Source organism: Nuphar pumila, chromosome 3 (genome assembly GCF_984573655.1).
Source record: "Nuphar pumila chromosome 3, dmNupPumi1.hap1.1, whole genome shotgun sequence".
NCBI lineage: Eukaryota > Viridiplantae > Streptophyta > Magnoliopsida > Nymphaeales > Nymphaeaceae > Nuphar > Nuphar pumila.
Window position 1 is genome coordinate 75,871,131 of NC_143251.1, and position 72,089 is coordinate 75,943,219.

A 72,089-nucleotide genomic window follows, 5' to 3' on the forward strand; every position below is an offset into this window, starting at 1 on the left:
TCAAGCTACAATTAACTATCTACAAAAGGGATCTCTCAATCATCGTCAAGTTGAAGATTGATGGATGAGTTAGACCCCCGGGGCCAAAGGAGACTTGGATCATCTCCAAGTTGAAGGAGTATGTGACGTATCCTTCCAGAGAAAGTTTAAATCATCGCCAAGTTGAAGGCTGATGCGATGAACCTCCTGACGATCCCTAGAAGATATTTGATCAATGCTATCATCAAGCGACCATATTATCAAACTAATTTTTGGGACCAAAGAAGACTCAGCTCATTTCCAAGTTAAAGGAGCATATGAAGTATCCTTATAGGGAAAATCAGAACATCACCAAGTTGAAGGTTAATGTGATGAAATTCTTGCCCAAACCCAAGAGAGCTCACTTTTCATGTCTCAAAAGAATGCAAAAGATCATCAAGAGATTTTAATAAAAAAAGACAACATCATTAATATAATTCTTGGGACCAAAGAAGACTCAGATCATCTTCAAGTTGAAGGAGTATGTGATGTGTCCTTCCAGAGAAAATCAGAACATAGCCAAGTTGAAGGCTGATGTGATGAAATTCTCATCAAATCCCAAGAAAGCTCAATCTCTATATCTCAAAAGAGTGTAAAAAGATCATCATGGGTAAACCCCAGATATCAAACTGTCAGATCTGCCAAGAGTTATCTTTATTCATGTGAAATTCTTTTATCAATATCCTTTCATAAATCGCTTTTATGATACTGAGAGTAAATTCCTTTCTTTTTATGTCAAGGAAATGGACAACCTCCTTGCAGAAACTCAACAACAACAATTTTGAATTTGATTCTGGATTCTACAGAGTTAACTCAGTTGAAGGTAATACTCTAGGTAGATGTAAACACCCCAAATTTTCACTCACCTTCCTGATATCTCTATCAATCAACACATTTTAGTTCTCCGGAAGCAATGAAGGGCAAAATGGTCATTTTCTGAGTTTAGACCTTGCAGAAAGTCTAAAATTTTATTTTTGAGCCTCGAAATTTCTATATTTAGGTTCAGAGACATCTTCAAACTGCAAATTTTCAAAATCCGATTCCCGACAAGAAATTAGAATTTCTAATTCTAGATTCAGAATGACATTTCATAGAACATGTCTTTGCATAGCATTGCATGAATATTTCATATTATTTCACTGCACAGCATGTCATTTCGAGGTCCAGAAACTCTCGATTTCAAAATTTTCAATCCAGATTCGAGTTTAACTCTTTTCAAAATTGATTTCAAAACCCTGGGTTTTCAAAATTGCCAATCTTTCCCATTTTACCCCCAGGACTTTAAATTACAAAAGTTTTTCTCAGGGAAAAAAATCTGGATATTTGGATATTTATTTTAAAAATTTTATCTCAAAACTTTTTGCAAAAAGATTTCAAATCTCTTTACAAATTTTTTTACATTTACTTTATCCATATTTTTGCCCTGAAAAACCAAGTTTTTTTCCAAATTCTTGAAAACAAACAAAGTTTTATCTCATATTATAAAAATACCAAAAAAGAAGTTATTTCTTTTGCTTTTTATTTTTAAATAAATGGAGCGGGGTCCACCCGGAGATGGCACCAATTGGGCAAAAACATATTTTTATGTTGGTCATCTTGTAAATATGTTAGTGGGCCTACACACATGTGGCTCCCCACTAAGCTCCCTGCAGAAGAAACCAAACCAAAATAAAACTTTATTTTCAAAAAGAATTTTTTTAAAAAAAAAGGTTGGCTGAGGTGGCATTTCCCATTTAATGTTATTTTTTATTTTTATTTTTTTTATTCACTATTCTTTTTTCTAAGAAACGGCCTCAAAATGGCGCCACAACCATACTTTCCAAAAAAATTTCATCTTACCTAAAACTTAGGTAAATGAAATAAAAATTTTGAAAAACACCAGATGCACCCCTTTTGAAAACGGGAACATTGAAGTTTCAGTTTAAAAATTTTCAAAAGATGTAACGGAACCTCATGAAAGGAGGCTGCGATTTTTTTGGAAAAGAGGGGCTCAAAATTCTTTAAAAGAGGGGCTATTGATCGAAAGTGAGAGGGGCCAATTGAATTTTCCTTCTCGATTTTGCAGGGGTCTTCCTCTCAAGCAGCTGCCGCTCATTCATCTTTAGCCCAGCCGCAGGAGAGCCAGCTGCTCCCCATCCACTTTCAGCCCATTGCAGATCTCCATCCAGCGTTTTCAAAGGTTGCTGCCCCTTCTTCTGCAGCCTATCAGTCGTTTGATGCAGGAGATCCTGCCATCAGCTCCTTCATATTGCCTTCAGACAGCAGGCCGTCTCATCCTTCTCCAGCCCCAACAGCAGAGAGCCACCTCTTCCTACCGTTTACAAAATCCATTGGAAGCAGGAGATCTGCAAAGCTGCTGCTCATTTCATCAGCCCAGCCGCAGGAGAGCTAGCTGCTCCCCATCCACCTTCAGACCAGCCGCAAAGGATCCAATGACTGCTTCGCATCTTCTCCAGCCCACCAGCAGAGTAAAGCCATCATCTTCCTTCGCATTGCCTTCAGCCCAGCAAGGCCCATTCCACACTTCCTTCAGCCCAACAGGAGAGTCAACCACCCTTCTTGATGTCTACCGTGTCAAGTTGGTGCAGAGGATCCAAGCAGCTGCTGCCCATTCTTCTTCAGCCCACCAGTAGGAGATCCAGCATTTTTCCCCATTTCTTTCAGCCTAACGGTTGAAGATCTACCACCATCTGCTTTCTACAAGTCGTTGGGGTGCAGGGGATCTACAAGGTATACCTTTGAAGACATAAGAACTCTATTTTCTGGTTTTTGCTACTTGATACTGGGATATATTTACAGATTATATCTCTCTGTATAATACGGTGATGAGGTTGATTTTCCTGGGAAGCTCATTTTTTTTTTTTTGGTTTGATACGGTGATGAAGAATAATGTCAAGTTGGAATTACCAGCCGGAGTCTGTTTTCATAACCACTCTCGCGGTGGTAATAAAAATAAAACAAAACAAAACAGTAGGTTGCATGCAGTGAGCAGATTTACAAGAGTAATCTCATTAGGTTCCATTCCTCTCAAGACCAGTTTGTCAAACTGTTCTATAGCTTCCTTGCCATAACCATGCTGTGCAAACACTCCTATGATTGCATTATATGCAACGTCTGTTGGATCCTAGATCTCATCAAACACTTGCAGAGATGAAGTATGAAGCCCAGATTTTCCATACATGTCAAGAAGAATTATGGAAACAAATGGGTCAGCTCCAAACTGTGCCTTGATCACTTGGGCATGAAGCTTTTTTCCCTGTTCAAGTGCAGCTCGGCTAGCACAAGCTTTTAGCAAGCTAGAGAAGGTAAATTCATTAGGAGCAATACCGCGCCTCCGCAAGTCAAGGTAAATATCCCCAACTTTCTCAATTTCATCATTTTCAGCAAACCCAGTAATTAGTTTTGCAGGAAATAAATAGTGGACAGCTGCACATTTGAGTGATGACCAGTAGTCATTTAAATGTCTACAACAGACTTTCTTGGCATGCGTCATCGGCTCCATTTCCATCACATCAAGACTCTTCCCCAGCACCCTTCATATTTACCTTCTCACACCAACCCCAGTCATCACTCCCATTTGTAATTGTTGTAGTTAGTAAGCAGGGTATAGAGGGAAGGTCCAATTATTTCTTTTATAGCAATGCACATGTGTGCTGGAGTTTTCAGTTGCACATATGGTTAGCAATATAGGAAGCTCCTATATTGATAACCATCTCAAAACACTTTATGGAGACCCATTTTCAGTTGGCAATTCCTTTAACCATCTTCTACAGTCACCTGCATCTTCCATGGCAACTCAATTGTTATGCATTTACCCACTCTCTTTTCTGCAGGTACCCAGTCTTGATAATCGGCTATATTCATGAACAGATATATCCATATCCATGCATGATCTCTGAACCATCTTTGGCATGCTTTGTTATTGATATATAAGGAAGCTTCATACCCAATTTTACTGAGAAATATGTTATAATTTGGGAATTACGACTTTGTGAAATCACCTACAGAAACTGTATATACCCTGTATTTTCTTATTTTACCCATTATATATGGAATTTCAATTACTGTGTATTTTCTCATTCTATGTATATATATATCTATATATATATATATACATATCTACATATATATGTACATATACATGTATATATATATATATATATGTGTGTGTATATATATATATACTTATATATACATATAGATCCCTTCATGTATACTTGTTTCCATATATGAGCATTCATGTAGCTATTTTCTCATATAAATACACCTCCATTGTTACATGTCATTTAGCACAAATTTTAGCATTTTGATATATATATATATCTTCGTTGCACATGTTCTATAAATTCTCATTTCCTTGGATATCCTGTATATCTATTTCTTGTATTAATTCTCATTTTGCAGGAAAATCTGGAGGATGTTGATTCTTTTATACCATGTATTTTTTTTTCATTTATTTTGACTTATGTCAGAGATGTAACAATCAAACTTGGAATAATATTTACTTTTACTGCTTAGATTAGGATGCATCTCATGTAGTCTGATTCCTGCAATATCCTGATTCTATGATTCATCTATCTCATTTTGCAAAATCACCATGGATGTACACGAATGACACGTGCACCAACTCTTAGAGAGTTGATGAACTCGTTGGAGTCCATATTTACGGCCCTAGTTGAAATATGGACGAGACCCAGATCCATCATCTTTCTACCAGTCACATTGAGCCTACACTCTTAGGCTATCTTAAAAAATGCACATCATATTTTCATTTTTGCAAAATATTGTTTATTAAATCAATTAAACTCTGAACATGTTCATGGCCACAGTCAGAATATGTGAAGGATTTATTTTGACTTAATACACATTTTTCCAACAAAATTTTCAGAAAATCTTTTCAAAGTGCATTCATTCATTCAAATCATCTGCATCATGGCATCATCTGCTTTTCTTATGATTTTCTCAAGAATTTTTCACTCTCTGGAAATCGATTTCTCAAGAAACTATGAAGATTTCCGAAGTTGGATTTCCCAAGTCAAAGTTTTCCTGTGATTTTCCCTGAAAATATTATTTTCTTAAGATGCTTTTCAAAGGAAATTTCTCATCTTGCTCAAGAATCAAAATCAATTTTCAAATATTTCAAGTCTAATACTCTCAGGATTTCAGTTTTCTGAGTTTTGCTTTTCCTGTTCCTAAAGATTTTCCAATGTATTCCAATCATTTTCCAAAGAAAGTTTTCAAAATTGGAGTTTCCCTGACAAATATTTTCATTTTCAAATATTCATCTTTTCTCAAGAACCTTCTCCATCTTTCCAGGACTTTCATCCATTCACGATTTTCCCAAAACTTCATAAACTTTCTGGTGATTTCCAAATCCTTTCATCTGAGTTTTTTGAGAGATTGATTTCTTGAGAAATGCTTTTCAACTCCAAATGTTTTCTAAGCATACATCATATTTTTCTAAATTACATTTTACAAAATCTCATAGCACATTCCTGAATTCTCTGTGCATTTAAGATAGAACACAATTTCGATGATTTCACTAAGTCAAACACATTTTTGGTCCTTGGTTCGATTACCCCTGTTAAAGGCGGCAGGAATGGTCGAACCTCGTACCAACAGGTCGAGCCCCATCCCATGGATTTTCCTGCTATTTTCAAAACGGAGGCGAGTATTTCAAAACAAATTTCCAAAATCCGGTCAAGTTTGAATCGCGAAAGCATTTTCCTCTCTCTCCCGCAAGGAAGGGAAGACGAGAAAAATTTTGCGATGATAACAGTAGAAGAGAGAATATTTTTCACACAAATGTGCTTACTTTCAATTATTTTGAATCAACCATAATTTTTATCTTATTGACAATCATTTTCTAGCTATCCCGACATAAAGTGAGAACTTGATGTCCATTTTGACATATCCTGGTGTTGTTATTATCCTTTTTTAGGACTTGATAACAGGAGTTTTCAAGATCCTTCCCTTTTTTTTAATATGAGTGCTCGGGCTCTCAGATTCGCACACTTCTCTGTGTTCCCCACTGTCTCACCAAAGTCAGTTCATTTTTTTTGGTTTGAGGTCGAGCCAACATCTAGATTTTCAGCAAAAGATCACCATAAAAGCTATTCAGTCTCAGCAATGAGATACCCAAGATCAATCCCTTTCCAAAGCTTTAGGAAACCCCATTTTCATCATTTTGTAAACTTTGCTCAGATTTATTATGCGCAATCCGAAGGTTCCATCATGGTTTCTTATTTTGAGGATCCCATTTTCCCATTCAGGTTAAGGGCCAAGCCTGAACCTCGTTCTTCTATGAGGTATTTTCCTCTTTCAGGATAAGGGTTAAACATGAGCCTCCTCCGTGAGGTATTTTCCCATTCAGGTTAAGGGTCAAGACTGAGCCTCATTTCGATGAGGTGAATCTTCTTCTTCACTTTCCATTCCATATCTACCATTACCACCAGAATTACTTCCTTCATACCCAGTCAGATTTTCCTAATTGAGGCATTTTTATAGCCCAAATTTGGTATGTTTTTCTTTGCCATTAAGCTCGGCTTTCAACTGACTTGGTAGCAAAGAAGGGCATCGATAAACACCTCAAATTTTCCTCATTCATTTTCAAACACCCCCCTTCCAGCAGATGCCAATCCCCTTAGCACAATGTATGAGTCTAACCCTAAGTTTGTTCTAGTTTAGGTGTCATTTCTCCCCTTTTGTTAGGAAAATTATTATTTTACCCTTAGATCCCTGTCAATCAGAGTCAACCAAGCTCATTTTGAGTTTATAACAGTTAGAATGTCAGTCATTTCTAGCTTCTTTGAGCTCACGATGAACGAATCTTGTTCATGTCTGACCAGTTCGGCTAAAATTAGTTCATTTCCCGAGAAATGAGCTCATTTCTAGCTCAAATTCTAGCCAATTATTCTCGAGTTTGTCAATTCCAATTGATCCTGTCCCCTTGAGTCTAACTTGAGCTCACTAGGAGTTCAAGTGATCCGATTTCAGTTCAAATCCATTTTCCATAATGTGGGAGTTCACTTTAGTCCATTCTAGCCCATTTTAGATAAAATTGAGATAACCCCAGTCAGTCTAGCTAATGTTTGAGCTCTAGATTTAGTTTATCTTAGTATAACTGATCTTTATTCTAGCTCAAACATAGTACAGTCTCGTTACCCATTTCATTTTGGTGTTTATTTCTCACCATTTCTCTGAGAATTATGACATTCCTCGATCATCCAGCCTAGGAGTTTAGTCGAGTTAGTGTCTTTTTAGTTCCTCTGAGTTTAGAAACCCTAGAACCCAGTTGAAACCAGTTAAAACCTCATTTTTTAGTGTCACTCCTTGTCCTGCAGGGGCAAAATCATTTCTCAGTTATTTTGTCTCAAAACATCATTTTATCATTTGCCAAGCTAATATAAGTGCCATTCTGGGCTCAGATCAATACCTTTCTTGAAAATTTTAGCTGTATTCGAGACTCAATTCCCATTTGGATTTGTTCCAATGTCGGATCTGATATCCAATTATCAATTCTTATCCTCGAACGAGAATTTCCAATTCTTTGTCTTTACAAGGGGTCTGGGACTTCAAATCCCTCATCCAGGGTTTGCATTTGGCATATCATTTCATACCATTTCATGTTATTTTATTGCATTTCATGTCAATGCATGTCATTCTTGAGATCCAGCATTCTGGTTTTTCAAAATCTCAAATCCAGATTCGATTTTGAAGCCTTTCTTTCAAAATCAATTTTAAAAACTTGGGTTTTAAATCAACATTTTATATTTGTCCAACCCCAGAGATTTATATTCCTTTATTTCAAAGGTATTTTTCTTAGAAAAATGATCTGGATTTATTTTAAACTTGATTTCTGAAGCAATTTTCAATTTTCTCAATTTTCTTTAAGTGGGGCCCACACTACAGGGGGCGCCAAACCCTAATTTTTTCACCTTTATTCTATTTTGTTTTATTTCATGTTTTATCTATTTCAAAAATATAAAAAATTTCATAAACATAGGTATCTTTTTAAAGCTTTTAGAAAATCTTGTTTTTAAACCCCTTTATTTTTTCCCTTTTTAAAATCATTTTTGAAAAAATCAAATGGCACCCACATTAGGTGGTGTCACATTTGAAGGTGTTTAGGTTAGTTTAGGTTTAGTTAGTGTTTTACTTAAGTTAGAAGTTTTAAAAAGTCAAAATTGATTTCAAAGCTCCATCTTTATTTTAACATTTTAACCTTGTTTTAAAACCTTTATTTAAAGTTTTAAAAACCAAATGTGGGCCTACATAGGTGGCGCCACATTTGAGATTTTTTTTAGAGTTTAATTAGGATTCAATTAGGTTAATTAGTTAGTGTTTTGTTTAGGTTAGTACTCCCTAAAAAAATTGCCCCCCTCTTTGAGTTATCCCTAATTAAGTAATAGAGTTTCGATTAAATTGGAACTCTAAGGGAAACAAAGCTTGAAAAAAATTATAAATACCCTCTAGGGAAGGTTGACCCCCACATTAGATCTCTCTCTCATATCTCTCTCACTGCCTTCTCTCTCCTCCAAGTTGCCCTCTTCCTCCAGCAGCCTCCATTGTTGCAGCCAAGGTAAGTCCTTTCTTTCTTTTATTTTTAATTAATTTTTATTAGTTTTTCCATTGAATACCCCATTGCCACCCCCATCTATGTATATGTTTCCCTCTTTTTTGATCAAGAACCCATGATCCACGGTTCAAGAAGATGATCCACTGATCATCTAAGGTGTTCTTCACATTTTTGATCCATCGAAAGTGCTTAAATTGTGTTTATTTCTTTAATGCCTGAAAAAGATTGATATTCGACCTTTCTATAGGATGAATCCCTCTTTTATTGGCTAGATCAATGCAATATCTATGCTCTAATGATTTTTTTGATTTCTCCATACTGTGTTTATGTTATTTTCATCATTTACATGTTCAAGCATGATTAAGAGCCCCTGATCTCATATTTTTATGATTTTTGCATCCATAAATCAGAATATATCATGATTAGGGTTTTATTTATGAGATACACAATTCTGGCTATCTGATAATGATGTTGTTTCGTCTATTTGTGTTTGTAGTTTGATGTCTTTCTTGTTTTATGAAATATTTTTCAAAAATATTTTTATGTAAAAGTACGTGAAAACCAGACACCAAATATAAAAACCGGTTCTCACTAGTGGTAGAGACCGGGTCGAACTTAGGGAACGGGGAATACTTTGTATTCAAACAAACAATTAACTACTCTTTATTGCCAAAAAAAAGAAAAATATGAAGAAAGTAAAACTAATTAACTATTACAACCAATGAATACCCTACGCAGAGGGTTTAAAATAGTTTTATTACAAACCCCAAAATTAAATGGAAATTAAAACTCCTAATTCTAAAAGAAAGCAAAAAATATCTCCTGTGCTCGCATCTCGTGTCGTGTGTTGAACATGCACCACCACGTGTTTTGCTCGCTTACCTTCACTCTACGCTTTCCTGTGAAATACGAACACAGAGCAAAAAGATGAAACGAGTAGTACTAAACAAAAAACAAAAAACAAATGCTGTAAAAAGGTGCAAAATGAAAGAATGCAATACGTAAAAATCAAAATGACTAAAATACCAAAAAAATGCCTAAAATGTATAACATGCTATGTCTAAACTAAAACTAAATTGCAATACATAAAAATAAAACTAAAGTAAAATGCTTAACATGCGAAATGAACATTATCGTCAAAATAAAAAACTAAAGATTTTTGCCGTGAACACGCTTTAAAAACAAACCGTGAAAAACTTCTTTTAAAAACAATTGGCATGAAAAATTTGATTTTAAAAACACAAGCACATTGAAAAAAAATGTTTTTAAAAGCACACTATGAAAATCAATTTTTAAAAACTTCTGCCGTGAAAGACATTCTTCACGGCTGAACAGAGGCAGTAAACTTTCATGGTGGCTGCAGAGGTCGATTTCCACGGTGGGGGACCGACCGGTCTGCTGATGCAAAGGATTCTGACAGAAGAGAATGGAACAACCACCAGATCTAGACTGGCTTTAATTTGATTTCACAGTGGATCAGATGGAATGACTGAAGAATTCATCGTGAAAATCATATTTTCAATTAAATCGAGTGAGTTCTAAGTGAAACAACCGGTTGATCAGGCTTTCACGGTGGATGTCCGACAACAACTCCGGCAGATGCATCTGATCCATCCTCACGGCAGAGAAAGAATGGATTCTGGTGTTTGTAGAGGTATCTGACAATGAGAAAGGGATGATCGGCAAATAAAATCTGAGAGGTGTTGGGGCGGCCAACAAGCCTGGTGATCCACTTTATGATTACCGACAACAACAGAGGGTTCCGACAGCTGCTAAATGGCAGATCCTAGGTTTCACATTTTCTTGGTGAACTGAGAGGGATTTTTCATGGTGAATGGCAAAGATGACCAACAACTCCAGAGGAATTCCGGCAATGCACTTTCACGGCAAAAGAATGGTGGAATTTAAAATTGAGACACACCGGTACAGAGTTTAAAACAAAGTGATCTCTGTTGAATGCACAACAGATCGATGAGTTTAAAACAATTCCAGAGTGAATGTGACGCAGAGTAACACTAAACAAATGTTGAACACGATGTGCGTGTGCATCTAATGCAAAAACAGTGAAACCGAAAATGCAATGCTAAGATGAGAATATATCTAAAATTGGAAATCAATATGAATAATTCTGGAATAAAATGCAACAGATCAGAGAAAAACTTCAAATTACTAAAACACAATGCAGGAATGCAAGACTAAGACAACCTAAATGCATAAATAAAACAGAGAATTAATCTACATTTATTTTTTTGTTTTTTATTTCAAGAGCTTGATTCAACTAAGCTACAAGAGATAGGGAGAAGAAGCACTTACCGCAAATCGGCTAAAGGGGTTGAGAGGAGAGCGGTCTCTCCCCGGAATTGACGTCTCTGTTGTGGAAGAAGGGGTAGGGGCCACCGACGAGGAGGAGGGGTTGAGAAGAGAAGAAGAGGAAGGAAGAGAGGGGAAAAGATGAACCAGTGGAGAGAGAGAAGGAACGGTTGAGAAAAGAGAGGGAGACATCTATTCCAAAGGGAGGACACTTACTTTCTCCTTCTCTTCGTGGATGCTTTAAAGGGTTGTTGAGTTTGTTTTGCAAAAATTTCCACAACCCCATCATTTCTTCAAAAATTCCACACAAGTCTCCCAAAAAGAATTATTTACACTAATGCACTAACTCCTACTTTTTTTAACAAAACTAATCTCTAACTTTTTCTAAAGACTTTTACCTTTTTTATTTTTCTCACTTATTCTACTAAAATGATTACAAAATACCAATTTATAAATAATTTGCAAATATAAACTCACTATTCATGCATTTTCCAAATTTTATTCTTTTTGCACATTTTCTCGAAACTAACAATAAACTCGAGATTTTAATATGTTTTTCTACTGAATCATGCATAGTTTAATATGAATTAAATGCTAAAATGTATGCATGATCAAATACCCTCATGCTTATCGTTTGCTAGTCCTTGAGCAAACTAGAAAAAAATGCAAGAATTAACACTATTTAACTAACTCACTTTCGTAGGAATCACAGTTACATTTAACACATGCAACAAGCCCTTTCAACCCTTGGGTTACCCCAGTAGATGAGTAAGGTCTCGTGAGGGTTTACAGCGATGCTACCCACAAACATTTTTGTCATGTATGCATAATATTACACATCTTCATAAGTAGTAAGTAATTAAAGACTTTGTTTTCACAAATATTTCCTGTTATTGTAGAATCAAAATATAATAAGAGTCTTTTATATACCACCATAGAATAAAAAAAATTTCTTTCACTTTTCTAAATATCACAATCATTTATGCTTTATTCGTGGAAAATCAAATAAAAATAAGTTATTATTTACTTATCCTCACTCATATGTTTTCTGCACAGGTTTTCTCAATCACACTTCTAAGCAGTGAATTTTTTCTTTTTAGGCTCTTTTCTTTTCTTGAATTTCAATTTTTCATGCTTTTTCTTTTTGCGCACTTATTTTTTTTTATGGTTTGCATATGGTCTGCTTTTATGCCCTGTGCAATGTCAATATCTTTTATACTTTTTCAATGTATACCAAAAGATATTGACTAAGACACAAAAGTGAGTTCCTTTATTTACCTTTAAGACATGAGACTCAAAACACTTCAATTTGTGTCTGTTCTCAGCTACTAAGGATCACGAAGATTTCCACTCTCTTTTTCGAAATGAAACTCAAACGCTTCAACTTGAGTCTAATCCCCATCTACTAGGGATTATGAAATTATCCAAACAACCCAACACATGCTCCTTTTACTTTTGAGCTCATTTTTGCTTTTGTTCATTTGCTTAGTTTTTCAAAAATAAATCTGTGCATATTCATATTTGTGATTCAAAATAAACTCTAACATGTATCTATTATCATTTCTTCGAAATCCGGATAAACAACCATAATTTCTAGATCCATGTTAGAAAAAAAATTATGGGGCTTAAAAATCCTCTAAAAACATTAGATTTTGAATAACATCCATATAAGTTCAAACTCTTTCTTTAAAGACCTACTTTTCATGAAAGATGTGTAAAAATGTGCAAGAACATAGACAAAAATATCAGGGTGTGCAAACTACACCCTCCCCCATGTTTGAATGACACTGTCCCAGTGGCACTCCCCCATGCTTATATGAAACCAAGTGAATGCACATGAGATGCACTAAATGAGGGAAAAGAGTAGAATGAACCTGATATGAAATATGAATGCATATTCTATGAATGCAATGAATGCAATATATACATGACATAACATGAAAACTCATGAACAAAACGAAAAAGGAAAAATAAAACCTAATAAAATCTATAAATCCTAAAAGCAAATCTAATAATATACAAGATATAGGCTGCCTTCTATAAAGTGCTAAGTTTCACTTCCCTAGCCAGACGGATCCCTGAAAAAACCCTTCATCGTCCATGAGATCAAAGGACATGAAATCATGCTCAATCTGGCTCTCTGAGAAAAAGAGTATCATCTGTGACACTACGCACTGTGTTCCCACCCACTCTACCTCTAAAAGTGATATCATGACTCTCGCTACAGGAAGGGCGGATGTTAGTCTCCTCTGCGAGACTACTCTTGAAAGGAGAGTTTAGGACTGATCGACAATCGATATATGCAACATCAAACAAGGGGTGGCTATGATCCTGCTTGACTAAGTCTAGCATCTTTTGCATCTGCACTTCTTGCTTGCTAAAAGCAATTGGCGGTCTGAATGCCTGGGAGACTGGGGCTCGATGACTAAATGATGACTGTATAAGATATGGGCCTTGCCCCTTCTCCTGGGGCCTAATGGAGGAGATCAACTGGTCAGCGGGTATGACATTGGGTTCATGAGTCGATTCCTGAATGAGGTGACACGCCTTCCCACTCCAAATGGATGTAACATATTTGACCTGTGCAGGGTGTGAATCTATGGGGTCCAGATCAACTAATATAGAATCTGCTCCCTTTGGGATGACAACAGGCCAACTAGATAGGCGCCCCTCGCTTTGCTTGCTGAAGGCCTCAGCCAACTGTCCCTGAGTCTCTAGCTTGGCTATTGACTGCGTGTGAGAACAAAGCGTAGCCTTGATGTCAAAAAAGGCTTCTAACATCTTCTCCTGAAATGATATGGTCGAAGTGTGCTCCTAAGGAGAAGGCAGACTACACTGGGGGTGAACCTGTGGAACTATGGTACACGAGTAACCTTAAGAAGAGGTAATCTGTCTGTGCTGTGTCTGGGATGGCTGATGGGGTGGGTCAAAATTGGGGTGGTTTCACCATCTCAGGTTATATGTGGATGCAAATGAATCGTGTACGGGTCTAGCAAAACCTTGAGCAACATTCACCTGCTCCTGAACAAATTCAGGATATAGCGGTGCTACTGGATACTCCAAAACACAATGTGTAGGGCTAGCGCATAACTCGCACACTGTTCTTACAGGACTTCGCAAAGAATTTGCTAGGAATTGATCTAATTTCCTAGTCAATTGGTCAACTTTGGTATGCAAATCTAACTCAAACCCTACTTCAGAAATCCCAACTTTCCTAGGACCACTAGGCACAGATCTAGTCCTATCTAGCCGTGAAGACAAGGCATGATACATCGCGTTCTCACTCAAGGTCTCAAATAATGACCAAGCCTCATCTTCACTCTTGAGCATGAAAGTGCCCCCACATGACGAATCAATCATTTGCCTATCCTTCTCAGCTAAGCCATCATAAAAATACTGCACCAGTTACCAACGGGGCACCTGGTGGTAGGGACACATGCAGAGAAGATCCTTTATCCTCTCCCAAGTCTCATGAAACATTTTATCCTCTATTTGTGAAAAGCTGGTGATGGCCTTTCGATATTGGTTCGTCTTACCAATTGAGAAATATTTCTTTAAGAACTCCATTTGCATATATTCCCAAGTGGTAATTTGAACTGTATCTAATGCCTTCAGCCAATGCTTGACTTTATTCTTCAGAGAGAAGGGAAATAAGGTCAACCTCATAGCATCGTCTCCAAAATTGTCGATTCGCATTGTCGAACAAATCTCAAGGAATTTGTCAAGATAATGATATGGGTCTTCATTGCTAAGGCCATAAAACGAAGGTAGCATCTGGATCACACTGGCCTTAATCTGAAAGTGGTTCGCTCCTACATCATGTCTCGTGATGTAGGAGGCGGGAGTATACTGATTTGGCATGAAATACTCTCTAAGAGGATGAATCAAAGGCTGATCATCGGCCATGATGATGGGACAAGGTGTTCTCCTAACGAGAGACTCGGGATCCTCAAAAGACTCAACTAGCTTGGGGTCAAGCGATCGTCGCCCTTGCATGAACCAACGGAGTAGATCGGTGCGGTAAATGTCCTAACTTGGGGTTTTCTACCTAACTAACGTGCTAGCGGCCAAACCACATGTTATCATTGCAAAATTTTACTTTTGCAAGTCAAACTAACCTTTGAAAAGATTTTTAAAATAACTCGTCTCAATTTTTGAAATGTAGGATAATTTTGAGGAATGGGACTCGTCTGTCGGTACGAGGTTCAACCGTTCCTGGCGCCTTTACCAGGGGTAATTGAACCAAGGATCAAAAGTGTGCTTAGCTTTGCTCAACTTGTCTAAATCGTGTTCTATTTCCTAAATGCACAAAGAATCAGACGTGCTATGAATTTTTTGAAAATGCAGATTGAAAACATGATGTTTGCTTTGAATATTTGAAACACTTGGAAAATTCTTGGAAAAGATAACACTTTAAAAATCGTGAAACTTGTTGAGAGAACATTTCTGAAGAAATGCACGTGCTTTGTGAAAATCGATTTCTGAGGAATTTCAAATGATTTTGGAAAAACTTGATTTTTCTAAATTCAAACTTTGAAATTGTAGATATTATGACTTGAAAAATCATGATTTAAACTTGAAGAATATTTGAAATACCACTTGAAAGCTCAAAGTTTTAAGAAAATCAATTTCTGAGTAAGACTTAGAAAATTTTGAGAAAATCGATTTCTCTGAATTGGAATTGGAATTTACAAATTAGATGAAATTAATGAATATGGATTTGAAAGACATTGTTTTGAAGAATTGAGAAAATCTTTTTGTATTTTTGAGAAATGCAGTGCATTTTAAAGTTAGCCTAAGAGTGTAGACTGAATATGGCTAATACGAAGATCACAAATCTGGGTCTCCTTCGTATTCTCACTATGGCCAAAAATACGAATTTCACCGAGTTTGTCAACTTTCTAAGAGCTTGTACACGTGCCATTCATGTAGACCATGGTGTATTTGTAAAGAATATGCATGAATTATATATTCATCAGATATTGAAATTTGCAGAATTAAACTATATGCAATGCTCCCTATTCTAAGCAGAAAATGTAAATCTTATTCCAAATATTACATTTGAATTGAATAAAAGAACAATAAAATGAAAAGCTAAGTCTTCTACTTGAATAATCCTGTAAAACTAGAAAAGCTTGTTAGTGAAGACATGACAGCTTTTCTAGATTTATCCAACAATATCTGGAAATTACTAGATTTATCTAGACATAAGCATTTTTCCATGATTCCCTGAGATAAACATAATGAAATATGAAATAAAATAGAAAAAATAATAAAGATAAACAACTTTGAAATTTGGAATTTTATAAAAAATGATAAAAATACCCCTGAAAACAAGACTATGGCCTTGAATTAGGGTTTTCAGAAAGATATTTTGTAAAATGCAAATTTTGAAATTTAAATAAGAATAAATCAAACACAAGATGATATGATATGATTGAAAATGAGAAAATCAAAGTTATGGATTTTGAAATTGAGGTCAAATAACTAAATTACTCCTGATAGCAAGACTATGGCCTTGAAATCAGGGTTTTCAAAAAATATTTTGGTAAAAACTTGGGGTTTATTGAAAAAGATTAAATAGCAGCTAAATCGAACATGAGGTGTCCTAGCATAATTCTAAACATGAAAAAACCCTAAAACCGTGAACTTATATAGAAAACATTTAAAAATATCACAAAATCATGATTTTGGCAGTGTTTCAGGATCCTGCGGGTACCCTGTTTTGCAATTTAACTCATCCAAGCATCAAATGATATCCAAAATTCATATAAATTGGTACCTGCACTTATTATCATACTAAAATTAGATTGAAATCATAAAAAGATATTTTTGACATTATTCCAATTCAAAAATTGCATTAAAACCCTAAAATATGTTATTTTTATGTGCGGGTACATACCAGTTTCAGTGTTAGACCCGAATCAGGAATCAATACACCATGGAAATTCATAAAATTTTACAGAGCCATAATATACAAAAAAACAAATAATCTCCATTTTACAGATCAGAAAAATCATCTCCGGTTGGGGAGATATCATTTCAACAATCTGTACTTGAATTTAACAAATATAAAATTGATCAAAACAGACACTTCCAGTTGCAAATACAGGCAAAAATAGTAAACTTCATAAAAAAAATCTGAGATTTCATAAGTGAATAATAGACATATAAATAATGAACTTTTTTTTTTACAGATCACGAATCAAATCCATGGTTAAGGATCTATGATCGCCCCAATTTGAACTAGGGTTTTAATAAATCATAACAAGTTTTCAAGCATGGTCTGACTTTCTGATAAAGGAAAAATAGTAAAAATTAATATAAAAATATAAAAAAATCACAGTAAATAATAGGCATTAACATGAATTCAATGCACTTTACAGATTGCAAATCTAACTTTGGATGATAGAAATAACATACTTGAAAGTTACCTATGAATTTCGATAGCAATTTTAACACCTGGAAATCACGATTCGATCTTTTATTTTTCTTACAAGGTTCCTGAATTCCAAAACCTCTGATTTTTTTACAGAGACTCAATAGCATATCCATGGACTACATATAAAATTTTCAGTAATTTTTAACAAATATTTAAATACGGAATAACATGAATTCTACAGTTCTAGAATCAAAACACATAGAAATCTAAGAAACACAAAAAACAAAATATGATTTAATAATGGAAAACAATAAAAAATACCTAAACAACAACACAAAATCTATTTTAATGCTGAAACATATGCAATGAACATTAATATGATAAAAAAATAAATATAACACAGGGAATCTATGGCTTAAATTACTTTTACCTTTGAAAACATGGATTTAATCCATTTAATGGATAAATATCATGTTTCATTGGTTAAGAACATGAAAAACGATTCTAATGGATTAGAATCTTAAAATACAGCACTAAACAAGGTTAGATCATCGTCTTAGACTGAACTTGAGGTTCTTGGATGAGAATCCATGGTTAAAACCATGAAAGAGAATGGTTAAATCCATGTTAAAATATGGAAAATATTAAATAAAGCATACAAAAATTTATGAACACCTTACCTTGAGGTTGCAGCTCAATGGAGGAAGGAGAGGTGCTGGAGAAAGGAGAGAGAAGCTCCAAGATTCACAAAGGGGAAGAGTGGGGGTCGGCCCCGATTGGGATCTCTTTAAATAGATTTTTTTTTTTAGGTTTTTTTCTAAAAGAGTTCTAAAAGAAAATGGACTTCTAAAGGGGGTAAGGGGGTGTGTGTGTGTGTGGGGGGGGGGGGATTTTTATGTGGGATTACTATCCTACCCCTAACCTTAACTAACCTAATTAGCTTCTAATTGAACTCCTAACTATACCTAAAGACTCTCAAATGTGGCGACACTTGGCGTTTTTCCACATTGGTTTTTAAAACTTTAGTTTTAAAACCTTTAAAAACAAATGGTTAAAGACCTTAAATAAAGTTGGATTTTCAAAATGGGTTTTGACTCTTTAAAACCCCTAACCTAGCCAGGACACTGACTAACCCTAATTTTTGCAAATGTGGCACCACCCAGAGTGGGCCCCATTTGGTTTTTCAAAAAGCGATTTTAAAACTTAAAAATAAGAGGTTTTCTCAAAAGACATTCAAAATAAAACTTGAAATTGAAAGTTTCAAAATGGCACAGAGTTCTGACTGGATCAGAACTCCACCAGATATGGTGTCAGTTGAGTGGGCCCCACATCGAAGTTTTTGAAAAACTTGAAACAAAGACTGAAAATGATTTTGAAAAGGGGTTAAAATTAATAGGTGAAATTCAAAGGTTTTGAAAACAGAGTTCTAAACGAACTAAAATTATGGACCAGAGTCCTAAACCAATTAGGACTCTGAGATTTTAGATTTTAAAAGCCAAATGAAGGACTTTTTGGAAGATTTTATCAGAACTGGTGAAAATGAATCAGAAAATGTAGTCAGGGTTAGAGTCCTAACTCAACCGAAACTCTGAAATAGAGTTCTGAATCAATCGGGACTCTGCAAAATGACCTAATTCTTTTGAAAACAAGTTAAGAAAATAAAAATGGAGGTAAAACAAGATTCAGAATAGAGTCCTGATCAGATTGGGACTTTGAGACAGAGTTCTGATCGAACTGAAACTCTAGTTTTTGTTTGGTATTTTTTGAAAAACAGCTGAAAGAACTTGTGAAAACAGTGAAAGTAATAACAAACAGTGAAATCAAAGCAGAGTCTTGATCCGACTGAGACTCTTGGGATGAAGTCCTAATTGAACTAGGACTCTCAGAATTTTAGATTTTCTGAGAAAACAAATGAGAGGATTTTGAACAACAAGTAAAAACAAGATAGAATTGAAGTCCGATTCAGAGTCCTGATTTGATTAGAACTCTGAAAAAGAGTCCTAATTTGACTAGAACTCTAATTTTTTTTGGTTTTCTAAGAAGTAAATGGTGAGATTTAAACAAAGCTTTTGAAAACCAGCTAAAATGAAGTGAGAAAACAAACTTTGGATAGAGTCCTGATTCGATCAGGACTCTGGGACAAAGTTCTGACTTGATCAGGACTCTGGGATAAACTCCTAAAATTTTGAAATTTCATGATAAAGGTATAGCAATTTTGATAGATAGAAATATTTTTGAAAGATTCTCTCAAAATTGAAATCAGGGTCAGAGTCCTGATCCAACTAGGACTCTCTGAATAGAGTCCTGGTTGAACTAGAACTCTAAGTTTTTAACTCATTTCGAAAGATTTGTTTGAAAACAAGTAAAAATAACAACGAAAGATAGAGTCCTAATCTGACTATAACTTCCTAATCTGACTGAGATTCTTGAAAAAGAGTCCTACTCCAACTAGGACTCTAGGATTTTGGCCAAAATGAAAGATTTAGATAGATTTTCTCAAAAACAGGTAAAAAGGGCAGTAAAAGGTAGAGTTCTGATCCGACTAGGACTCTAGAAAAAGAGTCCTAATCCAACTAGGACTCTGAAATTTTGACCAAGCCACAAAAATGCCAATGCCACAATGCCAACCGAGTGCGTGTCCAGCACTCGGTACTGGCCATGACACGCTGAAAACCACCCCTCCCCCAGTCTTAGCCGTGCGCTCAGACCAGGGTACCCTCGGTCCAGTCTGAACCATACTCGGTTCAGACTGAGACAGGACGAAAGAGGTTCAAGGAAAGCGAGACTGAGAGAGAGGTGACAGGTTTGGGCTATGTGCGAGCCCAAAACGTCACATGAACTCACCAAATGGAAAGGGGCAGGGTCACTGCCAGTCCTTCCACCAAGAGTGGTGGCTACAACTCGGCAGACCAAACCCACACCTCCAAACCTGAAACGAGAAAAAGAACAAGAACCCCAAAACGCAGCATTGAGGCAGAAACAAAAACAAAAGGAGATTTTAATGAGCAAAAATTATCTAATCCATCGAAGAAACCCCTTGCATGCCATGGATGCAAGGTGGTTTGGCTTCATGGTCTACCCCCATGCTATACCTTCCAACATACAACATAAAAATGAAAGAAAAGGATTTCGGTTATATTTTTTTGAAGAAATAAGGTGCTAACAATACATATACATTTAAGGGAAAAACGCAGACATGCAAAAATGAAAGATGGAACGAAACCTCACCTCCGAAGGCTTTCAAAATGATGGAGAGGAAGCCTAGGAGCTTCCACGAAATGGTGCTTAGCATCCACACCTCTCACAGTTAGGGGAAGGAGGGGAGAGGGAAAGAGAGAGAGAGAGAGAGAGAGAGAGAGAGAGAGAGAGAGAGAGAGAGGGAGGGAAAATCTCCCCTTAGGGCTTTCTCTCTTCTTCCAAGGTTTTAAATACCTAGGGTTTCTAAATGGGTGGCTGGGATGGAATTAAAGGAGATGGAGGGCTGGGGTGCTCCACGCCCCTCCCCATAGCCGCCCACTCCACCAACGAAATTCTTCTATTTGAAATAATTAAAAGCTCTTTCAAAAAATGCCACTCAAAAGGGTTTTGAAGAACCATTAAAACTTTGGAAGTTTACAAGGGGGAGCCCCAAGCTGCTGCCCCTTTCCAGCCAATGCATGTGCGCCCTTTAGGTTGCACCAAAAATCTTGCGAAAATGCCATGGGCTGCCACCCACTTAGCCAACCCATGGCCGACATTCAAAAAGTTTCAAAAATTTTACTATGCTGCCACCGCCCAGTTGGTCAACCCTTGACTAGCTGGTCCACCAAGACCACAAACGTCCACAAGAAAAAAATTGCCCAATGGGTCTGGGTCGCCCCATGGGTCTGGGTCGCCCCATGGGTCTGGGTCGCCCCATGGGTCTGGGCCATCTCAGGTCGGATTCCAGATCCAAACGATAATTAAATATGAAGTGCTTATTTAATACTTTTAAATAAAAATTGACTTTATCACAACATATTTTCATTTTCAAATTCTTAATTGACATGCAGTGTTCAAAGTTCCTTTGAAATATTTTCCATTGTTTGCAAGAATTGCTCTTGTTACGACCCACGTACTATCGATATGAAATTTCAGTAATTCACATGCACTGACGATGTTTTTTCATTGTATAGGTCCCAAATTAAAAAACAAACTAAATATATATATTATGAACTTACCCTTAAATTTTTAGAAGTTAATTCATCCAGAATTGTGCTCTTCTAACTCATATATTGTACTTACGCAATTTAATGTCTCGTGTAGTCAAGTATGCATAATTTACGAGAAATTCTTGCAGTCACACAAGAAATTTCCGTCACTGAAGCACACAATACATACATATATATATATATATGCAACACATTATAAATTTCCATCTTATATCAGGAAGATTTTCTCAAAAAAACCTTGGGTCTTACATTCTACCCTCCTTAAAAAGGATTTCGTCCGCGAAATCACAAAACATCAAACAACGACAAAATGGTCAGACCTCCTCTGACGGTGCCTAATCGACAACAACTAAGTCTCTAGTAGACTTCCTTGGACAAAACTTGGCAATATGCACCGGTTGTCCACACTTGAAACACTTGCCATCATAGCGAGGGCAAGTTCCGAAAGAATGATCTTCGTTGCATTGTCGACACTTTCGCTAAGCATAAGGTCGCTGTGATTGCTTTTGTTGGCGGTTCTGATGTCCTTTCTGACACTTTCATTTTCTAGTAGGTGGCGAAGACTCCTTCCTACTGGGATTCTTCTCACTCGCAATCGCAAAAACCTTGGTCTATTGCTCAGCTTGATCTTCTTCCAATAGAGTAGCTACCTCAATAGCCTCCTCGAGCAACTTTGGCCCGCTAGTGAACACTTTGGTTCTCAGAGTAGGCCTCAAACCATGAGCAAACTTCATTGCTCGTTCCTCTTTTGTGACGTAAACATTTGGACAATATCGTTCCAAACAACGAAACTTAGTGATATAATCAGATAGGGTCGTCGTCCCCTGTTGCAGGTCCATAAATTCTTGCATCTTCTTACTTCGTTCATGCTTAGGAAAATACACTAAGTTAAAAACTTTGACAAATTCATCCCACGTAACATTCTTGTCTTTGAATTTAACCGATGAAATCGTGTCCCACCACTTCTCAGCGTGGTCTTTCAAACGATAGGTACCAAAGTTCACTTTCAGCTCCTTTGGGACATTCAAAACGCGAAAAATACGTTCTATTTCTCGTATCCACGACTCAGCAACTTCAGGGTCCATCTTGCCCACAAAAGTAGGAGGATCCAATTCCATGAAGTGCTTATAGGTAACCGCACTTATGTTCTACCCACCTTGAGCTATGTGTTGAAGGTTCACACCCATCTGTTGCATAGCAACCACTTCTTGTTGCACAACCTCCGCAAGGTTGTTCACAGTGCCCATAATATCATTGCATCTAGCCTCCCATGCCATCTATCAGGACAAAAAGACATAACAATTAATCGATAGGTCTGACAACCATGCTCGCTAAACGATAATCGCAGCAATCATTCAAAAATCATCGGGCGCACTACACATAATTCAAGCAAAATACACCATAACTTAATCGTGCAACAACACAACATATAAACACGTTCCTCGAACAACCTCAAGCGACACCATACAAGGCCGCTATCGCTAGAAAGTCACCATTCTAGACGACTATCATTAGAAAATCACCACTCTAACACACCAAAACAAAGAGAATTGTTACTCATAACATCGTTAGGGAATCACCACCCTAGCGACATTGTTAGAGAATCACCACTCTAACGGCATTATTGAAGAGTCATCACTTCAATAGCATCATAAGGGAATCACTACCCTAATGGCATCGTCAGAGAATCACCACCCTGATGGCATTACTGGAGAATCACCACCCCAGCAGCATCATTAGAGCATCACCACCCTAATGGCATCGTCAGAAAATCACCACCTTGATGGCATTACTGAAGAATCACCACCCCAACAACATCATTAGAGCATCACCACCCTAATGGCATCGTCAGAGAGTCACCACCCTGACGGCTTCGTTAGAGAGTCACCACCCTGACGGCTTCGCTAGAGAATCATCACTCTAACGACATCGCTGAAGAGTCACCACTCCAATGACATTACTGAAGAATCATCACTTCAGTAGCATCATTAAGGAATCACCACCCTAATGGCATCGTTAGAGAGTCACCACTCTAACGGCATCGCTGGAGAGTCACCACTCCAACGGTGTCACTAGAGAATCATCACTCCAATAACCTTCATTAGAGAATCACCACTCTAATGGCATCGCTAGAGAATCACCACCCTAGCGGCATTACTAAAGAATCACCACTTCAGTAGCATTATTAGGAAATCACCACCCTAATGGCATTGCTAGAGAATCACCACCCTAGCGGCATTACTAAAGAATCACCACTGCAATGACATAATTGGCACTACCAGGAATCACCACCTGAGTCAACTCACCACAATCCTCCCGACTATGGTTGGGAAACAAGAATTCCCACAACGCTCTCTCAAGAGCAACAACACCCTGAAGATCGGTGTTATGCTATCCCCAACAATGACCCTCTCAGAAGTCAATTGTCATCATCGACAACACAAAAGCCATAAGCTAGGCGCTCAATATCATATACGTTCTCATCACCAAGAACAACTGGAGATCAACTGCATCTTCAAATAAAGAACTCAAAGATCAACTGACACAAACAAGGCTTTAGCCTTCTATCCAAAAGATTATCTCCAAAAATATACCCTTCATCAATGACAGGGTCATGAACAATTCCAACGAAGTTGGAGAAGTAAAAACACAAACATAGAGCCTCATCCGACGATTCTCATCAAAACCACATCGTCATTAACACGATTGGTGCAACATCTCGATATTCGTTATGATTCATCCATCGTCTCCACTCAAGTAATGTGGAACAAGGAGGTGAAATATGCAAGAGGTCTCTAGGTTAGATAAACGACTTCAACTCTCATAGGAGTTGACATGAACTAGCTTGAGAAACTATATCTGCATGCATAGAAGCACTATCGTTCATGAATTTTATACCGACTTCAACTGACACTTAATCTCTAAGTGTCCCCTCAGGCCACAATAAGCACGTATACTCAGTTCACCAAGATAGATTCACCTCACAAATCTATCTTACATAATAGTCTGAACCTCTTGGTTTCGACACTCGATACCTTGAGCCAAATCATATAAGGCTTTAAACATAAAATCGTGTCTCACATTGGACGACAACTGCAATATCATACAAATTTATCTAAACATGTATGAAAAGCAATAAAGCAACAAAAACTCAATTCTACTAAATTAAGCATACTTACAGTGCGGTGGTCGATGGGTGCAAAGACTTGAACCACACTTCTAAAACACTGCGCTGATACCAAAACTTGTAACGCCCCAAAATCCCAGCTTGGAAAATCCTTTAGATTTTCAGGCTAATTTTTTTTTGAAATACATTGTGCGAAGCAAAAAAACCAAAAAAGGAAAAACAAGTGGAAACTCTGGGCAGGTTACAAAGAAAACAACAAGGAGAAACATTTTATTAATACTGTTTACAAAGTGATACAACATTTCCCTTTACAAAAGACAACTGCCAAGATCTTCAATGTTCTAGAGTGTGGGTTCAGTCCTCCACTGCACATCGAGCTCCATCGCACCACGAGAAATAAAACACCTGTATCCCCATAAAACGAGGTCAGTACTCTTGCGAGTTGGTGAGGAATCAACTACGACAATCCATTTACGCAAATCATAGCATTTACAACATGATATGCATCCAATATCATAATTAACCAGAGCAACAGTGCAAGAGCATATATCATGCAAAACAGATAAAATATTATGAACTGTGCATATGTACAAGTGGGCATATATGTGCATGTTGTGACAAGTACGAGAACCAACAATATAACAATACAAAACAATGTACATCTGGATGAGACAATTAGAAACATTTAGCCAAGGTAAGGCGTCTCTTTGAAATGTGTAAACAACATATAAACTATGTATCTCTAGCATAAGTGAGCTTGACTCACAAGGTGTTAACCCCAAGTAACAATATAGTGAATCTTAACCATAACTGAAGCAGGTAGAATAACTTAAACAGTGTATGCATACATGTATGTGCATTGTAGTGAAGTAGTTTAGCATATCTGAAGAAAGGAGCCAAGTGTAGCTGTGATAGCATTTAATTGCAATAAGGAGCATTTCGTCAACTGACTATCTAAGGCAAGACCTCTCTAGAAATACATCGCACCAGATGCACTTATCAGGAAAAGTATGTTTGATGTCACGCTGTTATCAATAGTGAGCTCGTCTCACGAGGTGGGTCTATCGCCCACACTAACTCGCCAAGGAGTTCTACCAACCACGGGTCTCTATGACATGCATACTAAAAAATCATCGGCATATCTAACACGTAATCAACCATCATGCTACATGTCATTATCCCATGTGATTGTAATCGAGAGTTATCATAAATGCGCAACCAAAAGTCAATGTGTGTCGAGAAATGTGCAAGTGACAAGTAGCATGAACACTTATTGGGAAACATAATGCCCGATTTATTAATCCCATGATTCTAATTAAACCCAATTAAGTGTGAAAACACTAAACATGTGAATTTCTTGCTTTTCTTTGATTCGTAACATTGCATATGATCTTTAATTTGCTTCATGTACTTTGCCAATCACATAATTGCCAACTATGTTGCGCGTAAGTGACATAAGTGAAAGTCATCACACACATGGAAAATATATATACATATATATACACATATATATTTTTGTTACCATGACGTCAAGGGAAAACATTTGCTAAGTGAAGATATGGCAAAAGTCGTGGTACTTTTGAGACGTGCAACTAAACCAAACGACCATTGAGGCCATGACATGGAAAACACCACAAAAAATGATGAGGATGGAGGCCAGCAGCATGCTGCCCCCAAATAGCTATAGCAACAACCCAAGGAGGGTTGCACCATGGCCAGGCTGCGGCAGCGAACTGAACGTCCATGGCCCAGGCCGCTGACCAAACACCACAGTTGACGAACCTGACAAGGTTTTTGGGAGCGACACCTCCCAACTGACCCGCGTAAGAGTGCCGCCACACCCCTGGGTCCCGTAGTTCGCTGGTCTGGACAGAAGTCCAGACCCACTCCATTGGACCCGGTGGTCCCTAGAAAGCCGGCAGCAAGTCTGGACTTTCGGTCCAGACTTGCCCGAATTCGCATTCGACATGCACCACCTGAACTGGGCTCGATTCAGGTGCTGCAATGTCAGGCTTGGGTCTGGTACAGACCTGAGCCCTTGCTCGGGCCCTGAGCACTAGTCTGGACCGTGATGTCTAGACCAGCAAAGGTGCAGGCCGCACCAAGAGAGAGAAAGGCAGGGCACAGGGGTGCCAACGCCACAATGCCAACCGAGTGCGTGTCCAACACTCGGTGTTGGCCATGACGCGCCGAAAACCACCCCTCCCCCAGTCTGAGCCGTGCGCTCAGACCAGGGTACCCCCGGTCCAGTCTGAACCATACTCGGTTCAGACTGAGACAGGCCGGGAGAGGGCCAAGGAAAGTGAGACTGAGAGAGAGGTGACGAGTTTGGGCTATGTGCGAGCCCAAAACGTCACATGAACTCACCAAATGGAAAGGGGCAGGGTCACTGCTAGCCCTTCCACCAAGAGTGGTGGCTGCAACTCGACAGACCATACCCACACCTCCAAACCCGAAACGGGAAAAAGAACAAGAACCCCAAAACACAACATTGAGATAGAAACGAAAACAAAAGGAGATTTTAACGAGCAAAAATTATCTAATCCACCGAAGAAACCCCTTGCATGCCATGGATACAAGGTGGTTCGGCTTCATGGTCTACCCCCATGCTATACCTTCCAGCAGACAACATAAAAATGAAAGAAAAGGATTTCGGTTATATGCCTTTGAAAAAAGAAGGTGCTAACAATACATATACGTTTAAGGGAAAAATGCAGACATGCGAAAATGAAAGATGGAATGAAACCTCACATCTGAAGGCTTTCAAAATGATGGAGAGGAAGCCTAGGCGCTTCCACAAAAATGGTGTTTAGCACCCACACCTCTCACGGTTAGGGGAAGGAGAGGAGAGAGAAAGAGAGAGAGAGAGAGAGAGAGAGAGAGAGAGAGAGAGAGAGAGAGAGAGAGAGAATCGCCCCTTAGGGCTTTCTCTCTCTTCTTCCAAGGTTTTAAATACCTAGGGTTTCTAAATGGGTGGATGGGATGAAATTAGAGGAGATGGAGGGCTGGAATGCTCCACGCTTGTAAACACTCCAAATTTTCCTCATCCATTCTCAGACAACCCCCCTCGTGCAGGTGCCAACTCTGGTAGGTCAGTGTATGAGTCAAACCCCGAGTCTGTTTCAGAAAAACCCCACTTTACCCATTTTTACTAGGAAAATTATGATTTTACCCTTAGGTCATCCCAGACCCCAGTTAGTTGAAGTCAACCAAGCTCATTGGTCAGTTCAGAACAGTCAAAATATCAGTCATCTCAAGCTCATCCGAGCTCATGATGAATATACCATTTTCATTTCCGACCATTCCTACCAAAATGGGACCATTTCTTCAGAAATGAACTCATTTCTCACTCAAATCCAAGCCAATTGTCTCCGAGTCAGTCATTCCCAGTCAGTCATGTTCCCCTAAGTCTAGCTTGAGCTCACCAAGAGTTCAAGTGCTCCAGTTTTAGTTGAAAACCATTTCCAAGTGTCCAGGAACCCACTTTATCCCGTTTCAGCTCTTTCAGCTGAAATTCAGTTGAGCTAGTGTTCGAGCTTCAATTTTAGTTCATGTCAGTATTACTGATCTTTGTTTCAGCTCAAACCCAGCTCAGATTCGTAATTCACTTCACTCTAGTGACCATTCCGGATCATTTCTCTAAAAATGGCAGCTTTTCTTGAAAATTTAGTCAAAAAGGTCAGTTGAGTAAGTGTCTTGTCAGTCCAGTTGAGTTCTGAAACTCTAAAACCTAGCTCAATCTAATTCATTTCAGTACAATTCAGCTCAACCCGTACTTTTCAGTGTCACTCTGGCTCGATAGAGCCCGAAAACTATTTCTTGAATTATTTTGCAAATTTTATCAATTTTAACACTTTTTGAACTAATACAACTGCCAATCGGGGTCTAATATCCAATTTTTTTCACTCAAGGTTAGCATTTCGCATGGCATTTCATGTCATTTCATATCATTTCTCAACATTTCATAACATTTCATCATATTCCATTTCATTTTCGAGGTCCAAAACTCCAATTTCATAAATTTCAATCCAGATTAAGTTTTAAAGGTTTTTAGAAATCAATTTCAAACCCTGGGTTTCCAAAATTGACATTTTTACCCTCAGAATTCTAAATTTAGAAATATTTTCTCGAGAAAAATAATCTGGATTTCTTTCAAACTCAAATTTTCAAATTCTATACTGGATATGCTTCGCAATGGGGTATTGAACTTCAAATTCTGAGTTCATTTCAAAAACTGCCAAAATTAGCCCAAAAGTTTTTCTGAGGAATTTTACAAAGTTATTTTACTCTTTTTGCCTTTGTCACAAGCGGGACCCACTCTAAGTGGTGTCGCACAAAAGTTTTTGATTTTTTATTTTCTTTTTTTTTTAGAAATCGTGTGGGCCCGCTCCAATGTGGCGCCCCATTTTGAAAACCCTTATTGAAAAACAGTGTGGGCCCACTCTAAGGTGGCGCCACATGTAAAAAAAATAAAAAAAATAAAGAATAAAAAATAAAAATAAAAATAAAAATAAAAATAAAAATAAAAATTTTTCAAATTTTTTCTCTTTCCCTCTCTTTTTCCCTTTCCTTTTTTTTTCCTTCTTTCCTTTTCCCTTTTTTTCTTTCTTTCCTTTCTTCTTCTTCCCTTTCTTTCCTTCTTCCCTTCCTTTTCTTCCTTTCCCTACTTATTCCAGCCATTCACGTATACCTCCCTCTCATTAAACCCTAGATTACTTACCATTTTCCCCAAGTCTACACCCTTAAAAAAAAAAGTTTTCTTACCTATTGGGAGGCTCTCACGCTCAGCCCATTGATCTCACGGTGGATGCATTCCTCCTCTCTCCCCTTTCAACCCTATCTTGTCTCCCATCTTCCTTTTTTGCTCCAGCCAGCCTCCATTTCTCCATCAACATCATTGAAGCAACTACATCCCATGGTGTAGCAGCCTTCCTCAAGCCATAACTCTAGCCGGTGACACCTCTTCCAAAGGCTCTCCAGAAGCAACCTCTCCACCTTGCTCCAGCTGCTAACCCCAACCAACAAAACAAGTGGCCGGTGACCAACTGCAGCCTCCTCTCTCCAGCCAAGGCAACAGCAAGGCTACCTTGAAGCCGCCATATCCCTCCACCTTGAAGTACATCAACTGGATCATCACTGCAGCATAGCCTCCTTCTTCTAGCCTTCTTCATTGGTGCAACAAAACCCAAACCTCCTTGGTTGCAAAGCCCCTTAGCTGATCCAAGCTCTTCCTTTCCAAGGTAAGAACCATCATCGTTTGCCTTTAATTTTGTTTTAATAATTTTGCATAATGTGTACCCATGATACCATGATGCTATCATGAATTGGACTCATCAAAATTATGCATGTTGGTAAATGGCTTTATTCAAAAAAAAAAAGGAAAAACTTTCGCAATGATGCTATCGGATGTAGTGTTTCATCCCTTCCATGAATGAAGTCACTCGATTTAATAGCCAACATCAAAGTGAATCGCATTCCTCTGCTAGTTTATTTTTGTTTTGTTTTCATATTTCATATATTTTCATGCTGCATCTAGGTTAGTTTCTTGATTTTTTTTTACTCATCTTATATAGTTTCATTCATGTCTAACTTAGAACCTGTAAATTTTCATTTAAGTATAGTTTAGATGATATTTCATGAGATTTTCTTCATCAATGAATTCTGTAAATTTTATTATCTTTAGATTTACATGTTATTAAAATCTTGCAAAAAAATTGGATTAATTTGAAATTTGAAGTTTCACAAAAAAAGGGACACCAACATATGTTTTTACCCTTCTGGAGACTCCAAATTCTCTTTTAGCAAACTTTAGGGCCCAAAATCATCCCAGTGGGAGATTTAGATTTTCTCCTAAAAATTATAGTAGATCCATGGTAGAATCTACTAATTGTCTGAAAATTTTGAGATCTTTACAAGTAGATTTGGCCTCTATTAAAAATCGATTTTCCCAGAACCTTGGGAAAACCTTGATTTTTCCTTGTCAGGGTATAGACAGACTCTAACGTGCTGTATCCGCTCAACCCGTAGTCTGAATACAAAAACTTTCAACATGAAAGTTGTTCCTAACCCCTTTTCCTGTTATTTTCCACAATTTGGAAATTTTTTTGGATTATCCTAGTATTTTTTGGGATTTATCTTTTCTGTTTGACAGATTCCAATATCCAAAAATCCAAAAATCCAAGAGATTTAGGTCTCTGATAATAGTGTGCCCATTTCCATACCGTAATCCGAGTCCCAATACTATAAAAAGATAAAATTTTCCTCTGTGTGTCAGGGACATTTTCCCATAAATTTAGCCTTTTTCCCATCTGTCTACTATTTTTCCCACATTTTCTACCGAAACCTGTTTGTTTTCCCTAAATCCTAGAGTCGTCGGATTCCGATCCGACTTGACGGAGCTGTACAACTCTGACCATAGGTCAAAACTAGAATGTGTAAACAGAAAAAATCTTTGCCTAACTGTCCTCTATCACCCCATAAAATTTGGGAAATTTTATGGAAGTTTGATATCTGAAATCCCATTTAGAATAAACATTTTAGGCAAAATTCTGATTTTTTAGATTTTTAGCTATTTTCTATATTAATAAAATATAAAAAAAATAGATTTTCGATATCCATTCTGTTTTTAGGGTTAATTTAGATGTCCATGCCAAATTTGGCCCAAATACAAGTTTATTTGCTTTGTATGTTAGTTTATTTTTAAATTCAGAAGAGAAAAATCAGGCAAAAATCAAGTCAAATTTGATAATTTGTGATATTTTTGTCATTTTAGGTTTTTTATCATGTACATAAGCATGTAGAATCATATTAGGGTTAATTTCAATATCATTTTCATTTCATATTTTCTATTTTTGGAAAATTTATTTCAGAAAACCCTGGTTTCAAGGCCATAGTCTTGTTATTAGGGGCATTTTGGTCATTTTGACCCCAATTTCGAAATTTCAAACTTGAATTCTCCAAATTTTTATGCATATCATCATATTTTATCATATTATGTTTGATTTATTTCATTTGATTTTCAAAATTCCAAAATTTACAAAAATTCTTTTAGAAAACCCTGATTTCAAAGTCATTAGGGGCATTTTGGTCATTTTGACCCCAATTTCGAATTTCTAATCTTATTTTCAAAATTTCTTCATTATTTATCATGCTTATATCAAAGGGGGTATGATTCTGGGTTTATATCTGAATAATATCCGATAATTTATAATATTTTCGGATAAATTCAAAAAAACCTACATTTTTGTGCTAACATTGTTTTCTAGTTTTGCAGGAACATTCAAGAATAAGACTTAGCCATTTTATTTATTTGTTTTATTCAATTTAATGTAAAAATCAATGTAATATTTGGAATAAGAGTTACTTTTCAGCTTAGAATAGGATTGCATTGCATATAGTTTAATTTCAGCAAAATTTCAATATTTGAATGTATCATTTGTTATGACAATGAAGCCGTATATGATACTTCAAGTACAAGGTTTTGATGATGAGCAAGTGAAATCAACTACATTTCAGCTAAGGCAATGAAGACATTGAAGAATTCGATGAAGAATCTTTGAAGACTAGTGTGCAAATGTTAAATTCATTAAAAGTCTTAGATTCTTATAAGAGCCTTACTTAGAGTGCATATTTAGATTGCATTTCACCTAAAAAGTCTTTAGAAAAACTTTTCTAAAAGAACCTCTCATGAAAATCTTTTTAGAAAACTCTTTTCTTAAATTTTCGTGTTTATTAGTCGACCAATAGACTCACCAGTCGACTAATCCTTTCGCGCCATATTTTCTAAAAAGTCGTTTTTGTCAAATTAGTCGACTGAAGGTTTTATCAGTCGACTGGACAAAATGTCTATTTTCTGGAAAATTAGCAGCAGTCGATTAATGGTTTTATCAATCGACTGGACAGAACATGTGTTTTCTGAAAATTTAGCAGCAGTCGACTAATGCTTTTATCAGTCGACCGAACAAAATGTATGTTTTTCAGAAGATTTTAGCAGCAGTCGACTGAAAGGTTTTTCAGTCTACTGATGATATTATCAGTCGACTAATTTTATCTCTAGTCGACTAAGTTTCAAAAGTTCAGATTTTCAAACGGCTCGATTAACAGATCAGTCGACCGACGATAACTCTCAGTCTACTAATAACTAACTATTAGTCGACTAACTACTGTTCCAGTCGACTAATTTTGCCGTTTTTCCTGAAACTTCAAAAAGGCGTGTCTTTTCATTTTTCAAACGTTTTGATAGTTCAAAATGGACTGTTTTGACACACTTTCATACCCTCAACGTATGCAAACTTTCAACTATAAATATAAGTGCATTTTACACTCAAAAGCACTTCAATTACATCAAATCTAATTGAATTACTTCTTGCTTTTCACTCCTATTCATTCAAGTATTTGTTTTCTCACTCACTTGATATTTTCACTTCAGTTTTTCACTCAAATTCTTTTGAGAGATAGTGAATTCGTCAGTAGAGTATTTCAACAACCTCAAAAGCCAATTGCATCTCATTTGCATTCAAAAGAAAGACTCATAGGTTGTATTGTAAGTTGTTACTTAATTTTCTGTAAAAGGAAGGACTCCTTGGTTTAAAGAAGTTGTTTGCTTTCAGTAGGTGTGTTACTGAAAGTGGGAACGAATTTGGTCTGTATGATCTTGTAGTTACACAAGGTTGATAGTGGAAATCTCAAGCGGGTTTTGCTTGGGAACTGGATGTAGGTCGGGAAAGACCGAACCAAGACAAATTTTGTGTTCTTTGTGTGATTGCTTTTTAAATTACAAAATTCGTTAATATTCCGCAGACAATTTTTAAAAGCACTATGCACTCCCCCTCTAGTGCTCGTTGCCTCGATCCTACTGCACTTTCATTTGGTATCAGAGCAGGTTTGCTATTATTTTGATTTGATCATCATCTAGCATGACAACTACAATATCTCAGCACAAAAAAGGAAGCTCCTCTGTTCGTCCTCCTCTCTTCGACGGAACAAACTATGGATACTGGAAAGTGAGAATGACAATATTCTTGCAATCCATGGATCTCGAAATTTTGAGAGTTGTTTCAGAAACATACCAAACTCCATCAACTGATTTCAGCCGATGGACCGATGAAGAAAAGAAGACGGTTTTACTTAATGCCAAGGCAATGAATGCATTATATTGTGCCGTTGACAAGGTAGAGTTCAATCACATCTCCCAATGCTCTACAACAAATGAAATCTGGCATACTCTTCTCGTGACTCATGAAGGTACGCCAAAGGTAAAGGAATCTAAAATCGCTTCTTTGGTTCATAAATTTGAATTATTTAAAATGAAGCAAAATGAATCTATATCGGACATGGTAACAAGAATGGCCGATATAACTAACACTCTGAAATCCCTTGGAAAAGAATATTCACAAGTGGATTTAGTCAGAAAGATCCTAAGGTGTTTAACTCCTGAATGGGAGAGAAAAACCACTGCTATTGAAGAGGCAAATGATTTAAACACTCTCACTCTTGAAGATTTGGTTGGTAACCTAATGGCATATGAAGTCCAACTTCAAGACAGACAAGAAGAAGAACCCAAGAAGAAATCTCTTGCTTTTAAGGCTACTTCTGACTCAAAAAATTCAGAAGAAGATAAAGATGAAGATATTGCCCTCATTACAAGGCAATTCAGAAGATTCATCAAAAAGGGAAGATTTCAAAGAAAGGTAAAGAAAGCAGATTCTTCCAATCCCATTGAAGTCAAATGTTTTAATTGCAAAAAGGCTGGACATATCAAGAAAGATTATCCTCTTCTCAAAATCAATCCCAAGAACCAATTCAAGAAGAAAAAGGCATTTCAAGCATGTTGGGATGATAGTGACTCCTCTTCCGATGAAAAATTAAATGAAGAAGTCACCAACATGTGTTTTGTAACATAAGAAGATTTGGTAAGTCAATTTGACTATGATGAGTTATTAGAAGCATTTAATGATTTATATGCTAAATTTAAGAGTCTAAGTTCTAAAAACAAATAGTTGAAAACTGAAAATTTAACTCTTGACTCTCAAAATAAAGTGTTGCTTCAAGAGATAGAACATCTCAAGAAGGAAAACTCTTGCCAAGCATTTGAGATAAAAGAAATTGAAGTTAGAACCAATCTCTTACCAAAAGAAATAACTAGTCTAAAAGAAAAATCAAATGATCTTCTTTCTATAGTGACCAAATTCACAAATGGTCAAGAGAATCTAGAAAAACTTCTTGGTTCTCAAAGATGTTCGGTTAATAAAACTGGATTGGCATATAGTTTCTTTGATACTCAAAATAGACCAAACTATGTTGTGAAAAAATCAAAGACAATATTCTCAACCATTTGTTCAAAGAACTGAATTTTCTAGTAGAAATGCATCTAATCATGGAACTTATAATACATATAAGCCTAGACATGATTATTCTAGAAATGCTAAATCTTTTTATAGAAAGAATATTTATTATCAAAGGAAACCAAAATCCAAATGGATATGGGTTCCTAAGACTAACTCTCGTGCACCCGAAAATAGAAAGGGGTCAAATGTTTTGTCTTCTAATTTTGTTGTAGGTACACAAAATAAGGAGCAAATGGATATTGGACAGCGGATGTTCCAAACATATGACTGGAAGGCCGAAGTTATTTTCCACCCTCCAAAATAAGGATGGAGGAACCGTCACCTTTGGTGACAATAACAAGGGAAAAGTAATAGGTATTGGTAATATTGGTAATCCAAAATTTCCCTTGATAGAAAATGTTCTTTTAATAGATGGTTTAATGCATAATTTATTATCTATTAGTCAATTATCACTACAAGAAAATTGTTAATTAGCGACGGAAATTTGCGATGGATTTTTTCCGTCGCTAATTAGCGACAGATTAGCTAGAGAAAACTTTCTTCATGAATCTGTCACTAATTAGCGACAGATTAGCAATGAAAGTTGTTTCATCGCTAATCTGTCGCTAATTAGCGACAGATTAATGACAACAATTTTTTGTCGCTAATTCTCAATACAAGAAAACCATTTTAGCGAAGGATTTAGAGATGAAATTTTTTTATCGCTAATCCGTCGCTAATTAGCGATGGATTCGGCGACAGAATATATTCCGTCACTATTTTGGTATTTTGATTTACGACGGCTTAGCGACGGAATTATTTTGTCGCTAAGCCGTCGCTAAATGTCGCGTAAATCCCTAATCCCATCCCCCTTTCTCTTTTCCTGTTTCGCTGTCTTGCTTTCGCTCGCCGCCCTCTCCCTCCCGCTGCCCGTCGGCCTCTATCCGGCCCCCACCGTCCACCACTCGCCAACCGCCGCTCCCCGTCAGCCTCCCGCCACCGCCCGGCGACGCGCAGGTAATCACTTCCGTCGGCAGGGGGTCGACCCCCCCGTGTTTCCGGAAGGGGGTCGCCTCCCCTGCATTTCCGGCAGGCAGGGGGTCACCCCCTTGCATTTCTAGCAGGCAGGGGGTCGCCCCCCTGCATTTCCGGCAGGCAGGGGGTCACCCCCCTTGCATTTCCGGCAGGCAGGGGGTCACCCCCTTGCGTTTTCGGCAAGCAGGGGGTCGCCCCTCTGCGTTTCTGGCAGGGGGTCGACCCCCTGCGTTTCCGGCAGGGGGTCGACCCCCCTGCATTTTCGGCAGGCAGGGGGTCGCCCCTCTGCGTTTCCAGCAGACAGGGGGTCGTCCCCCCTGCATTTTCGGTAGGGGGTCGACCCTCTGCGTTTCCGGCAGGGGGTCGACCCCCTGCATTTTCGGCAGCAGGGGGACGCCCCCCTGCGTTTTCGGCAGGGGGTCGACTCCCTGCATTTCCGGCAGCAAGGGGTCGACCCCCCTGCATTTCCGGCAGCAGGGGGTCGACCCCCCTGCGGTTCCGGCAGCAGGGGGTCGCCCCCCCTGCATTTCCGGCAGCAGGGGGTCGCCTCCCCTGCATTTTCGATAGGGGGTCGACCCCTTGCGTTTTCGGCAGCAGAGCGCAGGGGGTCGCTCCCCCTGTGTTTCCGACAGCAGGGGGTCGCATCGCCCCCCTGCGTTTCCGACAGGGGGTCGCCCCCTTGCGTTTCCGGCAGCACGGCATAGGGGGTCGGCCCCCCTGCATTTCCGGCAGGCAAGGGTTGCCCCCCCTGCATTTCCGGCAGGGGGTCGCCCCTTGCGTTTTCGGCAGGCAGGGAGTCGCCCCCCTGCGTTATCGGCAAAGGGGTCTCCCCCTGCGTTCTGTGAAACTGCATTTGCCTCTTGTTTTTTTTTCAGCTGGTGGTGACTTTATTTTAACACAGTGTTTTTTACAGATTTCTCAACGGAACTCGCTTGTGCCCCGCCACCCGTGGTAAGTAAGTGACAAAAACAATGCAAATCGGGTAAATACTCGTGGTGAGTAAGTGATGCAAGCGCATCACATTTTATTTAATTTATTGGATGTAACACTCTATTGTTCACACACTCACTTAGTTGTTGATATCTAAGAATGCTTTGTTGGAGTTCAGAGATCATGCTGAGCATGATTTTAATGTATGAGAATAGAAGTGTTCTTATTTTTGGAGTACGGATTTCATGCTAGGCATGATAGTAGTTAGCGGGATATTGAAGTGTGTTTGCTGCAGGTACATGTTTGACATTTGTTTGATATGAATGATTTCGATGTATTGCAATGTTTAATGTGATTGTATCCATGTTTGCATGTAGTTTCTTTCAATTTGATTATGTCTTCCATGTGAAATTGTATAATGAAAGCATGCTTCAAATGAATGTATCGTGTCATGAATAGTTTGCACATGAAAATATTAAGTTATCAATGCATGCATCATAATTCTTGTGATTGTATGACATCATATATTGCATGATAAATTTGATATTTTCTTCATCATAGCATTCTGATGGTTCTCTTAACTGGTTAGGATACTATTCGTAACATCATACGACAAAATGACTGTAAACCGTGAATGAATGTACCGTAGGATAGTGAACAATGAGTTATCACATGAATATATGGATGGTCTTGACAGTTTTATTGAATTTGCAACGGCAAGTATCAGTACAGTGGATCCCACAGGTCGGATTAGGTGTCCTTACAAGATTTGTAAGAATAATCGATTTGTAGAACCTCATGGCGTTAGACATCACCTATACAGGAAGGGTTTTGTGAGTGATTATCAAAATTGGACGTTTCATGGAGAAAAATTTAGAAACAATTTTGATGCACGGGTGAATGTGGAACACGATAATCCATATATGAATTTGATATTTGATGTCGCAGGAACAGAATTGGGTTCTGCTATGAGTCCTAGTGATGTAAGAACTGCAGTAGATGAAGAATCACCAAACGATGCATCTAGTAGATTTTATGATTTACTTAAAGATGCTGATGAGCCACTTTGGAACGGTTGTGAGAGTCACACTATCTTGTCTGCAGTTCTTCAACTAATGAATTTGAAGTCCGAGTATAATTTGAGTCAATCATGTTTTGACCATTTGTGCATGATTGTGAAGAGTATGTTGCCCAAAGATGAGAAATTGCCACAAAATTTCTATCGTGCGAAAGTTATGGTCAACGCTCTAGGTATGGGGTATAAAAAGATAGATGCTTGTCCAAATCACTGCATGTTGTATTTCAAGGATCAGGAAAATAACATATCATGCCCGTCATGTGGGCATCCTCGGTTCAAGCCAAAGACAAGAGGCAATGGTAGCACGAGATCAAAGGAAGTTTCATACAAGTCGCTTCGCTATTTTTCTATCACTCCTAGATTGCAACGATTGTATATGTCTTCAAGGACAGCTAAACACATGAGATGGCATGCAAATAAAGTTCGACACGATGAAGACAATATCACGCATCCTGTTGATGCTGAAGCTTGGAAGCACTTTGATCGTACTCATCAGAACTTCGCAATGGAAGTGCGAAATGTTAGACTCGGTCTATGTACAGATGAATTTAATCCATTTGGGGGTAGATCAACTCCATAATCATGTTGGCCAGTATTTGTAACTCCATACAACCTTCCACCAAGCTTGTGTATGAAACATCCAAATCTTTCCTTGTCTCTGTTGATCCTTGGTCTGACCTCACTTGGCCAAAATCTTGATGTATATTTAAGGACATTGATTGATGAACTAAAAGTACTATGGGATGACAGTGTTACCACGTATGATGCCCACAAAAAACAAAATTTCAACATGAAGGTCGTTGTTCTATGGACAATCAGTGACTTCCCTGCATATGGTATGCTATCTGGTTGAAGCACACATGGGAGGTTGGCTTGTCCGTACTGCATGGAGGATTCCAAAGCTTTTAGATTGAGGCATGGAAGGAAGCCTTGCTGGTTTGAGTGTCATTATTGATTTCTACCCAGCGATCATCCGTTCCGACGACAAAAGAATGGTTTAAAGCAGGCACAACTGAAACAGAAGGTCCATCCTCAAGATTGTCTGGCATAGAGATTCTAAGAAGATTGCGATACTTTCCAGGTGTATTAACAGATGCCCGCAGTCCTACACCCTTCCGTGGATTTGGAAATGATCATAATTGGACGAAGAAATCTATTTTTTGGGAACTACCGTATTGGCCGACCCTATTGATACAACATAATTTGGATGTGATGCATGTAGAGAAAAATGTGTTTGATAATGTGTTCAATACAGTAATGAATATTAAAGGAAAAATGAAGGATAATCCGAAGGCCCGTATGGATTTAAAATTAATATGTAAAAGACCAGAATTGAAACTCAAAGAGTATAATGGCAAAGTACTGAAACCAAAGGCAAAGTACGTGCTCGGACCTGATCAAATAAAACATGTATGTCAATGGTTGAGACAACTGAGATTTCCATATGGATATGTCTCTAACATTGCTCGGGCTGTGAAGATTGACGATGGACAATTATATGGGTTGAAGAGCCATGATTGTCATATCTTTATGCAACGATTGATACCCCTAGCATTCCATGATATGTTAGACAAACCTATATGGGGGGTATTGTCTGAGTTGAGCGGATTTTTCAGAACATTGTGCGCATCGGAGGTCGTAGTATCAGATGTAAAGAATCTCGAGAACTCTGTCATCACCACTGTTTGTCTGCTAGAAAAGATATTTCCGCCAGCATTTTTCGATGTTATGGAACATTTGATCATACATCTGCCATATGAACTAAGGGTTGGTGGCCCTGTGCAATATCGATGGATGTACCCATTTAAAAGATATATGTTTTTTTATATTTGTCTCTTTAATGACAGATATTTAAAATTTGAAATGTATATTCTTGTCAGATGCATGTTCGACCTAAAAAAAAAGGTTCGTAATAAAGCAAGAGTAGAAGGCTCTATTTGTGAGGCATACACTTTAGAAGAGATTTCAAATTTCTCATCTATGTACTTCGAACCTCATATTCCAACACGTTACACATGCCCGCCCCGTAACGATGATGGAGAACAAGTAACTGTAGCTGATAAGCTGTCGATATTTCAACCACTTGGGCATGCATTTGGTAGTTGCCGATCAAGGCTATTGACAAATCGAGAGCAAGATGCAGCACACATCTATATTCTTTTTAATTGCTCAGCGATCGACCCATACATCGAGTAAGTATATGTATATGCAACTCAATTATAAATCCTTTTATGTTCTATATGTGGATACATGACTCGGTAATATAAGTATTTGTGGTTTGTAGACGATTTGATCTGGAGTTGCAAAGCGAAGTTTCACATCTCACTGATGCAGAAGTACAAAAAGAACGTGAAACTAAGTTTGTGGAGTGGTTGAAACAGTTGGTAAAGAAGCTAACATAAATTTTGTACTTATAAACAACAGTAAGTTACTTAATTGATCGTGATCACAATCATTGTTTATGTTTGTGCGTAGGTTCGCCATGGTGATGTTAAAGATCAAGGAATATGTGATTTAGAAAATGGTCTGACCAAAGTTGTGCAATGCTACAACGGGTATATCGTAAATGGTTATCGATTCCATACAAAAGATTACGGTATAAACAAATCAACGATAAATAGTGGCGTGTGTATCAAGGGTAGCAGCTACGGTGAAAATGAACATGATTACTACGGTGTTATAGAGGAAATAATGGAGTTGACTTACTTAGGCACGGATAACAGGGTAACTTTATTCAAGTGTCATTGGTTTGATCCAACTGCAACAAGACTCGACAAAGCTTCAGGCATTGTGGAGGTGAATCATAAATCCAGGTTTGGAACATATGAACCATTCATATTAGCCTCGCAAGCTCAACAAGTTTATTATACTTCATATCCGAGTATAAAAAAGTCAGATAGAAATGAATGGTGGGCAGTTTGCAAGGTGAAGTCCAAACTATACCTGTAACACCCCATTTAATTTTTAATGAAAATTCTAACAAATTTTTTTTTAAGCATTTAACTAGATAAATGAGGAGCTACTAAGAACTTCAATCTTATTCCATTATAACAAAGTTTATTACATCAAGTTCAAATATCCAGAAACATTAAACAGAAAAGTAGTAGTGCCATGATCGCCTGCCGATGCCGCCGCCCTCACTCTGATTGTACATTTATGTCTTCACCTGAAAATAGTAAACCACAAAGGAATCAGACTACCACTGTCTGAGTAAGTGATACAATCTAAATTACATATGTGCAGTGTCATGTGAACAAGTATGTATGAACGTTGATTTAACCGAAATTTAGTACTTATGTCAACATGCTTTTCTTTTTAAGACCATCATGTCTGAAGTGATTTCTGAGTAAGAGAATTCTATGATTTTAGTTTTCCATGTTTTGTTCCACAGGAACTCCTATCGGTCCCATTAGTTAATACCACATTTATTGGTTTAAATTTTCAGTTCATTCTTACCCTGTGGGTACGCACAGGCATTCGACATCGTAGCGGACCGAGATTATACGAAGGTTCATACGATCCGTATAACTAGCTGTACGGGTACCCAAAAGGGGCGCGGTGCTCGACCGAGAGAGATCCCCAATTGGCAAGACTAACATTGGATGCACCCATAACTCTTCTGCAGAAGACTTGGACCCACCACCTAGGACTCACTGGTGGTCCTGGTCCCCTAACTCCGAGGACTGGGGACCGGGTGAGATGCCTCGCTCTCACAATACAAGTATGTCCTACGGAGTGTGTACCATCCACTTTCTCCAAAGTGGACCATGGGTCTGGTAACATACATTGTGATCCAGTGTACCCAGAACCCGGGAATCCAGTAACATACATCGTCGTGGTGTACCCAGAAACCCGATGAAAACCAGTAACATATACCCTTTCTGGTATACCCAGTTCTCATCATAGATATCATTTTTTTTTCCTGTACGGTGAACCCGACGAATATTTCCTTTGCCATTTAGCTTACCGGATTCCTATGTCTCTCTTGACATATAACTTAAATTCTAACTCGAGTTATACCATACTGGAGTTATGCTCCACGATCCCTTCTAGGTGAACGAGCTTGTTGGCTCCTTTGATTCTCACAACCATGTGCATTCCACCCTGAATCGCCCATGTGTATGGTTCAAACTAAGAAAATGGTTACTACTAGCCCCTTCTATCTAAGACAACAGTGGGTGTTTTCTTACGCATCACATGGTGGAAAGAGTTTCCATATATATATATATATATATATATATATATATATATATATATTCAGCGTCCACTGGTTGTGTAGCACCCTGTAATCGGCCAGACAAAGCACCGTGGTCCAGATCTGGCAACCCGACCCCGACCGACTACCATATCATGTTCATGTGTGCACAACCAAGATTTTTCAGCATAAAAATAAAAAAGGCATATTGCCCTACAACTCTCTAGCAGCCCTTAGATAAAACAGCACACTAGGTAATTAAACCCCTTCTTCTTTAAAACCCTTGCTGTAGCAGCACATCCAAGGGATAGTACCCATGCAAAGATCTTAGCTACCGGTTGTACCAACATCCCATTTGCCGGGCAACCCATTAGGGCATTAACTTGTATTTATTTATTTATTTTTTTATTTTGTTCTGTTATGGAAAAAAAATAAAACACTGGATTACTAAAATTGCAAAGGATCCATATCTTCAACCAATCGTTCCTATATCATAGTGTTATTTAACTGAAGTTAATAGGCAACACTTAGATGACATGATTTTTAGGCATCAGTAATGGAAATCCTCACCATATCTAGCAACACGTACACTACAATATATATCTTATACCCTGATAGTCAACCAACCCATGGGTATGCAGGTCATCTCATAACCTGACCCCATGTACACCGGCAACACGTTAGTAGGGAAACGTTGCAACACTCTGCTTAATGGTAAATCCAACAGGCACAGTTAGAGTCCTCCGCAAGGCCTACTATCAGACCCACTTAGGTCCATTGTTGCCGCCCTAGTCCCAACCGAACGTCATAGACCCTTTTTTTTTTTTTCAGCTAGGCGTCCCAGGCCCAGATTTTTGGCCTAGCATATCAACCCGTCTGACAAACCATACCACACTAACAAAGGTATTTGATAACACCCCCCCTCCCACGGCTACAACAATAGGTTTAGTTGGCTGAACGCTGGACTTTCAGACCGTCCATTAGGATCGGTCTGAGTGTTTCCTTTCTTATTAAATTTGTTTTTTATTCAGACCATTTGTTACGTAGATAGTATAGATTCAATAAGTTCAATACATCTGTTTTGGCAAAAAATATGACAAGAACTCACGTAGTCTCTACCGTGACATTTTCCTACCGTGAGTGAGTATGGCAACACAACCAGCATCCAATAGCTAGATATAAATTTATTTATATTATATATATATATATATATATATATTTTTAGTTGATTGTCTAGACCCATTACATCATTTGTTTGCTGGCTGCCCTCAATGAACGTGAGAGGCATATGGAACAACAACTAGAAGAAACAAAAGAGCAGGTAGGGCTAATAAGTCTACCCAGAATTTTTTTTTTTCGTTTTCATTTCATCACACGCAGTCCAACCAGTTGAACAGATCACGCTGGGTGTGTTTTGTTCCCTAACGTCTAAATCTATGTTCAGGACCTGTGTATAACATGTTTAAACAATCTTTACACAGGATATATCTTTATATTTCCTCTAATAACTTAGATCTCAATATCATTCAATGTCAATGTAGTATTTTTTTTTTTTTTACAGAATCAACAAACGTATTTGTTTGATTTAGGTACACACTACGCTACCCATATGTATTGAGTTGTGCATCCCCTACCTCGTGAGAGCGTGAATCCACCAGAAAAATGTTCGTCTTCCTCGCGGACGTCCGGTAGCCGTGCACCAACTCCTCGCCGGGATCAATGGTGGGAAGTCGTTCAGCTGGTTGGACTGAAGGGGAGAGGGACGGAGGGTCACACGTTTGGGCTGAAGGGGGCGTGAGAGAGAGAAAGCAAGAGCTTCGGTTCCAAGGTATTTCGTTGGTTGTTGTAGGGTTTCAAAAAAAAAACGTAAAATTAATATGGCCTTTATTGCAGCCTTCCCAATTGCTGGAATGTTGGGCTTCCAAGGTGGCCCAACATTCAGCCTTTCCTAAAAGAAAATCGCCCCTACCTTCTGATTAAGTTCCTCCCTTATTTCCACCTTGATTTCTTATTTATTTATTTTTTCTTGGTTGGGCTTCCAAGTTGGGAAAAACGCCCATTCCTTTGGGCGTCACCCTTTCCCCATTTAAGTCTCCTTAAATGGGAAGTTGAAACGCCCAATTAGAGAGAGGATGAAAAGAAAAAAAATCGTTAATCCTTTATAAAAAAAAATGTTCTTTATTATTGGTGCCCTGGGGGTTTGAACTGAGGTCTCCATCCGAATGGGTAACTAGCCCCACCATTGCACCAGGTTGTTTTTCGTTGCAATACCTTGCAACAATAACCCATTTGTCCTCTTTTGATGCATTTTTACAAAAATAGCATTTTCTAAAAATATTCGGGTGTCCATGGGGTTTCGAACCACACTCTCTTCCTGTTGAGGCAACCCACCATACCAGTGCGCCAATTCTTACTTGGTTGTACTTCTTTTCAACTAAAACTACTTCAATGATGGGCGATAATCGCAAGAGGTGATACTTTCGAGATATATTTTGCGAATGTAGTTGAAATTAAAAATTTGAAGCTGGATTTTTAGGTGGGTTTCGACTCCATTCAAGATCCAAATCCCTATATACTATTCGAACCCGATTGTTGGATCCGCTTGATCCATTTGTATCGATTCTTCATCCCTTTGACGAATCCATTTCCAACAATTATAACCTCTATTAAATTTGATAATTGTCGAAATTTTGTGGGCTTTACATCCTTTCCCCCTAAAAAAAGATTTCGTCCGCGAAATTCGTTACAAGTTAGATACAAACAGGTCAGGGTATCTCTCTTTCATTGCTTCTTTGGGCTCCCAGGTACTGATGTCTTCTTTTAAATCGTTGTAATTTTGAAAAGATTTTTATATGAAAAACATGTGAAAACCAGACATCAAATAATAAAAACCGGTTCTCACTAGTGGATGAGACCGGGTCGAACTCAGGGAACGGGAATATATCGTATTCAAGTACACAAATCTAAACTAATCTTTATTGCGGAATTATTTGAAATGTAAAATATTCAAGAAAAGTAAAGACAACTAACTATTACAACAAATGAATATCCTTCGCAGAGGGCGTAAAGTGCAATATTTACAAACCCAATTAACTGCCTAATTCTAAACTAAAAAGTAAAAATTCTTCTATTCTTGCACTTTGTGTCACGTAATCTCTTCAGCTCCACTCCCTTGCAATCCTGCACAAATCAAACGAAACACGAGCAGTACCAGAAAAAGATGAAAGAGAATATACTAACTAAATGCTACGAAAGAAATCATTAAAGAAATCTAAATGACAATTTTAAATGCAAATGATATATTTTTTTATTTTTATTAATTCAAACTAACTAATTGGAAAGTAATTGACAATGCTAATTATCTTTCTTAACTGAACTATTTTTTTTTTTAAAATGACTAGCAACTATTTCTAATATCAACGAATCAGTTAATCAATTAACTAAGTGATCCAATATCAAAACACTAAGTAATCTAAGTATTAAGTAATATCTAAAAAAATTCAGCAAAGCATTATCATCCGATAATTCGACATCTTAAACCAGATCCAGATATCCAATTAACTGTGAAATTCATTTGTCAATTCAGAAATCACATTGTCAATCCGATGAAAAATATGGATTCATGATATTATTCAATAGAATCAAATCATGGCTCATTCAATATCGGATGTCAATTTGATTCACATTCAGATAATATTTCAGTTTCTGATGAACCAAGAAAATTATTATTTCAATTGACATTCACTGGATATATAACAGATTTTTTCAATTTCGGTTCGAATTACTCAGCCGGAATATCCAATTCCACTCATTTGACTCTGTCGGATAATGAAATTCAGGTGAACTTAAAGTTCAGATGGAGTTATGCTGCCTGTTAATGAAATTCAGATGAATTTAAATTTCAGGTGGAGTTATGCTGCCGGATAATGAAATTTCCAGAGATATTAATCAAACTAAAAAAAATCGATCATTCAGATCTTGTTCCACCGTGAAACAGGTTTCCTCTGTAACGAAGATTTTTTTCCGGCGAGTAAATATCAGAATCAGTAATTGATTCCAGATATTTTTGAAATAGATTCCGGTTAGAAAAAAAAACTGTTTACTGCAGCTCCAGATGATATAGATGATTTAGATCATTGCTGGAAAACAGTATGTATCTTTCACCGGAAATCAAAACAAGCACAAAACTTGCCGAAGATCTGTAAACAGCCGATCAACTAAGATATCCGATAATTTGATTTCAATTGATCGAACTTCCAATGATCTTCAGCTAAACCAAGCCTCAACACAATTCTAACAAACTGAAATTGATTTAGTCATTCAGTGGATCAAAATTAGGCATCCGATCGATCAATCAATCGGATTTCATATTCAGTCGCCGGAAAAAAAAACAAATCGTCAATAATCACCGGACGACTCATACAGAACAAGCTTTAATCATCGGGAGTCAAATGATATCCAATTGATCGATTCAGAAGTATCTGATTCAATCATTCAAATCAAAGCCTTACAGGATTCTGATAAATTGAAATCGATCCAGATGATCGATCAACTTTCGGTAGAATTTTTTTTTAAATCTGGCGGTAGAATTGAGGTCAGTTCCTGTAAAAATGTTGAAATCACCGATTGCTGAAACAATATTTTTCGTTTTTACTGTTGTAAAACTGATGTTTTATCAAGATTTCAACTCTAAGAAAACCGGAAAGCTACAGGTTGATCGATTAAAAAAAACACGTTTGCTGTTTTAACATTTTTTTATTTTTATTTTTATTGAAACAGAAAAAAAATAATACGATCTACACTTAAAATCTATTCTAACAATTACTGAAACAAAAACAAGAAGTTAACTCAAATTTCTTTAATCGTGAGTTATGAATGCTTAACAGAAATTAAAATGAAAATTTCAGAAAAAGAAAAAGAAGAAGAAGAGGAAGAAGAAGAGGAGAAGAAGAAGAAGCACTTACCGGAGGGATTAGAAAAGAGTTGGAATCCTCCTATATGCCATTACCGTAGCTGGATGCCTCCACCGGATTGAGAAAGAAGAGAGATCAAGGGAGAAGGAGAAGAAGGAGGAAAGAAACAAGGTGAAGGGGAAGGGTTAGAAGAGAAGGCAAAAGCATAAAAGAGAAGACAAGCCTCTCTTCCCCCTACGTATGGTATTTATAATTTTGAAAGTTTTTCTATAAGTCCATCTTATTTCAAAGAATTCCATTTCAAAACCTCTCTTCAAAAAGTTATTTACAAAGCAACTCAAATGACTATGTTTTAGAAAATACAAAAACTAAGTCTATTCTAAATCTAATTTTTTTTATGATTTTCAAAAACTAAACAACTACAATCATGACAAACACTAAAATAGGCATTAAAATGTAAAATAACACTATTTTTCATGCATTTTCTATTCTTATATTATTTTAGCATATTTACTCGAAACTAACATAAAATTGGGTTTTTAAATCATTTTCTCATGAAATCATGCATATTTTTATATGAAAAATCCCTAAAATATATGCATGATCAGGTACATTCTTCGAGCCCATGGTGTTGCCACCGAACTTTAACTAATGTGATGGTCTTATTTCTCATCACTCTTTCACGACGATCTACGATTTCCACGGGTCGCTCCTCTACCGTCAAGTCCTCTTGTACCTGTAGATCCTCGAATTGTATCACATGGGAGGGATCTGGCACATACTTTAGCAACATTGATATGTGGAATACATTGTGAATGTTTGCGAATTACGGAGGTAATTCCACTCGATATGCCGTTTCGCCGATCCTCTCTAATATGCTGAATGGTCCTACATATCGAGGACTAAGCTTTCCCTTCTTACCAAACCGAAAAACACTCTTGGTTGGTGATACTTTCACAAATATCTTGTCCCCAACTTCAAATGCTAGCTCTCTGCGTTGCTGATCCGCGTAACTCTTTTGTCGACTTTGAGCGGCACACAGTCTATGCTGGATCTTTTGGATTTGTTTTGTATAATGTTGGAGTATTATTGGGGACTCAATTGTTTTTTCCCCCACTTCGTTCCAATGTACTGGCGATCTACAGGGTTGCCCATACAGAGCTTTAAACGGTGCCATTCTGATGCTTGCATGATAACTATTGTTGTACGCGAACTCTGCTAGTACCACGTGAGTATCTCATTCACCTTTCCAGTCCAACATGCAAGCCCTCAACATATCTTCCAATGTCTGTATGGTCCTTTCTGATTGTCCATCAGTCTGGGGGTGAAAAGTTGTACTAAACTTTAATTTGGTACCCAATGCAGACTGAAGTTGTCGCCACAATCGAGAAGTGAATCGAGGATCTCGATCAGAAATAATGGAGATTGGTACTCCATGTAATCTGACTATTTCTTGAATGTATAACTCCGTCAAGCTTTCCAATGATTGACCCTTTCTCATCGGCAGGAAGTGCGTCGATTTGGTTAGTCTATCGACAATGACCCAAATGGCATCATGATTTCTCCGAGTGCGGGGTAATCCCATTACGAAGTCCATGGTTATGTTCTCCCATTTCCATTGAGGAATTTCCATCAATTGCATCATACCTCCGGGTCTTTGATGTTCGATCTTGACTTGTTGGCAAGTCAAGCATTTCACGACGTACCTAGCGACATCGCGCTTCATTCCATTCCACCAATATCCGCGTTGTAGATCCTTGAACATCTTTGTACTTCCCGGATGAATGGTGTACTTGCTTTTGTGGGCTTCACCTAATAGTTCTTCTCTCAACTCCGGGTCGCTGGGAACCCATAGTCTTTCCCGCATCCATATGCTTCCATCCTCTTTTCGCCTGAATTCATTATCTTCTTGTTGAGCCAGTGTCTCCATCTTCCCGTACTGAGGATCTTCCTTCTGCTTCGCTATCACCTTCTCTTTGAATTCTGGTTGTATAGTGAGATTATTCACTTTTATTGTGCCGGAGCTTGTTGTGAATGGACTCCATTCTGCAAGGTCTTCTATCAACTTCCATTCTATATTTATTAAACTGGCCAATCCACCGCCCGACTTTCGACTGAGAGCATCTGCTACGACGTTCGCTTTTCCTGGATGGTAGGAAAGGGTGAACTCATAATCTTTTATGAATTCGAGCCATCTCCGTTGTCTCATATTTAATTCTTTTTGCGAAAACAAATATTTTAAACTCTTATGATCTGTAAATATTTCGAATTGCTCACCATATAGGTAATGCCTCCATACTTTAAGAGCGAACACTACTGCTGCTAACTCCAGGTCATGTGTAGGATAATTCCTCTCATGGGTCTTCAACTGCCTTGACGCATATGCTATGACCTTGTCATGTTGCATTAATACACAACCCAATCCGGTACCCGAAGCGTCAGTGTATACCACAAATCCACCGCTTCCCGAGGGTAACGCCAGCACAGGGGCTGTAGTCAGTTTTGTCTTGAGGGTTTGAAAACTTTGTTCACATTTTTCGCTCCAAGCAAACTTCACACCTTTTCGCAAGAGTTTCGTCATTGGCATCGCGATTCTGGAGAAGTCTTGAATAAACCGTCTATAATATCCTGCCAACCCGAGAAAACTCCTGATCTCGCTAACATTCTTTGGTGGAACCCAATTAGTTACAGCCTCCACCTTTGCTGGATCCACCGAAACACCGTCCTTGGAGATAACGTGTCCAAGGAACATAACTTGGTCGAGCCAGAACTCGCACTTTGAAAATTTGGCATACAACTGGTGTTCTCGTAGCGTCTCCAGTACAGTCCTTAAATGCTCTCGATGTTCATTCACACTTTCTGAGTATATCAATATGTCGTCAATGAAAACAATGACAAAAGTGTCCAAGTATGGCCTAAAGACTCGATTCATCAAGTCCATGAAGGCAGCAGGGGCATTCGTGAGTCCAAAAGGCATCACGACGAATTCATAGTGGTCGTACCTAGTGCGGAAAGCTGATTTTGGAATATCTTCATCTTTAATTCTCAACTGATGATAGCCAGATCTCAAGTCGATCTTTGAGAAGACTTTAGCATTCCTTAATTGATCAAATAGATCCTCAATGCGAGGTAATGGATATTTGTTTTTCACTGTCGCTTGATTGAGCATCCTGTAATCAATACAGAGTCTCATGGATCTATCCTTCTTTTTCACGAACAACACTGGCGCTCCCCATGGTGATATGCTTGGTCTTACGAACCCTCGATCCATCAGTTCTTGAAGTTGTTTCTTTAATTCTTCCAATTCTGCTGGCGCCATTCGGTAAGGTGCTCTGGAGATTGTCTTGGTACCTGGTACCAAGTCAATTCCGAATTCCACTTCTCGAGGTGGAGGTATCCCCGGTAGTTCATCCGGAAACACATCGGAAAAGTCTCTGACGATATCCAGATCGTGAATCTGGACTTTAACTTCACCTCCAATTATATTTACTAGGAAAGCAGTATCTCCCCTCTGGACATACTTATTTGCCCTTAAGGCCGATATCATCCGCTGCTTGATGATTGGTCTCGAAAGGCGAAACCCAACTTCTGGTTCGTTCGGTCGGGATATGATCACCCTACCTTCTCTACACAAGATTCTGGCATAGTGTTCATACAACCAATCCATACCTAATATGACATCATATTCCGTCATATCGAGTAGGATTAGGTTTGCAAGCAGTGTTTGTTCTCCTAACACGACTGGTATGTTTGGCATGTAATTTACACATGGTTTATTGAACCTGATGGGATTATAAACTACCAATTCATGCTTCAGTGATTCAGTGGGTACCCTAAGTTGTTTAGCAAAATTAATAGATATGAAAGAATGTGTTGCTCCACAATCAAAGAGTACTAAAGCGGCTTGTCCAGATATGAGAACTGTACCTTGGACCAAATCGCCCTTCTGAAGTTCTTCTGCCGAGGTCGCATAAACTCTCCCGACCATCTTCGTCTGATTTGCTTGCTGAGATGGCGGTGTCTGCTGCTGTGATTGTGGTTGTTGACCTCCACTTGCCCTTTTTGCATCATCTGCCTGTTTCTTGCGGCACTCCCTGATATAGTGCCCCAGTTTTCCATAGTAAAGGCAGCCGCCCGTCTCTCGAGGGCATTGTTGTCCCGGATGGAAACGGTTGCATTTATGGCATCGCTGGCCTTGGGTCTGAACCGTTTTATTTTATCCAGAATGCCTTGGTTTCTTAGGATAGGGGTGGAACTTTTTCCCACTGAACCTCTTCTTGAATTCTGGCTTTTGCACTCCAGGGCGATTCTTCTGGAACTTCTGTCCTTCCTTCCAATCATCCTCAAGTAATGTAGCAACCTGGGTTGGTGACATTCACCGATATAAGTTAGGGATTTTTTTTTTTTTCAATTACCTAATAGTTGTGTTTTACCTGAATAGCCTCATCGAGGGTTTTTGGCCCTCGTGTATACAGGCGATTTCGGAGTCCTGCTTTCAGTCCTCGGGCAAATTTCATTGCCCGGTCTTCATCCGTCGTGTATACATTGGGACAATAACGCTCTAGGCTGTGAAACTTCGTGATGTATTCTGCCAATGTCCTTTCTCCTTGTAGCAGGTCGAGAAATTCCTGCATCTTCTTGGTTCTCTCGTGTTTCGGAAAGTAGGTGTTGTTAAACACTTCCACGAACTGCAGCCATGTCACAGGTCCATTCTGAAACTTCATTGCATGGGTGGTTTCCCACAACTTCTCTGCATGTTCCTTCAGGCGATATGTGCCAAAATCTACCTGTCGTTCGGCCGAAACTTCCAACACTCGAAAAATCCTCTCTATTTCCCGCACCCAGGACTCCGCTGCTTCAGGATCGGTCTTTCCTACAAATGCAGGTGGATCCATATCCATGAATTTCTTGTACGACATGGTCCCGATTGCATTCGATTTGTCATGGGCCACTTGTTGTAAGTTAGTGCCCATTTGTTGCATTGCTGTGGCCTGTTGGCCCACCACTCCAGCCAGGTTTTGCAGTGTCTCGAGAATATCGTTGCACCTGTTAGCCCACGCCATCTAATTGGCATAGACAAAAAAAAAATTAATGTTATAGTTATTCTATAACGTAGTGGTTTTCAGATACTCGATTAATGTTAAATATGGCCAAACCAAGCAAAATTTTAGTGGATATATTTAAATTATATACTTACAGAGTGATGGCAGACCGTCGAGGCTGTCATGACTACTACTTTTCTGTCTGGCTCTGATACCATAATTGTAACACCCCATTTAATTTTTAATGAAAATTCTAACAATTTTTTTTTTAAGCATTTAACTAGATAAATGAGGAGCTACTAAGAACTTCAATCTTATTCCATCATAACAAAGTTTATTACATCAAGTTCAAATATCCAGAAACATTAAACAGAAAAGTAGTAGTGCCATGATCGCCTGTCGATGCCGCCGCCCTCACTCTGATTGTACATTTATGTCTTCACCTGAAAATAGTAAACCACAAAGGAATCAGACTACCACTGTCTGAGTAAGTGATACAATCTAAATTACATATGTGCAGTGTCATGTGAACAAGTATGTATGAACGTTGATTTAACCGAAATTTAGTACTTATGTCAACATGCTTTTCTTTTTAAGACCATCATGTCTGAAGTGATTTCTGAGTAAGAGAATTCTATGATTTTAGTTTTCCATGTTTTGTTACACAGGAACTCCTATCGGTCCCATTAGTTAATACCACATTTATTGGTTTAAATTTTCAGTTCATTCTTACCCTGTGGGTACGCACAGGCATTCGACATCGTAGCGGACCGAGATTATACGAAGGTTCATACGATCCGTATAACTAGCCGTACGGGTACCCAAAAGGGGCGCGGTGCTCGACCGAGAGAGATCCCCAATTGGCAAGACTAACATTGGATGCACCCATAACTCTTCTGCAGAAGACTTGGACCCACCACCTAGGACTCACTGGTGGTCCTGGTCCCCTAACTCCGAGGACTGGGGACCGGGTGAGACGCCTCGCTCTCACAATACAAGTATGTCCTACGGAGTGTGTACCATCCACTTTCTCCAAAGTGGCCCATGGGTCTGGTAACATACATTGTGATCCAGTGTACCCAGAACCCGGGAATCCAGTAACATACACCGTCGTGGTGTACCCAGAAACTCGATGAAAATCAGTAACATATACCCTTTCTGGTATACCCAGTTCTCATCATAGATATCATTTTTTTTCCTGTACGGTGAACCCGACGAATATTTCCTTTGCCATTTAGCTTACCGGATTCCTATGTCTCTCTTGACATATAACTTAAATTCTAACTCGAGTTATACCATACTGGAGTTATGTTCCACGATCCCTTCTAGGTGAACGAGCTTGTTGGCTCCTTTGATTCTCACAACCATGTGCATTCCACCCTGAATCGCCCATGTGTATGGTTCAAACTAAGAAAATGGTTACTACTAGCCCCTTCTATCTAAGACAACAGTAGGTGTTTTCTTACGCATCACATGGTGGAAAGAGTTTCCATATATATATATATATATTCAGCGTCCACTGGTTGTGTAGCACCCTGTAATCGGCCAGACAAAGCACCGTGGTCCAGATCTGGCAACCCGACCCCGACCGACTACCATATCATGTTCATGTGTGCACAACCAAGATTTTTCAGCATAAAAATAAAAAAGGCATATTGCCCTACAACTCTCTAGCAGCCCTTAGATAAAACCGCACACTAGGTAATTAAACCCCTTCTTCTTTAAAACCCATGTTGTAGCAGCACATCCAAGGGATAGCGCCCATGCAAAGATCTTAGCTACCGGTTGTACCAACATCCCATTTGCCGGGCAACCCATTAGGGCATTAACCTGTATTTATTTTTTTATTTTGTTCTGTTATGGAAAAAAAATAAAACACTGGATTACTAAAAATGCAAAGGATCCATATCTTCAACCAATCGTTCCTATATCATAGTGTTATTTAACTGAAGTTAATAGGCAACACTTAGATGACATGATCTTTAGACATCAGTAATGGAAATCCTCACCATATCTAGCAACACGTACACTACAATATATATCTTATACCCTGATAGTCAACCAACCCATGGGTATGCAGGTCATCTCATAACCTGACCCCATGTACACCGGCAACACGTTAGTAGGGAAACGTTGCAGCACTCTGCTTAATGGTAAATCCAACAGGCACAGTTAGAGTCCTCCGCAAGGCCTACTATCAGACCCACTTAGGTCTATTGTTGCCGCCCTAGTCCCAACCGAACGTCATAGACCTTTTTTTTTTTTTTTCAGCTAGGCGTCCCAGACCCACATTTTTGGCCTAGCATATCAACCCGTCCGACAAACCATACCACACTAACGAAGGTATTTGATAACATCCCCCCTCCCACGGCTACAACAATAGGTTTAGTTGGCTGAACGCTGGACTTTCAGACCGTCCATTAGGATCGGTCTGAGTGTTTCCTTTCTTATTAAATTTGTTTTTCATTTAGACCATTTGTTACGTAGATAGTATAGATTCAATAAGTTCAAGACATCTGTTTTGGCAAAAAATATGACAAGAACTCGCGTAGTCTCTATCGTGACATTTTCCTACCGTGAGTGAGTATGGCAACACAACCAGCATCCAATAGCTAGATATAAATTTATTTATATTATATATATATATATTTATTTATTTATTTTTTAGTTGATTGTCTAGACCCATTACATCATTTGTTTGCTGGCAGCCCTCAATGAACGTGAGAGGCATATGGAACAACAACTAGAAGAAACAAAAGAGCAGGTAGGGCTAATAAGTCTACCCAGAATTTTTTTTTTTTCGTTTTCATTTCATCACACGCAGTCCAACCAGTTGAACAGATCACGTTGGGTATGTTTTGTTCCCTAACGTCTAAATCTATGTTCAGGACCTGTGTATAACATGTTTAAACAATCTTTACACAGGATATATCTTTATATTTCCTCTAATAACTTAGATCTCAATATCATTCAATGTCAATGTAGTATTTTTTTTTTTTTTTACAGAATCAGCAAACGTATTTTTTTGATTTAGGTACACACTACGCTACCCATATGTATTGAGTTGTGCATCCCCTACCTCGTGAGAGCGTGAATCCACCAGAAAAATGTTCGCCTTCCTCGCGGACGTCCGGTAGCCGTGCACCAACTCCTCGCCGGGATCAATGGTGGGAAGTCGTTCAGCTGGTTGGACTGAAGGGGAGAGGGACGGAGGGTCACACGTTTGGGCTGAAGGGGGCGTGAGAGAGAGAAAGCAAGAGCTTCGGTTCCAAGGTATTTCGTTGGTTGTTGTAGGGTTTCAAAAAAAAAACGTAAAATTAATATGGCCTTTATTGCAGCCTTCCCAATTGCTGGAATGTTGGGCTTCCAAGGTGGCCCAACATTCAGCCTTTCCTAAAAGAAAATCGCCCCTACCTTCTGATTAAGTTCCTCCCTTATTTCCACCTTGATTTCTTATTTTTTTTTTTTTCTTGGTTGGGCTTCCAAGTTGGGAAAAACGCCCATTCCTTTGGGCGTCACCCTTTCCCCATTTAAGTCTCCTTAAATGGGAAGTTGAAACGCCCAATTAGAGAGAGGATGAAAAGAAAAAAAATCGTTAATCCTTTATAAAAAAAAATGTTCTTTATTATTGGTGCCCTGGGGGTTTGAACTGAGGTCTCCATCCGAATGGGTAACTAGCCCCACCATTGCACCAGGTTGTTTTTCGTTGCAATACCTTGCAACAATAACCCATTTGTCCTCTTTTGATGCATTTTTACAAAAATAGCATTTTCTAAAAATATTCGGGTGTCCATGGGGTTTCGAACCACACTCTCTTCCTGTTGAGGCAACCCACCATACCAGTGCGCCAATTCTTACTTGGTTGTACTTCTTTTCAACTAAAACTACTTCAGTGATGGGCGATAATCGCAAGAGGTGATACTTTCGAGATATATTTTGCGAATGTAGTTGAAATTAAAAATTTGAAGCTGGATTTTTAGGTGGGTTTCGACTCCATTCAAGATCCAAATCCCTATATACTATTCGAACCCGATTGTTGGATCCGCTTGATCCATTTGTATCGATTCTTCATCCCTTTGACGAATCCATTTCCAACAATTATAACCTTTATTAAATTTGATAATTGTCGAAATTTTGTGGGCTTTACAATACCCCGAGTATGATCAGTTACAGGAAGATGAGTTAGTTGAAGACAACGATTACTATCAATCAGATGATGTCTATGACTTCGCTTATGGTCACGATGTTGCGCATGATATGCATGTCATATCTCCATTGGCCGATGAAACATTCATAGAGGAATGTGATCCAAATGATGTACCATGTGGATGGGCAAACAATGAAGAAGAAGAAGAAGAAGAAGAAGAAGAAGAAAGTCAAACTAGTGACGAGGAAGAATTCTCAAGCTAGTGAGCAAAATCTTATACTACAAACCTCTATTTAAATGCATTGCATTACTTTTTGTGAGTTGTATTGCAATACTTGGTGTGAATGATTAATTTTTTTTTTTGAATGTATTGTAATACTTGATACGAATGATTCGAATGCATTGCAATACTTGATGTGAATGATTTGAATTATTTGAATATATTGTAATACTTGATGTGAATGCATGAGTTGTATTGCAACACTTGATGTGAATGATTACAAATTTTATTTGAATGTATTGTGATACTTGATACGAATTATTTGAATGCATTGTAATACTTGATGTGAATAATTTGAATTATTTGAATGTATTGTAATACTTGATACGAATGATTCGAATGCATTGCAATACTTGATGTGAATGATTTCAATTATTTGAATGTATTATAATTTATGCAACGAATGATTTGAATTATTGCAATACTTGATGTGAATGATTTGAATTATTTGATGCATTGTAATACTTGATGCGAATGATTTGAATGCACTGCAATGCTTGATGTGAATGACTTGAATGCATTGCAGTACCTGATATGAATGATTTGAATTATTGTAATACTTGATGCGAATGACTTGAATATATTGTAATACTTGATGTGAATTATTTGAATGTATTGTATGACATATGTTATTTGTTAGAATATGGTTCATGGAGGTTACAGTGGTCGCTCATCCAGTAGTAGCCAAACCCAACCTTCATCTTCACGGGCTCCTGTGATAGGTATATTGATTAACTAATTGGATGCTTGATTAGTTCAAATGCGCATTCTGAGAACTTCTAACATATTTTTTTATAGATGATGTTTCGCCTATAGACGACCCACCTACACCAGTTGATCACACAAGTCAGGAGCCAACACAGGAAGCAGAGTCTTCTCAGTCTGACACAAGAAGACTCATTCGAATAGTGTATATCGATAATCGACCGTAAGTATTTTGTTTTCAATTATTGCATATCTTATAAATATTTTATATTGATATTTACTGTGTAACAATTCATGTGCAGCACGAGGTTTGAGCCACAAGAAGTAGTACGGGAGATTAGAAATTCACTTCTTTAAAATCTACCAGGACCGGTTGCTCAATGGAAAGAGTACCCAAATGAGGTGTTAGACAGATTGTGGTCCTCATTCACGGTATACAGTTGTTCCTCATAGTTAATGTGTTTCATATTTAATTTATTTAAGTAATGTTTACTAACTTTCTGAAAATATTTGTAGTCTTCGAATCGCTTCGCAACTACTGTGGAAGAAAATGATGCAAGAAAGGTGTGGCAGAAGGTGGCTGCCAATCGATTTGCAGACATGTTGCACACTATGAAGACTGCAGCAAAAAAAGCATCTGGCATAGTAGATGATCTATTACTGTGGAAGGGCCATGGCCTTATTACTATCAGGAGAGATTACTGGGATGAAATGTGCGATAAGTGGGCAGGAGATGCATTTAGAAATCGCTCTGCGAAGGCTGCACAAAATCGATCGAAGATGCCCGAAGCCCATCTACACACAGGTGGATCTAAGACATTTGGGAGCCACCTGAAGAAAATGGTAACTCATCAATATAAAATATTAATTTTATAAGTATTGTTGCAAACTTGTGTACTAAATCTATTGTCATTTAACTTCACAGGAAGCAGAAAAAGGAGGCAGTGTACCATATAAGGATGTGTTTGTTGAAACACATAAACGGAAGACCACGGGAGTCTTCATATCAGAGAAGGCGATAACGACAACGGTATATATTTATTCTATTAATAATCATTGCAATATATATGCAAGTTATCATAATATTATCATTAATTATTAATGAATACTTTAAACATTATTTTGTAGGAGGCATATGATCAAGAGATGGTAGAGCGATATGGCAATGACGCTACTCAACATCCATCATTTGATCCTACATCATGGGTGACTGCAGCAGGTAAACCCAAAAAAGGTCGCGTGTTCGGGTTTGGGAGTAATATGAACACTTCACCAGTTATTGCTTCTTCCAGTTACGGCTCACCGACTTCTTGTGCCGACATAAGCTCCAAGCAGCAGACTATTCTTTCCGGTGATGATGTATGTCAGATCATTACGGAATCACTGAATAACTACTTCAATGACACCGTCGCCCCCTTTCTCCGAAATGAGATCAACAATCTTGTTCTGAACAGGGGATCTTCGATTCCAGGTCCTTCTCAGGTATAATCACATATTCAGTTTTTTGTCTGCCTTAGAACACATATGAGCATAATCGAATCACATATATAATTTTTTGCCTGCCTTAGAGCACATATGAGCATGATAGAATCACATATAGAGTTTTTTGTCTGCCTTAGAGCACATTTGAGCATGCTATAATAACATATAAAGTTTTTTTATTGCCTTAGAGCATATATGAGCATGCTATAATCACATATAAATTTTTTTGCCTACCTTAGAGCACATATGAGCATGCTATAATCACATATTCAGTTTTTTGACTGCCTAAGAACACATATGAGCATGATAGAATCACATATAAAGTTTTTTTGACTGCCTTAGAACACATATGAGCATGCTATAATCACATATTCAGTTTTTTGACTGCCTAAGAACACATATGAGCATGTTATAATCACATATTCAGTTTTTTGACTGCCTTAGCACACATATGAGCATGATAGAATCACATATAGAGTTTTTTGATTGCCTTAGAGCACATATGAGTATGCTATAATCACATATAAAGTTTTTTTGCCTGCCTTAGAGCACATATGAGCATGCTATAATAACATATTTAGTTTTTTGACTGCCTAAGAACACATTTGAGCATGTTATAATCACATTCAGTTTTTTTACTACCTTAAAACACATATGAGCATGCACAAATCACATATAAAGTTTTTTTACTGCCTTAGAACATATATCATTTATGATAGAATCACATATAATTTTTTTTGCTTTGCCTGCCTTAGAGCACATATGAGCATGCTATAATCACATATTCAAATTTTTGACTGCCTTAGCACACATACGAGCATGATCAAATCACAAATATAGTTTTTTGCCTGCCTTAAAGCACATCTGAGCATGGTAGAATCACATATAGAGTTTTTCTAGCTGCCTTAGAACACATATGAACATGCTTTAATCACATATTCAATTTTTTGACTGCCTTAGCACACATATGAGCATGATAGAATCACATATATAACTTTTTGCCTGCCTTAGAGCACATATGAGCATGATAGAATCACATATAGAGTTTTTTTATTGCCTTAGAACACACATGAGCACATGATAGAATCACATATAGTGTATAATTTATTTCATTATATTTTGTTTATCAATACTGACTGTTCTTTTCTTGTGTAGGCTACTAGCGATAATCAGTGTAGCGGAGCTGAAGGGGCAGATAAAGGCAATGAACAAGAAGACGCACAAAATCTTGGCAATGATTAGAGAACTGTGTTGAAGAAGTTCTATTTTTTTATGTTTCCTAATTGTAATTGTTGAATTGTAAATAATTAAACTTGTTAATTTTAAGGTGGAATGATTAATTGTTGTAGATTCTTTTTATATGGAATTTTTTGTGTGGTTTGTTTTTTATTTACATGAAATATAAATTATACAGAAAATATAAATTGTACCGTTCTCGGTATTTAATTTTCAAAATTTTATTTTATTTTTTTTCGTGTTTGCGACGGATTAGCGATAGAACCATCCATCGCTATTCATATAAATCTAGCGACAGCATAGTGACGGACGTAAATCCGTCGCCAAGCCGTGGTCGCCGTTTAGTATCGGCGGATTGGCGACAGAATACAACGCTCGTTAGTCTGTCGCAATTAGCGACGAAATAAATCCGTCGCCAGTTAGCGTCGAAAAATTCGCGACATAAGCATACTGTCGCCTCGTCGTCGCTAATCTGTCGCTACGCCTGTTAGCGACGGATTAGCGATGGAATGTGGTTGTCGCTAATCTACTACTTTGTTGTAGTGTATGTGATAAAGGTTTTCATGTTTCTTTTGAAAATGATTTATGCTTAATTTCTGATTTTCAATCTAAAAATATCATTTTTAAAGGTAAAAGAAGGAACAATGTGTATGAACTATATCTAGATGAGTTACCCACTTTTAATGAAACATGTCTTATTGTTTCAAATGAAATTCAATGGTTATGGCACAAGAGACTTGGACATGTTAACTTTAAAATTATTTCCAAGTTATCCAAGAATGATCTTGTAAGAGGCCTACCTAGAATACCATATAAGAAAGATCACTTATGTGATGCTTGCCAAAGGGGTAAACAAATCAAGAGTTCTTTTAAAGCAAAAGATATAGTTTCAACAAAACGTCCTCTTGAACTTTTACATTTAGATCTAATTGGACCATCTAGAATTCAAAGTTTGAATGGTAGCAAGTATGCTTTTGTTATAGTAGATGATTATTCTCGATTTACACAGGTGATTTTTCTAAAAATAAAAAATGATGCTTTTTCTGAATTTTCCAAACTTTGTAGAAGAATTACAAATGAAAAATCTACATCTATAATTAAAATTCGTAGTGATCATGGTGGTGAAATTGAAAATGAATCTTTTCTAAAGTATTGCGATTTACATGGTATATCTCACAACTTTGCTTTTCCTAGAGCGGCTCCACAAAATGGAGTTGTTGAAAGAAAGAATAGAACTTTGCAAGAATGTGCTAGAACCATGCTTCAAGATAAAAATTTACCAAAATACTTTTGGGCTGAAGCAATAAATACAACATGTTATGTTTTAAACTATGTTCTTATTTGACCAATCTTACATAAAACTTGTTTTAAATTATATTATGATCGTATACCAAAGATCTCATATTTTAAAATTTTTGGTAGTAAATATTTCTTGTTAAATACCAAAGATAATCTTGATAAGTTTGATTCAAAATCAGATAAATCAATATTTCTTGGATATTCTTCTAGAACTAAAGCTTATCGTATTTTCAATAAAAGAACATCTTGCATCGAAGAATCTTTACATGTTGCATTTGATGAGAATTGTGAGCAGGTTATACCTCTAAGCGAAGGAGAAGAAGTAATACTTCAAGAAGAACCCTTGATAGAGAATACTTCTCAAGAAAATGTTCCTCTTCAACTTGTTTGGAAAGAAGTTCCTAATCATCTACATGAACAAGTTATTGGAGAAATAAAAAGTGGTGTTCAAACTAGAAGGCAATTAGAAAAATATATTGCAAATGTTGCTTTCATATCTAAAATAGAACCAAAGAATATCAATGAGGCTTGTGATGATGAATTTTGGCTTTTGGCCATGTCTGAAGAACTTAACCAATTTACTAGAAATGATGTTTTGGATCTAGTTGATAGACCAAAGGATCATCCGATAATTGAAACAAGATGGGTCTTCTGAAATAAGCTTGACGAAAATGACGAAGTCATTCGTAACAAAGCAAGGCTAGTAGCACAAGGCTATAATCAAGAAGAAGGCATAGATTTTGATAAAACCTATGCACCAGTGGCTCGATTGGAGTCAATTCGAATGATGCTTGCTTTTGCTAGTTACATGAACTTCAAGTTATATCAAATTGATGTTAAGAGTGCATTCTTAAATGGACACATCAATGAAGAAGTTTATGTAGAGCAACCTCCAGGCTTTGAAAATGAGAAATATCCAGAAAAAGTCTACAAATTAAAAAGAGCTTTGTACGGACTTAAACAAGCACCAAGAGCGTGGTATGAAAGACTACGAAATTTTCTAGAACAATCTGTTTTTTCCATTGGTCGGGTAAACTCTACTTTATTTATTAAAAATCTTAATTTAGATATTCTTATTGTACAAATTTATGTTGATGACATAATATTTGGTTCTACTAATGATTCTCTTTGTAAAGAATTTGCTAAAGCTATGCAGGAAGAGTTTGAAATGAGCTTGATGGGCGAATTAAACTACTTCCTTGGACTTCAAATAAAGCAAACTGAAGAAAGAATCTTCATCAATCATGCTAAGTATACAAAAGAACTTCTCAAGAGATTTGGGATGGACTCATCGAAATCAAGAAGGAATCTTATGAGTACAACTACTTCTCTTGATAAAGATGAAAATGGTAAAAGTGTAGATACTAAGCTCTACAGAGGTATGATCGGATCTCTATTATACTTAACTGCTAGTCGACCTGATATTATGTTTAGTGTTTGTATGTGTGCAAGATTTCAAACTAATCCAAAGGAATCTCATTTAACTGTAGTAAAACAAATTCTTTGTTATTTGAAAGATACTTCAGATTTCGGTTTGTTTTACCCAAAATCATCTTCCTTTGATTTAGTTTCATATAGTGATGCAGATTTTGCAGGAAGTAAATCTGATCGCAAGAGTACTAGTGGAACTTGTCATTTCTTAGGAAATTCCTTAGCCTCTTGGTTTAGTAAAAAGCAAAATTCAGTGTCACTCTCAACAACTGAAGCAGAATATATAGCAGCTAGTTTAGCGTGTTCACAAGTACTATGGATGAAACAGACCTTAAAAGATTGTGATTTGAATTACTCCACAACAACTATTTATTGTGATAACACTAGTGCTATAAATCTTTCTAAAAATCCTGTTCAGCACTCAAAAACTAAGCATATTGAAGTTAGACATCATTTCTTAAGAGCTCATGTGTTAAAAGGAGATATTTTGTTAAATTTTATTTCCACTAAAGAACAACATGTCGATATCTTCACTAAACCTCTTAAAAATAAAGATTTTATGAGAATTAGGAGAGAACTAGGTATTTGCTCGTTTTTGGATTTATAAAAATGCTGATTTTTGAACAAAATCTCAAAATCGCACTATATTAGTCGACCGATAAAATTCTAGTCTACTGATGCTTTAAAATTTTAGAATGAATCACACCATATTAGTCGACCGATATATTTCTAGTCGACTGATGTTTTAAATTTTTTAGAATGAGTCGCACATTCTTAGTCGACCGATAAAGTTTTAGTCGACTATTTTTTTTTTTAAATTTTAACTGAAGGGACCCGATACCCCTTGGATTTTTTAACACCCGTTTTTTTTAAAAGGCATCGTTTCACACCTTTTCGTTTTTCTTAAAAACGAAAACCCTCTTTCTCTCTCTTTCCTCTCTCTCTTCCGAAAAAACCTCAGAGTGTCGTTCGATCCTATCCTCGCCGAGATTTTCTTGCCGTGACAAGGAGACGCCGGAATCTTCTGGCAGTGACTGGGAAACGCTGGAATCCTATTGCAGTAACTGGCGCATCTACAAATCACGCCGGAACACTCTTGTTGTGACAGTGTATCTTCAGCCATTGCCAGAATCCCCTTGTGACAGCCTTCTCACTCGCCGTCAGCCACCGTATCCTCCTCTATTATTGTTGCACGATGCACGACAACATCTTCTTCCCGCTGAACGCCATTTAGAAGTCAACATTATTCTCTGCAACTATTTTTTAGGTGAATCTGTTTTTTTAACCATGCCTCGTTCGAAGTCTGCATCTGCAAAAGGTTTAGGTTCTTCTCCTCCTACACCTTCTTCAAGACATGGATTTTCTCTTAGATTACTCTGAAATCCTGTTTTATATGATACTTTTGGATCGATTTCTGCACTACCTATTTTACCAGGTCGAAATGTACTGTTTCACCTATTTTCTTGTTACAAAATAAGAGAATTATTTCCAGGAATTTCACATCATTTTGATGCCTGTGCAGATACTCTTCACTATCCTTTTCTGATTCACTTGTTTTATACGAATTTACATTTTGATCATGAAACTGGAGTTCTTTCCTCTCTTGTTCGTGATGTTGAAATCGAGTTTGATTCTAAACTACTTGGAGAAATCCTAGAAATTCCATCTTCAGACACTTTTTTCAATACTGTTGAACTGAATGATGAGAGAATTTTTGAACAAATTCTTCTTCCAGGTGCACCTCACTGCCCTCCTTTCAAAAATACTAATCTTCAAACTCGTGTACGCATTGCTGGATGAATCCTTGCCCACAATGTTCTACCTAAAACAGGTTCTTTTGATTACTATTCCAAAGATCTATCTACGACTCTTTATGTTTTATTTGGAAATATTTCTGTAAATTGGGCCAATGTGTATTTTACAAATTTGTGAAAACAAAAACCATTTCTTCCTTATGGATGTCTTCTAACTCGTATTTTTAGACATTTCAAAGTTCCTTTAACAAATGAAAAATATATTGAGCAAAAGAGTTCTTTGATCAAAATTTTTTTAAAAGAATGAAAATTAAATATCTGCCTCCTTTAAATGTTGATCAAATTGAACCATCTGATCCTACTGAACCATCAATTTTTGAACCTTCACCTTCTGCGACACCTTCATCTCATGTAAAAAGAAAGAAATTTTCTACAAGTCAAGACAATGATGAAATTTTGCAGTGATTGGAAGCCTTGGAGCTGCATCAACGCACTTTTCGTGAAGATGTGACTCAAAAACTATCTTCGATTCAGAAAGAGATTACTTCAATCAAGGACTTGCTCAACTCACTTTTCTGATCTTTATGTTCTGTCTTTACTAAACTTTGATACTTTATGGGTTGTAATATTTTAAACTTGTATCTCCATTTTGCTTATGCTATTTCTGCCCTTATTTTTTTTTATCATGACAAAGGGGGAGAAAAAGATAAAAGATAGCATTACATTGAAATTGCAGGAGATCTTGCATGAGAAATGCGAAATTAAGAGAAAAAGAAAGCATTGAAAATTGCATTTATGAAAATTGCATTTATGAAAATTGCATTTATGAAAAAGTTTTTAAATGCATGAAGTAATGATGAATGGAAATACAAACCAATCAATATGTGATATATGTGCTTTAAATGTGCTAACTTTTAATGTTTTACAACATATTGATAGGGGGAGTAAAATCTTCATCTATGTATCTAAATGCTTCATCTTTGATTAAGTTTGTCATCATAAAAAAATGGGAGATTGTTACGACAATGAAGCCGTACATGATACTTCAAGTACAAGGTTTTGATGATGAGCAAGTGAAATCAACTACGTTTCAGCTAAGGCAATGAAGACATTGAAGAATTCGATGAAGAATCTTTGAAGACTAGTGTGCAAATGTTAAATTCATTAAAAGCCTTAGATTCTTGTAAGAGCCTTACTTAGAGTGCATATTTAGATTGCATTTCACCTAAAAAGTCTTTAGAAAAAAGTTTCTAAAAGAACTTCTCATGAAAATCTTTTTAGAAAACTCTTTTCTTAAATTTTCGTGTTTATTAGTCAACCAATAGACTCACCAGTCGACTAATCCTTTCGCGCCATATTTTCTAAAAAGTCATTTTTGTCAAATTAGTCGACCGAAGGTTTTATCAGTCGACTAGACAGAATGTCTATTTTCTGGAAAATTAGCAGCAGTCGACTAATGGTTTTATCAGTCAACTGGACAGAACATGTGTTTTCTGAAAATTTAGCAGCAGTCGACTAATGCTTTTATCAGTCGACCGGACAGAATGTACGTTTTTCAGAAAATTTTAGCAGCAGTCGACTGAAAGGTTTTTCAGTCTACTGATGAAATTATTAGTCGACTAATTTTATCTCTAGTCGACTAAGTTTCAAAAATTCAGATTTTCAAACGGCTCGATTAACAGATCAGTCGACCGACAATAACTCTCAGTCTACTAATAACTAACTATTAGTCGACTAACTACTGTTCCAGTCGACTAATTTTGTCGTTTTTCCTGAAACTTCAAAAAAGCGTGTCTTTTCATTTTTCAAATGTTTTGATAGTTCAAAATGGACTGTTTTGACACACTTTCATACCCCCAACGTATGAAAACTTTCAACTATAAATATGAGTGCATTTTACACTCAAAAACACTTCAATTACATCAAATCCAATTGAATTATTTCTTGCTTTTCACTCCTATTCATTCAAGTATTTGTTTTCTCACTCATTGGATATTTTCACTTCAGTTTTTCACTCAAATTCTTTTCAGAGATAGTGAATTCGTGAGTAGAGTATTTCAACAACCTCAAAAGTCAATTGCATCTCATTTGCATTCAAAAGAAAGGCTCATAGGTTGTATTGTAAGTTGTTACTTAATTTTCTGTAAAAAGGACTCCTTGGTTTAAAGGAGTTGTTTGCTTTCAGTAGGTGTGTTACTGAAAGTGGGACCGGATTTGGTCTGTATGATCTTGTAGTTACACAAGATTGATAGTGGAAATGTCAAGCGGGTTTTGCTTGGGGACTGGATGTAGGTCGGGAAAGACCGAACCAGGATAAATTATGTGTTCTTTGTGTGATTGCTTTTTAAATTGCAAAATTTGTTAATATTTCGAAGGCAATTTTTAAAGGCACTATTCACCCCCCTCTAGTGCTCGTTGCCTCGATCCTACTGCACTTTCATCATTCATGCACATTTTTTTAAATCTACTATGGTTGACACGAATGGCACGTGCATAAGCTCTTATGGAGTTTATAAACTTGGTGAAATTTGTATTTTTGGCCATAGTCAGAATACAAATGAAACCTAGATTTATGATCTTCACATTAGCCACGTTCAGCCTACACTCTTAAGCTAACTTCAAAAATACACAACATTTCTCCAAATTTCAAAAGGATTTTCCCAATTCCTCAATAAAATATCTTTCAAATTCATACTCATTCATCCAATTTACATTATTTTCAAATTCTTTTCCCAATTTCATTCCAGAGAAACTGATTTTCCCAAGAATTTCCAAGTCTTTCTCAAGATTTGATTTTCTCAGAACTATGGCTTTTCAAATGAGACTTCAAAACATTTTCCAAGTTCAAATCATGATTTCCCAAGATTTACACATTCATAATTCCAAGTTTTTAATCTCAAAATCAATTTTCTCAGATTTTCCATTTTCCATTTTCCATTTCAAAAGTTATTTTCCGATGAACTTCCTGATTTTCTCAGAATTCTCAAATCCATTTCCTCATAAAAGCAATTCAAAGCTCAAAATTAATTTTTCCAAAGTTCAAGTTTTCCTGAAAATTCATTTTCCAATGCAAATCTTGAAATTCCACTAGAGGGGGGGGGGGGATGAATAGTGAAATACTATATAGATCGATAAATTAAAAATAGAATGCAATAAGACACAACACATAAAATACATAATTTATATTGGTTCCGTCAAGACCCTGACCTACATCCAGTCCCCAAGCAAACCACTTGAGCTTTCCACTATAACATTCGAGTTACCGGATAAATAGTACAACACCCTCTTCTTCAGAGGTCTTCTTCTCTCAACAGAGAAGGGGAACACCCTCTTCCACAGAGGTCTTCTTCTCTCAACAGAGAAGGGGAACACCCTCTTCCACAGAGGTCTTCTTCTCTCAACAGAGAAGGGGAACACCCTCTTCCACAGAGGTCTTCTTCTCTCAACAGAGAAGGGGAACACCCTCTTTCACAGAGGTCTTCTTCTCTCAACAGAGAAGGACTACACCCTCTTTCTCAGAGGTCTACTTCTTTCAACAAAGAAGGAATACAGTGAATAACAGAAGTTACAATGCTTCCTATAGAACCTTCAGAATGATATGAATGCACGAATGAAGGATTCTCAGAATGTTCTGTTCTTTTCACTCAGATGATTCTCTTTGTCAAAGAGTTATTCTTGACTTTTTCTCTTTCTTTTCTTTTTCTTTTTCTAGGCTCTCTTTTTCAAATATCGAATAAAATTTTTCTCGTTGTAAGCTCACATGTCCCTTATCTTAAGAACTATTTTGTTTGTGTTTATATAGCCTTCAAAAAATAGTCATTGCCTTTTTCAAATGATAGTCTTTTTGGGATGTGAGATGTCAAGTCATTTCAAAAAATACTTTATGGATATTCGAAAAAGTCTTCTTTCTATAAAAGTGGTATTTTGGGTACACTAGTTGTTGTAGCATTTTAGGTATGATATATTTTATGTAAAAGTCTATTTCTCATAATAGTACATTAAACATTAGATTGTAAGTCATCATGTAGTTTTGTCTTTATTCAATTTAATGATTTGTAGTACTTTAGTATTTTATTTAGAAATCATCACTTCTTGACTTAAATGTGTGTAAGTACAATAAATACTTTTGAATTCTTTATTTTGTAAATGGTCTAATCTCAAAATACTTTATGATGAGTTATTTATTGTCTATAAAGAGAATGAAGACTTTAAGTAAGTCGACATTCTTGAGTGAGATTAAGATAGTCATTTATAAAAAAGTTTTTGAGGAGGTATTTAATGTTTTACAGAGAGAATGATGACTTTAAGTAAGTCGACATTCTTGAGTTGTAAAAACTGACTAAAGTATTTTCTAAACATATAATAATATTTGTTTTTCTTTGTTTTGTTCAACTAGCCGATTTCTATGTTTGTCTTTTTCCTTACATACTTGAAATCATTACTTTTTATTTCTTTTCAAGTTGTCTTATACACGATGGAAGGTACAATTAATGCTTTTGAAATTATGAGCTATTATATCTTGTCAAAATACCTTTTCTCATAAAAGTTTGTAAGAAGATACAATGATTTATTTTCAAAAAGGTGCTCTTTGAAAATATCGTATACTTTTATGAAACATAGCTTTTGTGAATAAGTGACTTGTATGATAAAGTATGTAATATGCAATATGCATGCTTCTGAAGGTCCTGTTACATAAAGAAGAAAAAAATCTTCATTTTGAAGTAGCTGATTCCTTTAGATGATCCTTAAGAATGAATGGCCCATCGAGCTTTTTCTTCAAGGAGTATGATTGCACCAAGGTTGTACTTGAGCAGGAGGTCTTCATCCTTTTGGGTGAAGTATCCTTGCATCAAATACTCGTTAGATACATGACAAAACATATCCAGTCATAATATAACATTTTTTATGAAGACATATTATCATATCATATTAAATCAAATATGACAGTGTATCATATTGTGTGTCATCAAAATATAGTTTCTCAACATTCTCCCCCTTTTTGATGATGACAAAATATGCTCCCCCTGTCAAAAAGCCATTATGCATAGTAATAATATTATCATAAAGATGCATAAAAAATAGAAAGTGTCAGAGTAATTCTCCAATATTGGAGACAGGTTTTTTTCCCCCTTTGTCATGGACAAAAAAGAAGGGATCAGAGTAAATAAAGTTATTACAGACCAAATGAATAAAAAAGAATATAAAGTTATTACAGACTAAATGAAGAAATATTATGTTCAATCCGAAGGTGGGGATGATTAGTGTGTTCGGAGGAGTGCGTCTTTGTTATCATCGCAAAATTTTACTTTTGCAAATCAAACTGACCTTTGAAAAAGATTTTTGAAAATAACTCGCCTCCATTTTTAAAATGCGGGAAAATTCCGTAGAATGGGACTCGACTGTCGGTACGAGGTTCAACCGTTCCTGCCACCTTTAACAGGGGTAATTGAACCAAGGATCAATCTTATGCTCTACTCTATTCAACTTGTCTAAATCATATTCTAATTTCTAAATGCACATAGAATCAGGCATGTGCTATGAATTTTCAGAAAATGCACATTTTGAAAACATGATGTTTCCTTTGAATGATTGAAATATTTAGAAAATGTAAATCTTGGAAAATCGTGAATTGGGATTTGAAATGTACTTCTGAGAGAAATAAAATCGATTTTGAGGAATCCTTGACATTTGGTGAAAATTGATTCTGAGAGACTTGGTTTCTCTGAATTCAAACTTGGATATTGAAATTCTAACTTAGAAAATTTGAATTTGGAACTTGGGAAATACTTGAAATATCATTGGCAAATCCATATTCTTTTGAATAAGACTTAGAAAAATTCTAACTTCAAACTTTGAAATTGACTGCATAACTTTGGAAAATTGAGTTTATGAACTTGAGAAACACTTGAAATATTCTTTGAAATTCAATGCTTTTGGGAAAATCGATTTTGCTATAAGACTTGGGAGATTTTGAGGAAATGAACTTCTTTGAATTGAGATTTGAATTGGAATTGGCAAATGCATGAAATGAATGAATATGGATTTGAGGAATTGAAAAATACTTTTTGTATTTTTGAGAAATACAGTGCATTTTTGAAGTTAGCCTAAGAGTGTAGGCTGAATGTGGCTAATGTGAAGATTATAAATCTGAGTATCATTCGTATTCTGACTATGGCCATAAATACAAATTCCACCAAGTTTATAAACTTCATAGAAGCTAGTGCATGTGCCATTTGTGTAGACCATGGTGAGTTTGAATATGCATGAATCATCATCCATCACACATTAACATTATTTAAAAAAAACAAACTATATGCAATGCAATCTAAGCTAAGCAGGAAATGTAAATTCTTATTCCAAAGTTTAATTACAAGTTACATCACTATTGAAATTTAAATACATGAAAAATAAAGTCTTCAATGTACCTGCAAAACTAGAAAACTTGTTAATGAATATATGTTGGCTTTTCTAGATTTATCCAATAATATCTAGAAATTACTGGATTTTGCTAGATATAAGCCTTTTCCTTGATTCCCTTAAATAAAAATGATAAAGTATGAAATAAAATGGAATAAATAAGGAAGATAAGATATAAAATTTCGAAATTGGGGTCCAAATGACCGAAATACCCCTAATAACAAGACTATGGCCTTGAAATTAGGGTTTTTTAGAAAGATATTTGGATAAAATGCAAGTTTTGAAATTTGAATGGAATAAGCTAAGCTAAATATGATGTGACATGATTAAAAATATGAAAATTAGGGTTAAGGATTTCGAAATTGAGGTCAAATGACCAAATTGCCCCCGATAGCAAGACTATGGCCTTGAAATCAGGGTTTTCTGAAATAGATTTTGGTAAAAACTTAGGTTTTATGCACTAAATGAAATCAAATGAGCATCAAATTAAACCTAAAGCATCCTAATATGATTATGAACATGATTAAACCCTAAAAATATATGCTTATGCACGAAAATCCAATAATATCACAAAAACTGTCATTTTAGCAGTGTTTTTTGATCTTTCAGGAACCCGGTTTTGCAATTTGCTTAATTCAGCCATCAATCAGATTCCAAAAATCCTTAAAATTGGTACCTGCACTTGTTATAACCCTAATGTCGAATTGGAATTATAAAAATAATTTTTTTGACATTGAATTAATCCGAAAATTGCATTAAACCCTAAAAATATGCTAGTTTTGACCTAATTCACCAATCAGTTTCAATCCAAGACCTGAACCAGGGGTCAAATCAACATGGAAATTTATGAAATTTTACAGAGACTAACTAAAAAGAAAAACAGAGATTTCCCAATTTACATATCGGAAAAAGCATCTCCGGTTAGGGCGAAACCCTTCCGGCAATCTGAGCTAAAATATATCACTTTTAACAGGGATTAAAACGGCTACTTCAGATTGAAAATACAGACATAAATAGCAATTTTACACAAAAATCTCTGAAATTTTAGTGGTGAACAGTAGACAAAAAAATAACAATACTCACTTTTTACAGGTCATGAATCGGATCTGTGGTTTGGGATTTATGACTAACACAAATCTGATTAGGGTTTTGGTAAACCCTAATGAGTTTTAAATTTAAAAACAGATTCTCTGAAAGGGGAAAAATACTAAACAG

At 37.2% G+C, this 72,089-nt stretch overlaps 1 protein-coding gene across 1 annotated transcript; it reads right to left on the minus strand.

Moving 5' to 3' along the window:
• Positions 1 to 29,551: 29,551 nt before the first annotated feature.
• On the minus strand, positions 29,552 to 52,144 carry LOC149843040 (uncharacterized). Its single transcript, XM_090000817.1, has 7 exons — positions 51,515 to 52,144; positions 51,311 to 51,441; positions 50,084 to 51,175; positions 49,359 to 49,996; positions 48,894 to 49,226; positions 43,803 to 43,915; positions 29,552 to 29,866 (listed from the first exon to the last, which is right to left on the minus strand). The coding sequence occupies exons 1-7, from the start codon at positions 52,142 to 52,144 to the stop codon at positions 29,552 to 29,554; spliced, it is 3,252 nt and encodes a 1,083-aa protein (XP_089856943.1).
• Positions 52,145 to 72,089: the final 19,945 nt, after the last annotated feature.

Excerpts from the sequence above, each read along its gene's own strand:
- LOC149843040 (XM_090000817.1), bottom strand. The coding sequence starts at position 52,144 with ATGGCGTGGGCTAACAGGTGCAACGATATTCTCGAGACACTGCAAAAC. Across the intron at positions 49,997-50,083 it reads AAATCAGCTTTCCGCACTAG|GCCATACTTGGACACTTTTG; the intron begins GTACGACCACTA and ends TCGAGTCTTTAG. Across the intron at positions 49,227-49,358 it reads ATGGAGGCATTACCTATATG|GAAAAGCGAACGTCGTAGCA; the intron begins GTGAGCAATTCG and ends CCTACCATCCAG.